General features: G+C 42.2%; 3 protein-coding genes across 3 annotated transcripts in view; 2 read left to right on the forward strand and 1 right to left on the reverse strand.

Annotated features, from left to right (window-relative positions):
* Window positions 1–5,854, forward strand: part of LOC112223362 (growth arrest-specific protein 7) — a 94,324-nt gene extending 88,470 nt beyond the window's left edge. The window contains exons 12-14 of the mRNA XM_024386355.2: window positions 4,574–4,653; window positions 4,867–4,965; window positions 5,136–5,854. Coding sequence (XP_024242123.1) covers window positions 4,574–4,653; window positions 4,867–4,965; window positions 5,136–5,249 — 293 coding nt within the window. The 3' untranslated portion in view covers window positions 5,250–5,854. The remainder of the gene's footprint in view (window positions 1–4,573; window positions 4,654–4,866; window positions 4,966–5,135) is intronic.
* Window positions 5,855–21,430: 15,576 nt separating this feature from the next.
* On the forward strand, window positions 21,431–23,606 carry LOC112223365 (recoverin-like). The gene is made up of 5 exons (XM_042305732.1): window positions 21,431–21,737; window positions 21,840–21,977; window positions 22,092–22,242; window positions 22,371–22,482; window positions 22,902–23,606. Exons 1-5 carry the CDS (start codon window positions 21,646–21,648, stop codon window positions 23,018–23,020), a joined length of 612 nt encoding a protein of 203 aa, XP_042161666.1. The 5' UTR covers window positions 21,431–21,645; the 3' UTR covers window positions 23,021–23,606.
* Window positions 23,607–31,131: 7,525 nt separating this feature from the next.
* On the reverse strand, window positions 31,132–54,836 carry LOC112223220 (glucagon-like peptide 2 receptor). Its single transcript, XM_042305247.1, has 13 exons — window positions 53,686–54,836; window positions 43,992–44,106; window positions 43,663–43,767; window positions 43,362–43,483; window positions 43,117–43,223; window positions 42,604–42,760; window positions 41,475–41,634; window positions 41,310–41,370; window positions 41,084–41,150; window positions 32,119–32,207; window positions 31,891–32,029; window positions 31,615–31,656; window positions 31,132–31,500 (listed from the first exon to the last, which is right to left on the reverse strand). Exons 1-13 carry the CDS (start codon window positions 53,779–53,781, stop codon window positions 31,132–31,134), a joined length of 1,629 nt encoding a protein of 542 aa, XP_042161181.1. The 5' UTR covers window positions 53,782–54,836.
* Window positions 54,837–72,089: the final 17,253 nt, after the last annotated feature.

A 72,089-nucleotide genomic window follows, 5' to 3' on the forward strand; every position in this document is an offset into this window, starting at 1 on the left:
AGTGGCCTGAAGCACCTAAAGCACTGTAGCGTGTTTGTAACATAGTGTAACGGTTTTCTTTAGGTGAAGAAGAGGCAGACCAAAATGCAGCAGGATTGTTATTCATGTTTTTTAATGAAGAAAACTATACATGAATAAACTAACAAAAACAATAAATGTGAGAAAACCTAAACAGCCTATCTGGTTACAACAAACACAAAGACAGGAACAATCACCCACAAAACACTCAAAGAATATGGCTGCCTAAATATGGTTCCCAATCAGAGACAACGATAAGCACCTGCCTCTGATTGAGAACCACTCCAGACAGCCATAGACTTTGCTAGACAACCCACTAAGCCACAAACCCAATACCTAACAAAACCCCAAGACAAAAGACACCACAATAAACCCATGTCACACTCTGGCCTGACCAAAATAATAAAGAAAACACAAAATACTAAGACCAGGGCGTGACACATAGGCCCTCACAGAGTAGCAAACATAACCTAACCTGACCTTAACAGCTAGAAACTCTGTGTCAAAGCTCAACAAGACAGACAGGGTATTCTCAGTCTCGCCATTGCCACCGGGTCTACGTCTCACCAAAACGGCAGGCGTCACAAACACCAGGAATATTATTTTTCATTTGATCCATCTCTATTACTCAACGCTACGTCACGGATCACAGGATTTAAGCGGTGCCCTGTTTCAGAGAGGAAAGCATGCCACGTGTTGAGCTCCAAGCTGTGTGATGCGAAGCGCCCACTTCCTCTGGGTGGAGGATGCACAAAAAATCGAAATGAGTCCACTTCTCAATACTTTCCCAGATGTAATCATTCAATGTTTGTCCTTTACCCAGCCTGACACAACATATTGGTCTGCAAAAAAGCAGGAATCCACTCTTTCCAAAAAATCTCACTCCCACCGGTCTAAGACTCGCTATGACTCTGATCTGTTTCCTATACACATTTAATTGTTAGGGAACTACTACCATATATCCCTTAAATTGGTACCGGAATATTACTAACAGGTGCACCGTATAGCCATTTACAAGGCCTGCAATAAAATATGTTATTGAGCCACTGATTCTTTCTCCTCACACAATTTCCATCCACAATGCACCATAATTTACAGTATGCTGCAGTGAATATATAGCAAGCAGCAATTTAGTACATTATTGTTGAACTGTATTGAAAATAACATCAACATTATAATTATAACATTATAATGTATATTAACTATACCAACTGATATTAGGTGCTTCATATCACTTGCACTTTAGGCCTTAATAAAGCTTCTAAACTGACAGTGACTACTGGGCAAAACAGATCAAAAGGACATGGCTAAACATGGCTAAACTTGCATCCACTCTGATCTGTTTCCTAAATAAATGTATTTGTTAACCACTTACAAGGCACGCCTCAAATATGTCAATGAGTGAGAAACAACAATACCAACTCACCCACAACTAATTTTTTTGGCGCTCCAAAAATGATTATTAAAAAGTTATCTACATAATTATCCATTAGTTATCCACTTAGTTATCCACATAGTTATCTACATAGTTATCCACTTAGTTATCCACATAGTTATCCACATAGTTATCCACTTAGTTATCCACTTAGTTATCCACATAGTTATCCATTAGTTATCCATTAGTTATCCACTTAGTTATCCACTTAGTTATCCACATAGTTATCCACATAGTTATCCACATAGTTATCCACATAGTTATCCACATAGTTATCCACTTATTTATCCATTAGTTATCCACATAGTTACCCACATAGTTATCCACATAGTTATCCACATAGTTATCCACATAGTTATCCACTTAGTTATCCACATAGTTATCCACATAGTTATCCACTTAGTTATCCACATAGTTATCCACATAGTTATCCACATAGTTATCCATTAGTTATCCACTTAGTTATCCACTTAGTTATCTACATAGTTATCCACTTAGTTATCCACATAGTTATCCACATAGTTATCCACTTAGTTATCCACTTAGTTATCCACATAGTTATCCATTAGTTATCCACTTAGTTATCCACATAGTTGTCCACTTAGTTATCCACATAGTTATCCACTTAGTTATCCACATAGTTATCCACATAGTTATCCATATAGTTATCCACTTAGTTATCCACATAGTTGTCCACTTAGTTATCCACATAGTTATCCACATAGTTATCCATATAGTTATCCACTTAGTTATCCACATAGTTGTCCACTTAGTTATCCACATAGTTATCCACTTAGTTATCCACATAGTTGTCCACTTAGTTATCCACATAGTTATCCATTAGTTATCCACATAGTTATCCACTTAGTTATCCATTAGTTATCCACTTAGTTATCCACTTAGTTATCCACTTAGTTATCCATTAGTTATCCACTTAGTTATCCACTTAGTTATCCACATAGTTATCCATTAGTTATCCACTTAGTTATCCACTTAGTTATCCACATAGTTATCCATTAGTTATCCACATAGTTATCCACTTAGTTATCCACATAGTTATCCACTTAGTTATCCACTTAGTTATCCACATAGTTATCCACTTAGTTATCCACTTAGTTATCCACATAGTTATCCATTAGTTATCCATTAGTTATCCACTTAGTTATCCACTTAGTTATCCACTTAGTTATCCATTAGTTATCCACTTAGTTATCCACTTAGTTATCCACTTAGTTATCCATTAGTCATCCACTTAGTTATCCACTTAGTTATCCACATAGTTATCCATTAGTTATCCACTTAGTTATCCACTTAGTTATCCACATAGTTATCCACATAGTTATCAATTATTTATCCACATAGTTATCCACATAGTTATCCACATAGTTATCAATTATTTATCCACATAGTTATCCACTTAGTTATCCACATAGTTATCAATTATTTATCCACATAGTTATCCACATAGTTATCCACTTAGTTATCCACTTAGTTATCCACTTAGTTATCCACATAGTTATCCACATAGTTATCCACTTAGTTATCCACATAGTTATCCACTTAGTTATCCACATAGTTATCCATTAGTTATCCACTTAGTTATCCACATAGTTATCCATTGGTTATCCACATAGTTATCCATTAGTTATCCACTTAGTTATCCACATAGTTATCCACTTAGTTATCCACTTAGTTATCCATATAGTTATCCACATAGTTATCCACATAGTTATCCATTAGTTATCCACTTAGTTATCCACTTAGTTTCCATTAGTTATCCATTAGTTATCCACATAGTTATCCACATAGTTATCCACTTAGTTAACCATTTAGTTATTTATAAAATGTCTGCCCTGCTAGAGCTGTCCCGGTCAACTGTAAGTGCTGTTATTGTGAAGTGGAAACGTTTATGAGCAACAACGGCTTAGCCTCAAAGTGGTAAGCCACACAAGCTCACAGAATGGGAGCGCCGACTGCTGAAGCGCGTAGCGCATAACAATCTGCTGTCCTCGGTTGCAACACTCACTACCCAGTTCCAAACTGCCTCTGGAAGCAACGTTAGCACAATATGCCGAACAGCCACACACAATGGCCATTACCGAGCCATGGCCGAGCAGCCACACCCAAGCCTAAGATCACCATACGCAATGCCAAGCGTTAGCTGGAGTGGTGTAAAGATCACCACCATTGGTCTCTGGAGCATTGGAAACACGTTCTCCGGAGTGATGAATCACACTTCACCATCTGGCAGGCTGACAGACTAATCTGGGTTTGGCGGATGCCAGGAGAACAATACCTGCCCCAATGCATAGTGCCAACTGTAAAATTTGGTGGAGGAGGAGTAATGGTCTGGGGCTGTTTTTCATGGTTCGGTTCCCTTAGTTCCAGTGAAGGGAAATCTTAGTGCTACATCATACAATGATACTTTGTGGCAACAGTTGTGTGGAATGCCCTTTCCTGTTTCAGCATGACAATGCCCCCGTGCACAAAGCAAGGCCCGTATAGAAATAGTTTGTCGAGATCGGTGTGGAAGAACTTGACTGGCCTACACTGAGCCCTGGCCTCAACCCCATCGAACACCTTTGGGATGAATTGGAACACCGACTGTGAGCCAGACCTAATCGCCCAACATCAGTGCCCAACCTCACTAATGCTATTGTGGCTGAATGGAAACAAGTCCCTGCAGCAATGTTCCAACATCTAGTGGAAAGCCTTCCCAGAAGAGTGGAGGCTGTTATAGCAGCAAAGGGGGGACCAACTCCATATTAATGCCCATGATTTGGAATGAGATGTTTGCAGATGTCCACATACTTTTGATCATGTAGTGTACTTTGTTTTTGGTAAATGTACTTGATACGATTGCGATGTGTCTCACCTAGATATCTTAAGATGACCGCAATAATTGTAAGTTGTTCTGAATATGAGCGTCTGCTAATTGACTTCTAACTGTACATGTAAAAGGTTGTTGCTTTTGTAAATTAATATTTGGATATTTGACTCCCCCTGCTGGAGAAGTTATTGAACAACCATTTCAAGCTTCATAAACCTGGAGGAAAGAAAGGTGCAGCCAGTGTCCAAAGAATAGATACGTTTGTCTAAACAGTATTTTCTGTCTACCAGGAGACGACCTGATGCGCTGTGTCGACCTTTACAACCAGTCGCAGTCCAAATGGTTTGAGGAGATGGTGACCACAAGCCTGGTAAGACTCTCCTTTGCATTTCCTCCTTATCACTGATGGTGATGTATGTAGCGTATTGCTTTGGTAGCCTGGGTGCTGGTCTGTTTCTACTTCAGCCATCTTCAGGAACAGTGAGGTTGGCTTTATCGGTGAGTCTGGCAAACCACAGAAAGGATTCATCTGAATCACGTAATCCAAAAACCCATGTTCCCTTCAATCCTTTCTGTCCTTCAGGAGCTGGAGAGGCTGGAGGTAGAGAGGGTGGAGATGATACGACAGCATCTGTGTCAGTACACCACCTTACGGCATGAGACTGACATGTTTAACCAGAGTGTAAGTCAAGCACCACCTTGTATTACCAGTAGAGAGCACTCAATGCCTTGTTTTTCTGTGTATTTTTCAGAGCTGCACACGCACACACACACACACACACACACACACACACACACACACACACACACACACACAGAGGGTATTGACTGTTTATCCACGTGTCCTTGCAGACGATGGAGCCAGTGGACCAGCTGCTACAGAGTGTGGACCCAGCTAGAGACAGGGAGCTCTGGGTCCAGGAGCAGAAGACAGGAGACATCAGGCCTGTGGACATTGAGATATAACACACCTTGTTCCCAGGGGTCACACACATGTGGATCCACAAGCCTGGATCTTTACAGGGGCTTCAATGTCAACTTTGAGATATTATAGACATCCTGAGAAATCTGGATTACTCGATCCACAGCTCCACAGACAAAAGTCTGGTCTTTAGAGAGCGAGCACCACCACCAGACAGTGTTCATTATGACCTAGAGGATTCTATATGGTAGACAGACAGTGTTCATTATGACCTAGAGGATTCTATATGGTAGACAGACAGTGTTCATTATGACCTAGAGGATTCTATATGGTAGACAGACAGTGTTTATTATGACCTAGAGGATTCTATATGGTAGACAGACAGTGTTCATTATGACCTAGAGGATTCTATATGGTAGACAGACAGTGTTCATTATGACCTAGAGGATTCTATATGGTAGACAGACAGTGTTCATTATGACCTAGAGGATTCTATATGGTAGACAGACAGTGTTCATTATGACCTAGAGGATTCTATATGGTAGACAGACAGCGTTCATTATGACCTAGAGGATTCTATATGGTAGACAGACAGTGTTTATTATGACCTAGAGGATTCTATATGGTAGACAGACAGTGTTCATTATGACCTAGGGATTCTATATGGTACAGACAGTGTTTATTATGACCTAGTTCTATATGGTAGACAGACAGTGTTTATTATGACCTAGAGGATTCTATATGGTAGACAGACAGTGTTCATTATGACCTAGAGGATTCTATATGGTAGACAGACAGTGTTTATTATGACCTAGAGGATTCTATATGGTAGACAGACAGTGTTTATTATGACCTAGAGGATTCTATATGGTAGACAGACAGTGTTCATTATGACCTAGAGGGTTCTATATGGTAGATAGACAGTGTTCATTATGACCTAGAGGATTCTATATGGTAGACAGACAGTGTTCATTATGACCTAGAGGATTCTATATGGTAGACAGACAGTGTTCATTATGACCTAGAGGATTCTATATGGTACAGACAGTGTTCATTATGACCTAGAGGATTCTATATGGTAGACAGACAGTGTTCATTATGACCTAGAGGATTCTATATGGTAGACAGACAGTGTTCATTATGACCTAGAGGATTCTTATGACCTGGTAGACAGACAGTGTTCATTATGACCTAGAGGATTCTATATGGTAGACAGACAGTGTTCATTATGACCTAGAGGATTCTATATGGTAGACAGACAGTGTTTATTATGACCTAGAGGATTCTATATGGTAGACAGACAGTGTTCATTATGACCTAGAGGGTTCTATATGGTAGATAGACAGTGTTCATTATGACCTAGAGGATTCTATATGGTAGACAGACAGTGTTCATTATGACCTAGAGGATTCTATATGGTAGACAGACAGTGTTCATTATGACCTAGAGGATTCTATATGGTAGACAGACAGTGTTCATTATGACCTAGAGGATCTATATGGTAGACAGACAGTGTTCATTATGACCTAGAGGATTCTATATGGTAGACAGACAGTGTTTATTATGACCTAGAGGATTCTATATGGTAGACAGACAGTGTTCATTATGACCTAGAGGAGTCTATATGGTAGACAGACAGTGTTCATTATGACCTAGAGGATTCTATATGGTAGACAGACAGTGTTCATTATGACCTAGAGGGTTCTATATGGTAGATAGACAGTGTTCATTATGACCTAGAGGATTCTATATGGTAGACAGACAGTGTTCATTATGACCTAGAGGATTCTATATGGTAGACAGACAGTGTTCATTATGACCTAGAGGATTCTATATGGTAGACAGACAGTGTTCATTATGACCTAGAGGAGTCTATATGGTAGACAGACAGTGTTCATTATGACCTAGAGGATTCTATATGGTAGACAGACAGTGTTCATTATGACCTAGAGGATTCTATATGGATGAGGGAGTGTGATGATATGTATGCCGACCGGCTTGCATTTCTTTTATATATTGATTCATCATTAACTGTTCTATATGCTAAGTGTTAATGGAATGTCTAATTCAACCGTTCTTAAGTACAAAGTGTTAATGGAATGTCTTATTCAAACTCAGCTTGCAAGCTAATCATGATTTTTTTCCCTTACTCATAGTTACTTGTTTTAAAAAAGTGGTTTACTCCAATATCTACTTGTTTTTTTAAATGACATGTAGACAAACAAAGTGGCACATCTTGAGTTCAGATGTAGTTTTTTCAAAGTCCACAAGTAAAACACAACTTCACTGAAATGTTCACAGATATAAAAAAAAATATTTTTAAAAATTGGGCAGATAATTTGGCTGATTTAAGATAAAAACTGTTAGTTTATTTTGGCACCTAGGCACTTACTATAGTCATTCATTTATTTAACTTAACATAGCCTTGGAGTCCACCTTTTTGGTATTTTGTACCAGTTTCCGTCTCTTTACGAAGGTACGGTCTTCAAGCTTTGGAAGATGGCAAAGCATTTAATAATAAGAAGAATTGATTGAACTTACATGGCACTTTTCTAGACATCAGTGCATTCAAGACAATTGAGACCTCTGAGAAAAAAACTAGCATCGATAGGGGGAAAAACATTTTGAACAGTCATCCAACTCTGAATTACAAGTCGTAAACCTTCTCTGGTCTTCAAACTTGAACACAAAATATGCCATTTCAAATATGAGGCATTTCCCGCAAACCGGAATACCGTCATCACTCTCCCTCTTCTGATTGGTCGGATAGATGGGCCTTCTGAGCCGCAATACGCTTCATCACACTCCCTCATCTGATTGGTCGGGTAGATGGGCCTTCTGAGCCGGAATACACGTCATCACACTCCCTCATCTGATTGGTCGGGTAGATGGGCCTTCTGAGCCGGAATACGCGTCATCACACTCCCTCATCTGATTGGTCGGGTAGATGGGCCTTCTGAGCCGGAATACGCGTCATCACACTCCCTCATCTGATTGGTTGAGTGTCTGTGGTAACTAGTGATGACCTTATAATCACAGATAGAACAATGAGACAGATATTTGACAGGATGTATAAATGTGAAGCATACGGTTGGCGTTTCCACTCACTGGTAGTGAGAGGAAGTACACTGGGGGGCAGTGGGAGAAGATGGAACAAGATGGATTTGGCCGACATTCCTGCACATTTTCTAATTGTTTAAACATTTGATCACAGTACAGTTTTCTGTTCCCCAAAACTGGAATATATTATGAACAGAGTGGACAAAGTTTTGTAGACTTAAATCTTTTCAAATGTTTGAAAAAAAATGGCACTGTTTAGAAGGAGTGCAAAGGCGAATTGAGTTATTGCACAAGCGCACTTCACAGAGTAGGCGTTCCGTAACGGATATATGCAGATATATTCTAGAATGTGCTAATAGGATATTGCTAGGGCGTGCTTGGCTCTGCTCACCTCCTTCCTTGTTCTTCCCATTGTGATTAATTTGTTCCCATTGGAAATGACAAGCTCTGGTATATCTTGGTTTAGTCATGAAAATCTTTGTTAGAATTGTCTGTATAAACACACTCAGTAAATTGTTGACCAACTGAAATACTAACACAGAGGTTAATTAGGAAATTTAACAGCTACTGCTGCTATGTAATACATCGTACATCAAATGCAATCAAATGTATAGATTATATTTGATCTACATGTGAACTATGAAGTGAGGTTTTTAAGGTGATTGTTGATGTAAGAACTATCAGCTGATGTAAGAAGGGCTTTATAAATAAATCTGATTTGATTCTGGGTTGTTTTCGACAGATGTGAAGTTTTGAAGAAAGATTGACACAAATGTAACACATCTGTTCTGAGGGCAAAATGGGGTGCAACTCAATGTCAGCAAGGTGTTCCTAATGTTTTGTACACTCAGTGTGTTTGTCTATACTGTATATACACACACAGTGCACAGGAGTGCGGGTACAGTTGAAATGAATAATGGACTTCTAGTATAGCGTTGTCTTGTATCTATCCGGTAAGTATTACACATATAGACCTACAGTTCTACTGTCCAATCAGATGCATACATGTTGTATAGAGTGTTCCATTACTTTCTGGTTCTAAAACCTTGAAAGTTCCAAGGATTCTACATGGACATAACTTCTGAATGTTTGTCGTTAATGTTTTTGCCATTAATATTATAAATAAATAGATATACATTTTATTTTACAACTATCTCTGGTAGTTTCTTTCGGCTGTTTTGATACGACAAAATACTGATTTATGATTGATATATTATTATTTTTGGAAGTGTTTGTGGTTCAGGTAAAATATATTGAGGGCACATTGAGATATTTAAGGAATGAATAAGGTTTTATTTCTTAAACATATTTTCACATTCCAGTCATTTACATTTTTTTGGCAGTGATATACTGTATATTTTGAATAAATATATAAAACCCAACATGCAACAATTTCAAAGATTTTACTGAGTTACATTTCATATAAGGAAATCAGTCAATTGAAATAAATAAATTTAGCTCTAATCTAGGAATTTCACATGACTGGAAATACAGATATGCGTCTGTTGGTTAAAAGTAGATCAGGGGTTGGATTAGAAAACCAGTCAGTATCAGGTGGGACAACCATCTGCCTCATGCAGCGCGACACATCTACTTCGCATAGAGTTGATCAGGCTGTTGATTGTGGCCTGTGGAATGTTGTCGCATTGGAAGCTGAAAATGGCCTGCATACTAACCAGACATGTCACTCATTGAGCATGTTTGGGATGCTCTGGATCCACATGTACGACAAAGTGTTCAATTTCCCGCCAATATCCAACAACTTCACACAGCCATTGAAGAGGAGTGGGACAATATTCAACAGCCTGATCAACTCTATTTGAAGGAGATGTTCTGATCCCCGCCCCTACTTTTTAAAAAAAGGTATCTGTGACCAACAGATGCATCTCTGTATTCCCAGTCATGTGAAATCCGTAGATTAGGGTCTAATGACTGATTTCTCTCTATAAACTGTAACTCAGTAAAATCTTTGAAATTGTTGCATGTTGCATTTATATTTTTGTTCAGTGTATCTAGGAGATCTAATAAAGCTCAGGAAATATTTTGTTTTTTTGAACACACAAAAAAATACCTTTCATACAAAAAAAAGTTTTTGAACTGGTACCAGTTACCTTCAGATAAGTCCTGTGACACTTGTGGGGGTTGTAGAGAAAAACGGAGAACACCATTGTGAGAGTCTCCCCTTTCCGTAGAGTGGTCATATTAGTTAGGAGGTCAAACTGTTCAGACGCCACAGACATTTTCCCCTCAGCCCTCTTCACCTCAGCCCTCTTCACCTCAGCACTATTCACCTCAGCCCCCTCAGCCCTCTTCCCTCAGCCCTCTTCACCCCATCCCCCTCTCAGCCCTCTTCACCTTATCCCCCTCAGCCCCCTCAGCCCCCTTCTCCTCAGCCCCCTCAGCCCACTTCACCTCAGCCCTCTTCACCTCAGCCCTCTTCACCTCAGTCCCCTCAGCTCTAACCTCTGTGAGAGAGCCAGTTCGATGGCAGTGGAATGATTGATGTTCATTCCTCCTTCAAGGCCCTTGGGTGGCTTATTATTGGCAAGGTTGTGTTCTGGCTCAGGGCCACATCTCAGTAAAAGGGGCTATTGTTTGGGAATGGGCTGTGTGTGTCTCAATCCCCCCCTGGGCTGTGTGTGTCTCAATCCCCCTGGGCTGTGTGGGTCTCAATCCCCCAGGCTGTGGTTCGTAAACCCCCCTCCTGGTCTGTGTGTGTCTCAATCCCCCTGGGCTGTGTGTGTCTCTGTCATGCTCCAGCATGATCATAGCAGCAGGTCTGGAGGTGCATGACGCACCTTTATGGAATCTTTGATTCGTTGTGGGTTGTTATCATGGTTACATTATGCCTTGTACTGTACAACCACCCAGTACATTCTTCAAATTAATTATAACTCTGGCAGAGAAGGGCCATTGTGACACTGGGGGTACTATTTGGCATGACAGGCCCTTTCATTTCAGTGTCATCATCGCATCTACACGTATCATCCCGAGCCACATCAGTTAGCCTCATTGGAATGAACATTCCACATTACCTTACACATTACATTGCATCACAATACCAGGCAGCCATTGCGAGTGTACCCATGAGTTTAACAGTCCAATTGCCAGGGTTAGAGGTTCCAAGTCTGTTCTATTCCTATTCTACAGTATGCATACATATACTTTCTCATCCCAAAGGTGTTCGATGGGGTTGAGATCAGGGTCTGTGCAGGCCAGTCAAGTTCTTCCACACTGATCTTGACAAACCATTTCTGTATGGACCTCGCTTTGTGCACGGGGACATTGTCATGCTGAAGCACAGAATGGTCTAGAATGTCATTGTGTGCTGTAACGTTATTTCCCTTCACTGGATCTAAGGGGCCCGAACCATGAAAAACATCCCCAGACCATTATTCCTCCTCCACCGAATTCTACAGTTGGCAATATGCATCGCGGTAAGTAGTGTTCTCCTGGCATCTGCCAAACCCAGATTCGTCCATCAGACAGATGGTGCCAGATGGTGAAGCGTGATTCATCACTCCAGAGAACGCATTTCCACTGCTCCAGAGTCCAATGGTGGTGAGCTTTACACTACTCTGGCCAACGCTTGGCATTGCGCATGGTGATCTTAGGCTTGTGTGTTGCTGCTCTGCCATGGACACCCATTTCATGAAGCTCCCGATGAACAGTTTGGAACTGGGTAGTGAGTATTGCAACCGAGAACTGACAATTTTTTGCAGCTGAGCCATTGTTGCTCCTAGACGTTTCCACTTCACAATAACAGCACTTACAGTTGACCGGAGCAGCTCTAGCAGGGAAGACATTTTACCAACTGACTTGGAAAGGTGGCATCCTATGACGGTGCCACGTTGAAAGTCACTGAGCTCTTCAGTAAAAGCCATTCTACTGCCAATGTTTGTCTATGGAGATTGCATGGCTGTGTGCTCGATTTTATACACCTTGTGGCTGAATAGCCAAATCCACTAATTTGAAGAGTCGTCCACATACTTTTGTATATATAGTCTAACACTGATTTTAAAAAATCACACTTTTACAGTGTTAGTTTCATCAGCTGTTCTACAATAAGATGCAACAAATATTTTGACTTCACTGGGCCTTTAAAGGATCCTGCACAGTAAGTGGCTGCTGACTATCATGGGCTTTAAGTTTCCTTTGAAGAGGCATTTTCTCAGCTATCAGCAATACAAGTTTGTTTATAGAATGAAGCAGGTATTAATCATGGGCTTTGCTACACAGAAAGCAGCAGACCATGACTCCATTGTCAACTCTTTGGTTAAATCAGTAGACCTATAAAAATATATTTGAAAATACCATGTGCATTGAAAAAGTGTTCATCCCACTTGGTGTTTTTCCTATTTTGTTGCATTACAACCTGTAATTTAAATGGATTTTCATTAGAATTTCATGTAATGGTTATACAAAAAATAGTTCAAATTGGTGAAGTGGAAAAATAACTTTAAAAAAATAAATTACAAATGGAAAAGTGGTGTGTGCATATGTATACACCCTCTTTGCTATGAAGCCCCTAAATCAAATCTGGTGCAACCAATTACCTTCAGAAGTCACATAATTAGTTAAATAAAGTCCACCTGTGTGCAATCTAAGTGTCACGTGATATGTCACATGATCTCAGTATATATACACCTGTTCTGAAAGGCCCCAGAGTCTGCAACACCACTAAGCAAAGGGCACCACCAAGCAAGCGGCACCATGAAGACCAAGGAACTCTCCAAACAGGTCAGGGACAGAGTTGTGGAGAAGTACAGATCAGGGTTGGGTTATAAAAAAATATAAAAAACTTTGAACATCCCACGGAGCATCATTAAATTCATTATTAAAAAATAGAAAGAATATGGCACCAGAACAAACCTGCCAAGAGAGGGCCGCCCACCAAAATTCACGGACCAGGCAAGGAGGGCATTAATCAGAGAGGCAACAACGAGACCAAAGATAACCCTGAAGGAGCTGCAAAGCTCCACAGCAGAGATGGGAGTCTATGTCCATAGGAACACTTTAAGATGTGCACTCCACAGAGCTGGCCTTTACGGAAGAGTGGCAGAAAAAAGTCATTGCTTAAATAAAAAAATAAGCAAACACATTTGGTGTTCGTCAAAAGGCATGTGGGAGACTCCCCACTCTGGTCAGGTGCTCTGGTCAGATGAGACTAAAATGTAGCTTTTTGGCCATCAAGGAAAAAACTATGTCTGGCGCAAACCCAACACCTCTTATCACCCCGAGAACATCATCCCCACAATGAAGCATGGTGGTGGCAGCATCATGCTGTTGGGATGTTTTTCATTTGCAGGGGCTGGGAAACTGGTCAGAATTGAAGGAATGATGGATGGCGCTAAATACAGGAAAATTCTTGAGGGAAATCTGTTTCAATCTCTTTCAGCGATTTGAGACTGTGATGGGGCTTCACCTTCCAGCACTACAATGACCCTGAGCATACAGTTAAAGTAACACTTGAGTGGTTTAAAGGGAAACATTTAAATGTCTTGGAATGGCCTAGTCAAAGCCCAGACATCAATCCAACCGAGAATCTGTGGTATTACAAAGATTGCTGTGCACCTGCGGAACCTATCCAACTTGAAGGAGCCGGAGCAGTTTTGCCTTAAAGAATGGGCAAATATCCCAGTGGCTAGATGTGCCAAGCTTATAGAGACATACCCCAGAGACTTGCAGCTGTATTTGCTGCAAAAGGTGGCTCTACAACATATTGATTTTGGGGGGCTGAATAGTTATACACGCTTACAAGTTTTCTGTTTTTTTTGTATAATTTCTTGTTTGTTTCACAATAAAAAAATATTTTGCATCTTCAAAGTGTTGTGTAAATCAAATGATACAAACCCCCAATAAATATATTTTAATTCCAAATTGTAAGGCAACAAAATAGGAAAAATGCCAAGGGGGTGAATACTTTCACAAGCCACCGTCAGTGTCTTTAGCTTTTTAAAACAATGCAATCTGTTTGCTTTTCTCATATTTTGGACCAGTGAGACTACCGCTCCACTAGGATACGTATTGTTCCTGCTGTGAGGAGAATTTACCCAATGTTTTCATTATTTATCTATAGATATTTACCAAAAAGCCTACCAGCAGGGAGCCAAATGAACAGCTCTCTTACCGATGTAATTCAGGAGGCTACTGACAAGTCATTCACTTTAACGTCACTGTCTGGCAAGTCCTGAGTTGACTTGTCTGGATGTGGCACCATGAACATGTAACTACATTGTCTGGTTTATAAATGGCAAAGATACATGAGATCAACTATATTTAGTCAGTTCTAAACCTTTTATAAACCTGTTCTTCTTGATCGAGACAGTTGTGAGAAGGCATCAACTCATGTGCTCCTCCAGACAGTTGTGAGAAGGCATCAACTCATGTGCTGCTCCAGACAGCTGTGTGAAGGCATCAACTCATGTGCTGCTCCAGACAGCTGTGTGAAGGCATCAACTGATGCTTAAACAAACTGCCAATCATATTGCTCAAATTCAAACGGCATGACATTTACGCCTGTAGTCTTCAATCGTTTTCAATGGGAGACTTCGACAGAGCAGGTAAATGTTGAACTGGAATGCAAAAATGAGTTGAAAAGTTTCTGGCCCGATTGGTGCCTTCAGAAAGTATTCAGACACTTTGACATGTTTCACATTTATTCATAAATGTATATTTTTTTCCCCCTCAGCAATCTACACACAATACCCCATAATGACATTTTTGCAAATGTATTCAAAATATAAAACAGAAATCCCTTACTTACGTAAGTATTCAGACCCTTTGCTATGAGACTCGAAATAGAGCTCAGGTGCATCCTGTTTACATTGATCATCCTTGATATGTTTCTACAACTTGATTGGAGTCCACCTGTGGTAAATTAAATTGATTGGACATGATTTGGAAAGGCACACACCTGTCTATATAAGGTCCCATAGTTTACATTGCATGTCAGAGCAAAAACCAAGCCTTGAGGTCAAAGGAATTGTCTGTAGAGTTCCGAGACAGGACTGTGTCGATGAACAGATCTGGGGAAGGGTACCAAAACATTTCCCCAAGAACACAGTGGCCTCCATCATTCTTAAATGGAAGAATCCTAGATCAGCAATCGGGGGAGAAGGGCCTTGGTCAGGGAGGTGACCAAAAACCTGATGGTCACTCTGACAGAGCTCAAGAGTTCCTCTGTTGAGATGGAAGAACCTTCCAGAAGGACATCTCTATCTCTGCAGCACTTCACCAATCAGGCCTTTATGGTAGAGTAGCCAGACGGAAGCCACTCCTTAGTAAAAGGCACATGACAGCCCGCTTGGAGTTTGCCAAAAGGCATCTAGATTCTCTGGTCTGATGAAACCAAGATTGAACTCTTTGGCCTAAAAGCCAAGCGTCACATCTGGAGGAAACCTGGCACCATCCCTACGGTGAAGCAAGGCAGTGTCAGCATCACGTTGTGGGGATGTTTTTCAGTGGCAGGGACTGGGAGACTAGTCAGGATCAAGGAGTGGAGCAAAGTACAGAGAGATCCAGGGGAAGAACAAGATTCTCTGGTCTGATGAAACCAAGATTGAACTCTTTGGCCTGACTGCCAAGTGCCACATCTGGAGGAAACCTGGCACCATCCCTATTGTGAAGCATGGTGGTGGCAGCATTATGCTGTGGGGATGTTTTTCAGTGGCAGGGACTGAGAGAATAAATCAGGGTCGAGAGAAAGATGCACAGAGAAAGTACAGAAATCCTTGATGAAAACCTGCTCCAGAGCGCACAGGACCTCAGACTGAGGCGAAGGTTTATCTTCCAACAGGGAAACGACCCTAAGCACACAGCCAAGACAACGCAGGAGTGGCTTCAGGATTCGTCTCTGAATGTCCTTGAGTGGCCCAGCCAGAGCCCTGACTTGAACCCGATCGAACATCTCTGGAAAGACCTGAAAATAGCTCTGCAGCAATGCTTCCCATCTAACCTGACAGAGTTTGTACATCAGGATCAGTGGAGGCTGCTGATAGGAGGACGGTTAAAATAATGGCCGGAATGGAATGGTATCGAACACATGAATGGGTTTGATACCATTCCGTTACACTCCATTCTAGCCATCATTATAAGCCATCCTCCCCTCAGCAGCCTCCACTGATTAGGATAGAGCTGGGTAAGGGCCTGTTTTTCATCAATAATTAGGTTACTGGTAGGGCTCGGGTATCACTAAATTGATCACTAACATTTTGTAGCTGAGCCATTTGCTCGTGCTCTGTTGCGCAATACAGTCATGTCTGACTAAGATCATAACATAATGTTCCTTGAGTTGTCGGAGTTTACAATGACGAAAAGTAATTATACAACTAACTGCTCTCTAATGTCTCCTCATTGAGCAGAGCAGCCCAAGCAGAGCCGTTGCTATGGATACTCACCGACCAAGAGCCACCATGAGCAAAGCGCATGCAGAGTGAGGCAAGCGGGAGCGAGAGAAAGCAAGCAACCTCTGCATCCGTCTCTAGAAAGCAAGCAACCTCTGCATCCGTCTCTAGAAAGCAAGCAACCTCTGCATCCGTCTCTAGAAAGCAAGCAACCTCTGCATCCGTCTCTAGAAAGCAAGCAACCTCTGCATCCGTCTCTAGAAAGCAAGCAACCTCTGCATCCGTCTCTAGAAAGCAAGCAACCTCTGCATCCGTCTCTAGAAAGCAAGCAACCCTGCATCCGTCTCTAGAAAGCAAGCAACCTCTGCATCCGTCTCTAGAAAGCAAGCAACCTCTGCATCCGTCTCTAGAAAGCAAGCAACCTCTGCATCCGTCTCTAGAAAGCAAGCAACCCTGCATCCCAAACGGTCTATTGTCTTGTAGTTTTCTACAAAACAAGATGCATAAGGAACGTACCTGTGCAATCGGTGGCACTGAGACTCTGGACCCGTGTGTCGTATCCAATGCTCTCCTCTACTTGGTTTCTTGTATCAGCCTGTTTCAGTAAGACATGAACCGGAGGAAACCATGTAACTAATAATTGTCTCACAGTTGATGTTACGTCACTGAGGTATATAGCATTACGTAGGTTATGAAATGCTGCGCTTGCTGTGGATAATTTAAGACTCCCTCTTATTTTCTTATGTTACTCAGCACACAGCGACAAAACCATTGGTGCTCCCCTGGGCGATAACAAAGCCTAAATATTTAGAGGAAAATCTTTTTATTCCACAATCTTCAATTTGCCTTATAAAGCATAATCAATGAACAAGCCAAAGCTGTGTTTTAAAGTCAACTATACAATTTGTACAACACCAATGAATGTACAGAAAAATATTTTTAAATGTACGGGTTTAATCAGAGATGTTCTTGTTCTTATCGTCTCCCTGGCGTCTCAATGATTTTACTGAGTTAATTCCCTTGAGATTAGTCAGAGATGGTCAGACACAGCAGTGGGTCTGATCAGCAGATTACCTCTTACGGCTGCTAAGTGTTGTGTTGCAGTAAGTACCTACTTTCATTTTGATCCAAAGGAGACAGTATCCACTGTGGTATCCATTCAATACAAAATATTACTCAGCAATCTAAACACAATACCCCATAATGACAAAGCAAAAACAAGATTTTAGAAATTTGTGCAAATCCATTTAAAATGAAAAACAGAAATAACTTATTTACAAAAGTATTCAGACCCATTACTCAGTACTTTGGCTGCTATTACAGCCTGGAGACTTCTTGGATATGACGCTAGAAGCTTGGCACAGCTGTATTTGGGGAGTTTCTCCCATTCTTCTCTGCAGATCCTCTCAAGCTCTGTCAGATTGGATGGGGAGAGTCGTTACACAGCTATTTTCAAGTCTTTCCAGTGATGTTCGATCGGATTCAAGTCCGGACTCTGGCTGGGCCATTCAAGAACACTCAGAGACTTGTCCTGAAGCCACTCCTGTGGTGTCTTGGCTGTGTGCTTAGGGTCGTTGTTGTGGTGGAAGGTCCCAGTCTGAGGTCCTGAGTGCTCTGGAGCAGGTTTTCATCAAGGATCTCTCTGTACTTTGCTCTGTTCATCTTACCCTCGATCCTGATTAGACTCCCAGTCTCTGCAGCTGAAAAACATCCCCACAGCATAATGCTTCCACCACCATGCTTTACCGTAGGGATGGTGCCAAGTTTCCTCTAGATGTGACAATTGGCATTCAGGCCAAAGAGTTCAATCTTGATTTCATCAGACCAGAGAATCTTTGGCAAACACCAAGCGGGCTGTCATGTGCCTTCTACTGAGGAGTGGCTTCCGTCTGGCCACTCTACCATAAAGGCCTGATTGGTGGAGTGATGCAGAGATAGTTGTCCTTCTGGAAGGTTCTCCCATCTCCACAGAGGAACTCTGGAGCTCTGTCAGAGTCACCATCGAGTTCTTGGTCACCTCCCCCAATTTCTCAGTTTGGCCGGCCAGCTCTAGGAAGAGTCTTGGTGGTTCCAAACTTCTTCCACTTAAGAATGATGGAGGCCACTGTGTTCTTGGGGACCTCCAATTCTGCAGAAATGTTTTGGTACCCTTCCCCAGATATGAGCCTCGACACAATCCTGTCTCGGAGCTCTACGGACAATTCCTTCAACCCCAAGGCTTGGTTTAAGCTCTGACATGCACTATCAACTGTGGGACCTTATATAGACAGGTGTGTGCCTTTCCAAATCATGTCCAATCAATTGATTTTACCACAGGTGGACTCCAAGTTGTAGAAACATCTCAAGGATGATTAATGGAAACAGGAAGCACCTGAGCTAAATTTCTAGTCTCATAGCAAAGGGCCTTAATACTTTTGTAAATAAGGTATTTCTGTTTTTTAATTTGTAATAAATTAGCAAACGTTTCTAAAAACCTGTTTTGTCATTATGGGGTATTGTGTGTAGATTGATGAATAAGGCTGTAATGTAACAAAATGTGGAAAAGGGAAGGGGTCTGAATACTTTGAATGCACTGAACAAAAACATAAACACAACATGTAAAGTGTTGGTCCTATATTTCATGACCTGTTAGTGAGCGTTTCTCCTTTGCCAAGATAATCCATCCAACTGACATGTGTGTCATATCAAGAAGCTGATTAAACATTAAAGTGGTGCACCTTGTGGCGTCGTGTGGACGAGCTGTTTTCTGATGTCAACGTTGTGAACAGAGTGCCCCATGGTGGTGGTGGGGTTATGGTATGGGCAGGCATAAGGTAAGGTAAACGAACACAATTGCATTTTATCGATGGCAATTTGAATGCACAGAGATACCATGACGAGATCCTTGGACCCATTGTTGTGCCATTCATCCGCCGCCATTCCCTCATATTTCAGCATGATAATCCACGTCCCCATGTCGCAAGGATCTGTACACTATTCCTGAAAGCTGAAAATATCCCATTTCTTCCATGGCCTTGCATACTCACCAGACACGTCACCCATCGAGCATTTTTGGAATGCTCTGGATCGACATGTACAACAGCGTGTTCCAGTTCCCGCCAATATCCAGCAACTTCACACAGCCATTGAAAGGAGGGGGAAAACATTTCACAAGGCACAAACAACAGCCTGATCAACTCTATGTGAATGAGATCTGTCACGCTGCATGAGGCAAATGGTTGTCATACCAGATGCTGACTGGTTTTCTGATCCACACCTCTAATGTTTTTTTAAGGTATCTGTGACCAACAGATGTATACCTGTATTCCCAGTCATGTGAAATCCATAGATTAGGGCCTAATGAATTTATTTAAATTGACCGATTTCCTTATATGACCTATAAGATTGCAGACGACACTACAGTGGTAGGCTTGATTACCAACAACGAGGGCCCTCGGAGTGTGGTGTCAGGAAAATAACCTCTCACTCAATGTCAACAAAACAAAGGAGATGATCGTGGACTTCAGGAAACAGCAGAGGGAACACCCCCCTATCCACATCGACGGGACAGTAGTGGAGAAGGTGGAAAGTTTTAAGTTCCTCGGCGTACACATCACAGACAAACTGAAATGGTCCACCCACACAGACAGTGTGGTAAAGAAGGTGCAGCAGCGCCTCTTCAACCTCAGGAGGCTGAAGAAATTTGGCTTGTCATTAAAAACCCTCACAAACTTTTACAGATGCACAATCGAGAGCATCCTGTCGGGCTGTATCACCGCCTGGTACGGCAACTGCTCCGCCCACAACCGTAAGGCTCTCCAGAGGTTAGTGAGGTCTGCACAACGCATCACCGGGGGCAAACTACCTGCCCTCCAGGACACCTACACCACCCGATGTCACAGGAAGGCCAAAAAGATCATCAAGGACAACAACCACCCGAGCCACTGCCTGTTCACCCCACTATCATCCAGAAGGCGAGGTCAGTACAGGTGCATCAAAGCTGGGACCGAGAGACTGAAAAACAGCTTCTATCTCAAGGCCATCAGACTGTTAAACAGCCACCACTAACATTGAGTGGCTGCTGCCAACACACTGACTCAACTCCAGCCACTTTAATAATGAGAAATTTATGTAATACATGTATCACTAGCCACTTTAAACAATGCCACGTTATATAATGTTTACATACCCTACATTACTCATCTCATATGTATTTACTGTACTCTATACCATCTACTGCATCTTGCCTATGCCGTTCGGCCATCGCGCATTCATATATTTATATGTACATATTCTTATTCATTCCTTTACACTTGTGTGTATAAGGTAGTTGTTGTGAAATTGTTAGCTTAGATTACTTGTTAGATATTACTGCATGGTCGGAACTAGAAGCACAAACATTTCGCTACACTCGCATTAACATCTGCTAACCATGTGTATGTGACAAATAACATTTGATTTGATTTGAACTCATTAAAATCTTCGAAATTGTTGCATGTTGCATTTATATTTTTGTTCAATATGTACATATATTTATATATATATATAAAAACATTTTTTTTTTTACGTCAGTAAATGACAAATGACAATGTCATAATCACAGCATGTGATAGTGATGACTCATGTTCATATGTGTTTTTGCCACTGAGTATCAGTGTAAACCAGGTAATACACTGATACCAATCTAATCCAACAGTATTAGACCATGAGGTTCCCTGCTGTTTAATCCCTATCCATTTCAATGTAGGTGTCAGTTGAGTGCACTGAAAATCACCAGCTGTGTATACTATAATCTCCCCTACACCCAGTCTGAACCAATACCAATCTATCTTCATTTAAATAGCAGAGAACAAGAGGCCCCGTGTTTGTTTCTGGTCAGAGCAGAGGTGCACCAGACTAGGATTGAGTGGGTCCCCTCACATGAGAGCGCAGAAGAAAAAGAGTCTGTGGAAGAGAAAGAAAATAACAAGGAGGGATCGAGCAAAATAGAGCAACGGACAGAGACGGAAGAAATAGAGAGAAAATTAGAGGACAGCGATCCCGAAACACAGGAGAGATGGGCAACAGCAAAAGTGTCTCCCTGTCCAAGGATCTCCTGGAGGAGCTGAAACTGAACACCAAGTACAGTGAGGAGCAACTATGTACCGGGTACTTACAATTTCTGGTCAAAATAAATACACTTTATGGAGAGAAAGGTGTAATTTGAGACGTAGCTACTGTTTGATCCCATCTTTATTTCGTCCTCTATAGGTACCAGACCTTCCTGAGAGAGTGTCCCAGTGGGCGAATCAGCAAGCAGCAGTTTGAGGCCATCTATGTCAAATTCTTCCCCGACGCAGACCCCAAGGCTTATGCACGCCACGTCTTCAGGAGCTTCGATTCCAACAGGTGATGGATGGATGATATGATCATTACAACGTGCCTGCTGATTTGCACTGCTCTGCATAATTAGCACTTGTGGGATATAGAAACAGCGTAATTGAATGATATTGACCCCTGCAGTGATGGGATGCTGGACTTTAAGGAGTACATCATGGCCCTGCACTTGACCTCCTCTGGGAGGTCCATACAGAAACTGGAGTGGGCGTTCAACCTGTACGATGTCGACCGCAACGGAAGCATAACCAAGAAGGAGATCCAGGAGATCGTCGAGGTCAGTTGTAGAGTCATTGTGAAATAGATGTAATGAAATAGGGGTAAGAGATGAGATGTGGTAACATCATGTTTTTTTTGCGTGCTGCTCAAATCTCTATAATTATGAAAGAAACTTTGTGTTTATAGTCGATATTCAACATGATCTCCAAAGAGGACCAGAAGAATCTTCCTGATGATGAGAACACACCAGAGAAGAGAGCTGATAAAATCTGGGACTCCTTCGGCAAGAAAGACAATGGTAAGCCTTGTTTTCATGTTTAAGAACCACTCAAAGAATAGTTCAAGAAAGACAATGGTAAGCCTTGTTTTCATGTTTAAGAACCACTCAAAGAATAGTTCAAGAAAGACAATGGTAAGCCTTGTTTTCATGTTTAAGAACCACTCAAAGAATAGTTCAAGAAAGACAATGGTAAGCCTTGTTTTCATGTTTAAGAACCACTCAAAGAATAGTTCAAGAAAGACAATGGTAAGCCTTGTTTTCATGTTTAAGAACCACTCAAAGAATAGTTCAAGAAAGACAATGGTAAGCCTTGTTTTCATGTTTGAGAACCACTCAAAGAATAGTTCAAGAAAATCATACATATATTGTATTTTGATGAATACATTTTGACCTTATGAGCATTGTAAATGTATCTATTATTAATTCTGTCCTTTCAGATAAGCTAACAGAGGAGGAGTTTATCCAGGGAGTGATGGACAACAGAAACATCCTCAGACTGGTGCAGTTTGGCCAGCCACAGAAGGTACAGGAGAGACTAAAGGAGATGAAACATTAGCAGCTGACATCGCCATCTTTTTTTTTTCTTCTTTTTTTTCTCACTTCAACTTTATACATCCAGGTTAGTTTCACTGGGACTAAATATTCACATCCAGAAAGACCTGAAGCTTGCAATGTTTGTTGTTAAGTTTGTAACATAGTACTTGTTGAAGAGTGCCGTTGGAACAGCACGTTTATATGGTATCTTTTATGTCATTGCCGGTATATACATTTTTATGATTTAGTAATCCATAGCAGAGATTTGTTTCAAACACAAAATTCCCTTTAATGTATATATTCCTTTAAGGATACATTTTAGATATGACAAAATACATGATAATACCCACATCATGCACATTACTGTAAGACTTATCCTTCACACTGTACTTTGTCAAAGACCAATATTAGTATGTTCAATACCAACACTTACCTGTCAATGCTCTACTGTTTTGAGTGTATTAAATTATGTTTATATATCTGTCGTTAGTACCTTTATGTGATAAAGTTTCATTTGAGTCATTTTATAGTTTTTCTGATAAAATGTACATAAATACAGTACCAGTCAAACATTTGGACACACCTACTCATTAAAGGGTTTTTCTTCATTTTATTTGACTATTTTCAACATTGTAGAATAATAGTGAAGACATCAAAACTATAAAATAAGACATATGTAATCATGTAGTAAGCAAAAAAGGTTTTAAACAAATCAAAATATACAGTGCCTTGCGAAAGTATTCGGCCCCCTTGAACTTTGCGACCGTTTGCCACATTTCAGGCTTCAAACATAAAGATATAAAACTGTATTTTTTGTGAAGAATCAACAACAAGTGGGACACAATCATGAAGTGGAACGACATTTATTGGATATTTCAAACTTTTTTAACAAATCAAAAACTGAAAAATTGGGCGTGCAAAATTATTCAGCCCCTTTACTTTCAGTGCAGCAAACTCTAATTCAGTGAGGATCTCTTGATGTTGACCTAAATGACTAATGATGATAATTAATCAGGTGTAATCAAGTCTCCGTATAAATGCACCTGCACTGTGATAGTCTCAGAGGTCCGTTTCATGAAGAACAAGGAACACACCAGGCAGGTCCGAGACTGTTGAAATTTTTTCCCATTTGGATACAAAAGATTTCCCAAGCTTTAAACATCCCAAGGAGCACTGTGAGGTTGGAAATGGAAGGAGTATTTGACCACTGCAACAGCAGTTTTTTCAGCTCTTTCCACAGATTCATGATCATCTGGATGAACTCAGGTCTGGCTTTGGGAGACTCTGTCCATAGGACAACAATTCTATACACTGGCCTTTATGGAAGAGTGGCATTTCTTAAAGATATCCATAAAAAGTGTTGTTTAAAGTTTGCCAAAGCCACCTGGGAGACACACCAAACATGTGGATTGTCTGGTCAGATGAAACCAAAATTGAACTTTTTGGCAACAATGCAAAAGTTATTTTGGCGTAAAAGCAACACAGCTCATCACCCTGATCCCCCTGTTTGGTGGATCATTTTTTGTCTTGTTCAGGGAAGGGAAGATGGTTAAAATTGATGGGAAGATGGATGGAGCCAAATACAGGACCATTCTGGAAGAATCTTTCTGCAAAAGACCTGAGACTGGGACAGGTTTGTCTTCCAGACAATGATCCAAAACATAAAGCAAAATCTACAATGGAATGGTTCAAAAATAAACATATCCAGGTGTTAGAATGGCTCAAAGTCCAGACCTGAATCCAATCGAGAATCTGTGGAAAGAACTGAAAACTGCTGTTCACAAATGCTCTCCATCCAACCTCACTGAGCTCGAGCTGTTTTGCAAGGAGGAATGGGTTTCAGTCTCTCATGTTGATGAGACATACCCCAAGGACTTACAGCTGTAATGGCAAAAGGTGTACAAAGTATTAACTTAAGGGGGCTGAATAATTTTGAGCTTTTTCAGTTTTGATTTGTTAAAAAAGTTTGAAATATCAATAAATGTCGTTTTCATGATTGTGTCATTGTTGCTTCAAAAAAATACAGTTTTATATCTTTATGTTTGAAGCCTGAAATGTGGCAAAAGGTCTCAAAGTTTAAGGGGGCCGAATACTTTCGCAAGGCACTGTATTTTATGTTACAGATTCTTCAAAGTAGCCACCCTTTGCCTTGATGACAGCTTTGCACTATCTTGGCATTCTCTCAACCAGCTTCATGAGGTAGTCACCTGGAATGCATGTATATTAACAGGTGTGCCTTGTAAAACTTAATTTCTGGAATTTCTTTCCTTTTTAATGCGTTTGAGCCAATCAGTTGTGTTGTAACATGGTAGGGGTGATATACAGAAGATAGCCCTATTTGGTACAAGACCAAGTCCATATTATGGCAAGAACAGATCAAATAAGCAAAGAGAAATGACAGTCCATCATTACTTTAAGACATGAAGGTCAGTCAATCCGGAACATTTCAAGAACTTTGAAAGTTTCTTCAAGTGTAGTCGCAAAAACCATCAAACGCTATGATGAAACTGGCTCTCATGAGGACCGCCACAGGAAAGGAAGACCCAGAGTTAACTCTGCTGCAGATGATAAGTTCATTAGAGTTACCTGTCTCTCATGAGGACCGCCACAGGAAAGGAAGACCCAGAGTTAACTCTGCTGCAGAGGATAAGTTCATTTGAGTTACCAGCCTCAGACATTGCAGCCCAAATGAATGCTTCACAAAGTTCAAGTAACAGACACATCTCAACATCAACTGTTCAGAGGAGACTGTGTGAATCAGGCCTTCGTGGTCAAATTGCTGCAAAGAAACCACTATTTAAAGAATGGTGGAAATCTGTCCTTTGGTTTGATGAGTCCGAATTAGAGATTTTTGGTTCCAACCGCCATGTCTTTGTGAGACGCAGAGTAGGTGAATGGATGATTTCCGAAAATGTGGTTCCCCCGGTGAAGCATGGAGGAGGAGGTGGTGTGATGGTGAGGGGGTACTTTGCTGGTGACATGGTCACTGATTTATTTGGAATTCAAGGCACACTTAACCAGCATGGCTACCACAGCATTCTGCAGCGATATGCCATCCCATCTGGTTTGCGCTTAGTGGGACTATCATTTGTTTTTCAACAATGACCCATCACACCTCCAGGCTGTGTAAGGTCTATTTGACTAAGAAGGAGAGTGATGGAGTGCTGCATCAGATGACCTGGCCTCCAGAATCCCCTGACCTCAAACCAATGGAGATGGTTTGGGATGAGTTGGACCGCAGAGTGAAGTAAAAGCAGCCAACAAGTGCTCAGCATATGTGACTCGTTTCAGGAAAATAAGGTCACTACTTCACAGGAGAGCCGTTTGAACATAAACTTTTCTTTTTTTATCAGGTAGAAATGCCTTCTCGTACAGTGAACTTTCATGTGCCTTAATAACAATGCCATCTGTGAATATGTATAAAATTGTTAAATTACTAGCCTAGTTGGTTTAGCCACAGAAAAAAGCAGCAACCTTCCCGCTAGCAATGACTGGCTGAGATAATGAGTGGGCTGGACATGCCGAGAGATGATTTTGGATTGGTTTGACATATAGCTTCTGTCTATTTTAGCTAGCTAACATTGAACCTGGTTGGTTAGCTACCTGCAGATTCATGCAGGGTGGTAACGTCATGAGTTGGGATTAGCTAGCTAGCTAAACAATGTGTGGGGTCTTGGATGTAGCTAGCTAGCTACATGTCTTAACGAAAGACCCCACTATACAAGTAACCATTTTGGGTGCGTTCGTAAATTCAGTCTGGCCATCTACTCCGATTCCAGAGCACTCTCGTCTAAGTGTGCCAGAGCGCAGAATAACTGATGAATTAAAGAACGCTCAACACGCGTTCAAGATGGCCAGTGTCAGGAAACGTCGGCAAATAAACATAATTAAATTGTTACCAGCAGCATAGTTACAGTCACCAATGCTCTGGGTAACATGAAAACATCCTAACCAGCTCTGCTAGGATGAGTTAAATGGTCAGAGTTTGGTTGGGGGCTAAAGCTTAAGAGGGTGTGAATGATGCTGAATGAGGGTAGACAAAGAAGAGCTCTCCAGTAGTTACAAAAACATTTAAAGGCCATTTTCTCAAAAGTGAGGTTATAAGTTTGTCAACTTTCAAAGCAGAATTACTTTCCCATTGTTCCTCAAATGCAGTGTATGATATACCATTTTGTAGCTCTGTGTCTCTGCTTTTATCATATGTACAATTTTGCTACATAAGACCGAATCAAGGTGGTCGGTCACATATGTGGGAACTCCTTCAAGACGGTTGGAAAAGCATCCAGGTGAAGCTGGTTGAGAGAAAGCCAAGAGTGTGCAAAGCTGTCATCAAGGCAAAGGGTGGCGACTTTGAAGAATCTAAAATCTATTTTGATTTGTTTAAAACTTTTTGGGGTTACTGCATGATTTCATATGTGTTATTTCATAGGTTTGATGTCTTCATTTTTTATTATACAGTGTAGAAAATAGTACAAATGAAGAAACACTTTTGACTGGGACTTTTGACTGGTACTGTGTGTGTTTTATGATTTAGCATTAACATCCTTGAACATTGCTCACATACACAATGATACACAAGGTACCATACAAAGAATCTGTACAAAGATACAACATCATTGTTATACGCAAGTTGTGACCGTTGTCTGTCAAATGACTTGTATCATATAGGAATGACTCCATCTACCGACGTTAAGGCTAATCTGAAGATGGTGCTGGCTAAAGCTAAAACTGGCGAGTGTAGAGAGTATAGAGATATTGTTATCCACGTCGGCACCAACGATGTTAGGATGAAACAGTCAGAGGTCACCAAGTGCAACATAGCTTCAGCGTGTAAGTCAGCTAGAAAGATGTGTCGGCATGGAGTAATTGTCTCTGGCCCCCTCCCAGTTAGGGGGAGTGATGAGCTCTACAGCAGAGTCTCACAACTCAATCGCTGGTTGAAAACTGTTTTCTGCCCCTTCCAAAAGATAGACTTTGTAGATAACTGGGACTCACCCACAAACAGGACCAAGCCTGGCCTGCTGAGGAGTGACGGACTCCATCCTAGCTGGAGGGGTACTCTCATCTTATCTACCAACATAGACAGGGCTCTAACTCCTCTAGCTCCACAACGAAATAGGGTGCAGGCCAGGCAGCAGGCTGTTAGCCAGCCTGCCAGCTTAGTGGAGTCTGCCACTAGCACAGTCAGTGTAGTCAGCTCAGCTATCCCCATTGAGACCCTGTCTGTGCCTCGACCTGGGTTGGTCAAAACTAAACATGGCGGTGTTCACCTTAGCAATCTCACTAGGATAAAGACCTCCTCCATTCCTGTCATTATTGAAAGAGATCGTGATACCTCACATCTCAAAATAGGGCTACTTAATGTTAGATTCCTTACGTCAAAGGCAATTATAGTCAATGAACTAATCACCGATCATAATCTTGATGTGATTGGCCTGACTCTAACATGGCTTAAGCCTGATGAATTTACTGTGTTAAATGAGGCCTCACCTCTTGGTTACACTAGTGACCATATCCCCCGTGCATCCCGCAAAGGCGGAGGTGTTGCTAACATTTACGATAGCAAATTTCAATTTACCCCCAAAAAATGATGTTTTCGTCTTTTGAGCTTCTAGTCATGGAATCTATGCAGACTACTCAATCATTTTTATATCTACTGTTTACAGGCCTCCTGGGCCATATATAGCGTTCCTCATTGAGTTCCCTGAATTCCTATCGGACCTTGTAGTCATAGCAGATAATATTCTAATTTTTGGTGACTTTAATATTCACATGGAAAAGTCCACAGACCCACTCCAAAAGGCTTTCGGAGCCATCATCGACTTAGTGGGTTTTGTCCAACATGTCTCTGGACCTACTCACTGTCACAGTCATACTCTGGACCTAGTTTTGTCCCATGGAATAAATGTTGTGGATCTTAATGTTTTTCCCCATAATCCTGGACAATCGGACCACCATTTTATTACGTTTGCAATTACAACAAATAATCTGCTCAGACCCCAAACAAGGAGCATCAAAAGTCGTGCTATAAATTAACAGACAACACAAAGATTCCTTGATGCCCTTCCAGACTCCCTCTGCCTACCCAAGGACGTCAGAGGACAAAAATCAGTTAACCACCTGACTGAGGAGCTCAATTTAAACTTGCGCAATACCCTAAATGCAGTTGCACCCCTAAAAACTAAAAACATTTCTCATAAGAAACTAGCTCCCTGGTATACAGAAAATACCCGAGCTCTGAAGCAAGCTTCCAGAAAATTGGAACGGAAATGGCGCCACACCAAACTGGAAGTCTCCCGACTAGCTTGGAAAGACAGTATCGTGCAGTATCGAAGAGCCCTTACTGCTGCTCGATCATCCTATTTTTCCAACTTAATTGAGGAAAATAAGAACAATCCGAAATTTATTTTTGGTACTGTCACAAAGCTAACTAAAAAGCAGCATTCCGCAAGTGAGGATGGCTTTCACTTCAGCAGTAATAAATTCATGAACTTCTTTGAGGAAAATATCATGATTATTAGAAAGCAAATTACGGACTCCTCATTAAATCTGTGTATTCCTTCAAAGCTCAGTTGTCCTGAGTCTGCTCAACTCTGCCAGGACCTAGGATCAAGAAATACACTCAAGTGTTTTAGTACTATATCTCTTGACACAATGATGAAAATAATCATGGCCTCTAAACCTTCAAGCTGCATACTGGACCCTATTCCAACTAAACTACTGAAAGAGCTGCTTCCTGTGCTTGGCCCTCCTATGTTGAACATAATAAATGGCTCTCTATCCACCGGATGTATACCAAACTCACTAAAAGTGGCAGAAATAAAGCCTCTCTTGAAAAAGACAAACCTTGACCCAGAAAATATAAAAAACTATCGGCCTAAATCGAATCTTCCATTCCTCTCAACATTTTTTGAAAAGGCTGTTGCGCAGCAACTCACTGCCTTCCTGAAGACAAACAATGTATACGAAATGCTTCAGTCTGGTTTTAGACCCCATCATAGCACATATGCAGAAAAATTAATCCATGCTTTTGTTACTTCTAGGTTAGACTACTGGAGTGCTCTACTTTCCGGCTACCCAGATAAAGCACTAAATAAACTTCAGTTAGTGCTAAATACGGCTGCTAGAATCCTGACTAGAACCAAAAAAATTGATCATATTACTCCCTACGCCTCCCTACACCTTACGCCTCCCTACACTGGCTTCCTGTCAAGGCAAGGGCTGATTTCAAGGTTTTACTGCTAACCTACAAAGCATTACATGGGCTTGCTCCTACCTATCTCTCTGATTTGGTCCTGCCGTACATATCTAAACATATGCTACGGTCACATGACGCAGGCCTCCTAATTGTCCCTAGAATTTCTAAGCAAACAGCTGGAGGCAGGGCTTTCTCCTATAGAGCTCAATTATTATGGAATGGTCTGCCTACCCATGTGAGAGACGCAAACTCGGTCTCAACCTTGAAGTCTTTACTGAAGCCTCATCTCTTCAGTGGGTCATATGATTGAGTGTAGTCTGGCCCAGGAGTGTGAAGGTGAACGGAAAGGCTCTGGAGCAACGAACTGCCATTGCTGTCTCTGCCTGGCCGGTTCCCCTCTTTCCACAGGGATTCTCTGCCTCTAACCATATTACAGGGGCTGAGTCACTGGCTCATGCTGTCCCTAGGACCATGCCTCAGGACTACCTGGCATGATGACTCCTTGCTGTCCCCAGTCCACCTGGCCGTGCTGCTGCTCCAGTTTCAACTGTTCTGCCTGCGGCTATGGAATCCTGACCTGTTCACCGGACGTGCTACCTGTCCCAGACCTATTATTTGACCATGCTGGTCATTTACGAACATTTGAACATCTCCACCCGGCACAGCCAGAAGAGGACTGGCCACCCCTCATAGCCTGGTTCCTCTCTAGGTTTCTTCCTAGGTTTTGGCCTTTCTAGGGAGTTTTTCCTAGCCAAGGTGCTTCAACACCTGCATTGCTTGCTGTTTGGGGTTTTAGGCTGGGTTTCTGTACAGCACTTTGAGTTCAGCTGATGTACGAAGGGCTATATAAATACATTTGATTTGATTAGATTTTTTGATTTGATAAGGAAACGAGGCCCCGTAACAGTTCATAGCATTCTGGAGAGAAAAGGAGGTCAGAACTCGCTCTCCTCCAGTATCTCCTCCATGGTCTCTCCCAGCGTCATCTCTCCGTCACTACCTGACAAACTCTTCCTGGTGTGGAACTCCAATCCTCCCATTTCTCTCCCCCTTCCTCTCCACCCTGCCACCGCCCGTCCTTCTCCCCCTCCTCCGTCCCCCTGCCAGGCCACCTGCAGCAGGTGTGAGTGTGTGGCAGGCCCACCCTCCTCCTCCTCATATGATTTGTTTTGATGGGAGCGTCGGCCTCTGGAGCACTTCCACAGGTGTTTGAGGGGCGCATCCCGGTAGTCAATACAGGGCGTGACCTGGAAGTGGTTCGTAAACCGGAAGAGCTGCCAGTGCTTCTTCAGCTCCGCCTGGAACTGGAGAAAATAGATTTATGTTGGTGTTTAATTTATTTATTATTTCCCATTATGATTTGTTAGCCTAACACGTAAGACTACAGTACATTTAACTGATAGTTTGTGGATAGCTACCTCTCCATTGGCGAAGCAGTACAGCACAGAAACCAAGAATCCCTGAGAGAGAGGTATGACAGTGATTGGCATTACTCTACTGGCTCATTTTCCAATGCATTTTTTTATCAGGACTAATTTCTCCCACTAAATGTTGTTCTCAATGCGATCTGGGTGCTTTCTTTCCTATCCTCAACAGGAACATAAATCAATGGAAACATAACAAAACATTGTTCTTGTTGTGACATGCGGCCATTGTTCTTGTTGTGACATGCGGCCATTGTTCTCAGCTCTCACCTGGAAGGAGCTGAGGGTGAGGTTGATGACATTCCTGGCATAGCGGATGTTTCCCTCCACACACTCGTCAATCAGGAGAGTGAAAACCACCTCGTGGATTCCCAGTAAAGGGATCAGGACTAGTGTAGCCCTGGCCAAGCTTAGAGGAAAGGAAAGGCGTTATGGCATTCAGACAGTACTGGGGTTTTACTCCTGTAACAGATCAGTCACCCTTTTGAGAAACAGTACCTGTATCTGTAGTCTGTGAATCTCACTTGGTCTGCTTTTAACTTTGAGAGCAGCAGCATTAGTATTTTGATGAAAATGTAGAAAATGACCTGCAACACAAATCAATTAAAAAACGTTTCTGTAAAACAGTAAGACATGTCCAGGTTTTTAGTCTGGTGTGTCAAAACGGTGTCTTTAAAGAACAGAAACCCCATGTTATTGTCATCAGCGCACCCTAACCATTCTGCCCTATAGATATGCTGATGACCACATATGACAACCACTACTCTGGCCGAAGTCTATGTCACTTGGTCTCTACTGACTACTGATCTACACTTTGTCTCTACCAATTACTGATCTTACAGACATCCCAAAATCAGTGTGAAATCAGTGAGAAATCACTGGAACGCTGAGGAGAACTGATGGCCCCAGTGTGTCAGTCTATATGGTTTGATGGATGATTTATCATTGTGTTACGTTGTTAGGTATCAGTCCCCCTCCCCTGCCCATAGAAGAGCACACGCACTGCACTCGTCCTGGAGAAGATACCGGCGCCAAACCGTAGTGTTGAAGCAGATCCCGTTTGAGTTGCATTGGTCATCTCACGGTCAGGAACATGGAAGGCTTCAATTTGTTAGTAGGCCTAAGACGCAGATGTCAGCAGCAGGATAAGCTCCAATCACAGGTAAAGACTAGTTAGTTAGCTATCCTGTTGAAACAATCTGATTCACATAATCTACATTCGTTATCAGCTGATAGCCCACCCCAATTTGCTCTCTCTTTGAGCAGAAGGCTATAAGCTTGCTTACAATGGGGTTTTGCAGAAAATAAAGGCCTATGCTAAAAAATATATATATTAATAATAATAACGAAAAATAATCAATACACTGAGTATACCAAACATTAGGAACACCTTCCTGATATGGAGTTGCTCATAGAACAGTGGCAATTTGTTGGGACATGGACTATACAAGGTGTTGAATGCGTTCCACGTGGATGCTGGCTCATGTTGACTCCAATGCTTCCCACAGTTGTGTCAAGATGGCTGGATTTCCTTTGGGTGGTGGACCATTCTTGAAAAACCCAGCAGTGTTGCAGTTCTTGACACCTGTACACCTGGCACCTACTACTATACCCCATTCAAAGGCACTTCAGTATTTTGTCTTGCCCATTGACAATCTGAATGACACATACAAAATCCATATGTCAATTGTCTCAAGGCTTAAAAGTCCTTCTTTAACCTGTCCCCTCCCCTTCATCTACACTGATTTGAAGTGGATTTAACAAGTGACATTAATAAGGGATCATTGCTTTCACCTGGATTCACCTGGTCAGTCTGTCTATTAAAACCTTCCCTAACCAGAAACCGTGGATTGATGACAGAATTTGTGCAAAACTGAAAGCATGTACCACCGCATTTAATCATGGCAAGGTGACTGGAAACATGGCCGAATACAAACAGTGTAGTTATTCCCTCCGTAAGGCAATCAAACAAGCAAAGCGTCAGTATAGAGACAAAGTGGAGTCGCAATTCAACGGCTCAAACAAGAGACGCATGTTGCAGGGTCTACAGACAATCACGGATTACAAAAAGAAAACCAGCCCCGTTGCGGAGATCAACATCTTGCTCCCAGACAAATTAAACAGCTTCTTTGCGCGCTTTGAGGACAATACAGTGCCACTGACACGGCCGCTACCAAAGGCCCGTGGGCTCTCCTTCTCCGTGGCCAACATGAATAAAACATTTAAACTTGTTAACCCTCGCAATGATCCCGGCCAAGATGGCATCCCAGTCCTCAGAGCACACACAGACCAGCTGGTTGGTGTGTTTATGGACATATCCAATCAACCCCTATCCCAGTATGCTGTCCCCAAATGCATGGTCATCATTGTTCCTGTTCCCAAGAAAGCTAAGGTAACTGAACTAAATGATTATCGCCATGTAGCACTCACTTCCGTCATCATGAAGTGCTTTGATAGACTAGTCAAGGATCATATCACCTCCACCCTACCTGTCACCCTAGACCCACTCCAATTTGCTTACCGCCCCAATAGGTCCACAGACGATGCAATGGCCATCACACTGCCCTATCCCATCTGGACAAGAGGAATACTATGTAAGAATGCTGTTCATTGACGACAGCTCAGCATTCAACACCATAGTACCCTCCAAACTCATCATTAAGTTGTAGACCCTGGGTCTCAACCCCGCCTTGTGCATCTGGGTCCTGGACTTCCTGACGGGCCCCCCCAGGTGGTGAAGGTAGGAAACAATATCTCCACTCCGCTGATCCTCAACACTGGGGCCCCACAAGGGTGCGTTCTCAGCCCTCAGCCCTCTCCTGTACTCCCTGTTCACCCAAGACTGCGTGGCCATGCACGCCTCCAATCGTCAAGTTTGCAGACAACACTACTACAGTGGTAGGCTTGATTACCAACAACGACGAAACAGCCTACAAGGAGGAGGTGAGGGCCTGTGAAGTGTGGTGTCAGGAAAATAAACTCTCACTCAAATGTCAGCAAAACAAAAGAGATGATCGTGGACTTCAGGAAAAAGCAAAGGGAGCACCCCACTATCCACATTGACGAGACAGTAGTGGAGAAGGTGGAAAGTTTGAAGTTCCTCTGTGTACATATCACTGACAAACTGAAATGGTTCACCTACACAGACAGTGTGGTGAAGAAGGCGCAACAGCACCTCTTCAACCGCAGTAGGCTGAAAAAATTTGGCTTGTCACCGAAAACCCTCACTAACTTGTACAGGTGCACAATTGAGAGCATCCTGTCAGGCTGTAACACCGTCTGGTACGGCAATTGCACCGCCCACAAGCGCAGGGCTCTCCAGAGGATGGTGCGGTCTGCACAACGCATCACCGGGGGCAAATGACCTGCCCTCCAGGACACCTACAACACCCAATGTCACAGGAAGGCCGAAAAGATCATCAAGGACAATAACCACATCAAGGACAATAGCCAAATACATTTCAACTCAGTTTTTCACAATTCATGAAATTTAATCCGAGTGAAAAATCACTGTTTTAGGTGAGTTAGGATCACTTTTTTTATATAAAATGTCAGAATAATAGTAGAGAGAATTATTTATTTCAGCTTTTATTTCTTTCATCACATTCCCAGTGGGTCAGAAGTTTACATACACTCAATTAGTATTTGGTAGCATTGCCTTTAAATTGTTTAACTTGGGTCAAGCATTTTGGGAAGCCTTCCACAAGCTTCCCACAATAAGTTGGTTGAATTTTGGCCCATTCCTCCTGACAGAGCTGGTGTAACTGAGTCAGGTTTGTAGGCCTTCTTGCTCGCACACGCTTTTTCAGTTCTGCCCTCAAATTTTCTATAGGAATGAGGTCAAGGCTTGTGATGGCCACTCCAATACCTTGACTTTGTTGTCCTTGCAAGCCTCCCCCTTTTCCCCCTAACATAACAATGGTCATTATGGTCAAACAGTTCTATTTTTGTTTCATCAGACCAGAGGACATTTCACCAAAAAGTATGATCTTTGTCCCCATGTGCAGTTGCAAACCGTAGTTTGGCTTTTTTATGCCAGTTTTGGAGCAGCGGCTTCTTCCTTGCTGAGCGGCCTTTCAGGTTATAGGACTCGTTTTACTGTGGATGTAGATACTTTTGTACCTGTTTCCTCCAGCATCTTCACAAGGTCCTTTGTTGTTTGCACCTGATTTGATTTGCTTTGCACGTTTCGCACCAAAATACATGAATTTCTAGGAGACAGAACGCTTCTCCTTCCTGAGCGGTATGATGGCTGAGTGGTCCTGTGGTGTTTATGTTTGCGTACTATTGTTTGTACAGATGAACGTGGTACCTTCAGGCATTTGGAAATTGCTCCCAAGGATGAACCAGACTAGTGGAGGTCGACAATTATTTTTTTGAGGTCTTGGCTGTTTTCTTTTTTATTTTCCCATGATGTCAAGCAAAGAGGCACTGAGTTTGAAGGTAGGCCTTGAAATACATCCAGAGGTACACCCCCAATTGACTAAAATTATGTAAATTAGCCTATCAGAAGCTTCTAAAGCCATGACATAACTTTCTGGAATTTTCCAAGCTGTTTAAAGGTACAGTCAACTTAGTGTATGTAAACTTCTGACCCACTGGAATTGTGATACATTGAATTATAAGTGAAATTATCTGTCTGTAAACAATTGTTCGAAAAATGACTTTTTTTTTTCCTAACCGACTTGCTAAAACTATAGTTTGTTAACAAGAAATTTGTGAAGTGGTTGAAGAACGAGTTTTAATGACTCCAATGTAAGTGTATGTAAACCTCCGACTTCAACTGTACCTGGTTGACCGGGGTGTTGGTGGTTGGGCCATAACGCTCCCAGTCAACCAGGTACTGGAATCCCCTGCCCTGAGGTCAAACACTCAGGAGGTGCCTCACTGTGTATGCCAGATAGCCGTCGATAAGACGGGAGACAGGAGTGGGCTTGGAAACAGGAGAGAAAAGGCTGTGAGACAGAGGTTTAATTCTAGACACATGGAAAGTGGAATGTATACGGAGGGTGGAGGGCAACAGAAGATGAACAGCAGTGTGGCTAAGGACTTTAGAGATGGGAAAGGGACAATTAAGCGGGGTGAAAGTGAGAGACCAGTGGCCGGGTAGGGAAGGGGATTCAGGGCATACTCCACCCACACAAGTTTCTGGCTTCAGGTGGTGGGGTTGGCCAAGAAGAGGCACCAAGAGTTGTCTTCAGGTCCTGAATGGCATGCTCCGACTGGCCGTTAGATTGAGGACGAAACCCCGTGGACAGGCTGGCCGACGACCCAATGATGTTGCAGAAAGCGTTCCAGAATCGGCACGAGATATGAGGACCACAATCGGAGACTATGTTAACTGGAAGTCCATGGATTCAGAAGACTTACCATGAGTTGAGCCGTCTCCTTGGCTGAGGGTGACTTTGGAAGGGGGATGAAGTGGGCAGCTTTGGAAAAACCTATCTACCATTATAAGAATGGTGGTGTTGCCATCAGATGGAGGGAGACCAGTGACAAAGCTCAAGGATATATGGTACCAGGGGCGATGAGGAACAGGGAGTGGTTGAAGGAGGCCAGGCCGGAGCTTGCCGCAGAGTGTTATTCTGAGCACACACCATGCATGCGGCGATGAATGTCAGAAAACATAGTGGGCCACCAAAGACTTTGTCGGAGGAAGGCCAGGGTATGGGCGGGAGCCGGGGTGGTAGGTTAGATTAGAGTAATGAGCCCATTCCAGGACCAGGGACCAGACAGAATCCGGGACGAACAACCGTTTAGCCGGGCCCCTCGAGCCTAAACAGGAGGTAGGGAGGATGGTCTCTGGGTCAGACGGAGTATCAGCGGAGCTATGCAAGCGAGAGAGGGCATCAGGCTTCACATTCTTGGACCCAGGGCGGTAGGAGATGGTGAAATTGAAACGAGTGAACACAGCCCAACGAGCTTGCCTTGAATTGAGGCACTTGGCAGTGCAGAGATATTCCAGATTCTTATGGTCAGTCCACACTAGGAATGGTTGTTCCGCCTTTTTTAGCCAGTGAGGAAAACTGGCAGAGATACAGCTTTTCGTCCTGGGCAGAATGCTGGGACAGGACTGTCCACACTCCAACGTCCGAGGCGTTGACCTCCACCATGAACAGACGGGATGGGTCCGGATGGATTAAGATGGGGGCTGTAGTGAACTGATGCTTGAGATCTGAAAATGCCCGATCAGCAGCTGGGGATCATGTGAACGGAACATTGGGTGAGGTGAGTGCAGAGAGGGGGGAAGCCAGGGTGCTGTAGATCCTTATGAAGCAGCGGTAGAAATTAGCATATCCTAGGAAACATTGCAGCTGCACTCTGGATGTGGTTTGGGGCCACTACACCACCGCTCTCACCTTGTCTGGATCCATCTGAATGTTTCCGGCAGCAATGACGTATCCCAGAAAGGAGATAGCAGAACGATGAAATTCTTTCTTCTCCGCCTTGACAAACAATTGGTTCTCAAGGAGGCACTGCAGGACTTGTGTGATGTGGAGAACATGCTCCTGAACTGAACGGGAAAAGACAAGGATGTTGTCAAGGTAGAAAAACACGAACCAGTTCAACATGTCACGGAGCACTCATTAATCAGAGCCTGGAACACTGCGGGAGTGTTGGTCAGTCCGAATGGCATAACCAGATACTTGTAGTGCCCGCTAGCTGTGTTAAAGGCTGCCTTTCATTCGTCTCCTTCCCTTATCCAAATCAGATGGTAGGCATTCCGAAGGTCCAACTTCGAGAATTCAGTCACCCCGGGAGAGGCTCGAAAGCTGAGGAGAGGAGTGGTAGCGGGTTGCGGTTCTTTCCCGGCCCCAGTAGTCAATACACGGGCGCAGGGTTTTGTCCTTCCCAACAAAGAAGAACCCTGCACCAGCAGGGGAGGAAGAAGGACGAATGAACCCTGTCCCCAGAGAGTCCTCAATGTACCATTCCATAGTCTTGATCTCCGGACCCGACAGGGATTAAAGCCACCCCCGAGGCGGTGTAGTGCCAGGGAGGAGGTCAATGGCACAGTCATAGGGTTGATGCGGAGGAAGAGATGTGGTGCGGGTCTTGTTGAAAACCTCTTGGAGGTCTTGATATTCCGCAGGAATGGCAGAGAGAGCCGAGGCTTTATCCAAGTCCGCAGGAAGACAGCCAGGGGCGGGCCATGCCACCTTGAGGCAATGCACATGGCAGAACGGGCTCCAACCCATGATAGAACCCATAGCCCAGTCAATCAGGAGGTTGTGCCTCTGGAGCCACGACAATCCTCTCGCTACTGCGTTCCCGTAGTTGCCCATAGATCCTCATGGTCAAGGCTATGAGAGAGTCGAGGTCCAAGGGCAGTTCCCAGGCTGCGAGCTCGTCCTTTATTCCTTCCGATAATCCATGATGGAGCATGTCGAACAGGGATCCCGGGTTCCAGGCACTCTCTGCGGCTAAAGTGTGAAAGTCTACTGTGTAGTCTGCCACACTATGGGAGTCTTGACGCAATTGAAGTAGCTTCCGCCTCTCTCCCAGACAACGGAGAGTCGAAAACCTTCCTTACTTCTGCCACAAAATCCTCCAGCCTACGGTGATTGCTCACACATCAGCATTATAAGATATGCTATTTTAGAATCGTCCAACGGAAACGAAGAGGGCTGTAGCTCAAAAATGAAGGAGCACTGGGAGAGAAACACCCAGCAGATTCCAGCATCCCCAGCGTAGCGCTTCAGAAGGGGAAGCGGGGTTCTCGGGAAGCTGTGGTAGGATGGGAAGAAGCACCGCTAGTAGCGGGGTTACTGAGAGTCTGGGAGGCTTCCATTGTTGCTTCCTGCCTAATAGATAGTCTGCGGAATTGATCCAACAATGCACTAATGGCATGGTCATGGTGTTCCACCAAGGTGTGGAATCCTTCCACAAGGTTATGTAGTAACTCTTCATGTCTTCCAATGGTGGCTCCTTGTGAAGAGACAGTGTTGAAGAGATGGTCCAAATCTGCTGGATCAATGATGACCACTTTATACTATCACGACTCAGGATATGACCCAGGGAAGACTACTAAACAAAACTTGAGAACAGGAGAAACGGGCAAAATGCTGGTAAGACTTGACATAACAAGACAAACTGGCCACAGACAAACCGAAAACGCAGGTATAAATACCCAGGGGATACTGGATAAAAATAGGAGTCACCTGGTGGGTGGTGGAGACAAGCACAAGACAGGTGAAACAGATCAGGGTGTGATACAAATAAGCAAAGATAATCGACAGTCCATCATTACTTTAAGACATGAAGGTCTGTCAATGCGGAAAATTTCAAGAACTTTGAAAGTTTCTTCAAGTGCAGTCTCAAAAACCATCAAGCGCTATGATGAAATTGTCTCTCATCAGGACCGCCACAGGAAAGGAAGACCCAGAGTTAACTTTGCTGCAGAGGATAAGTTCATTAGAGTTACCAGCCTCAGAAATCATCAATTAACTGCATTTCAGATTGGAGCAGACAAATCTCAACATCAACTGTCCAGAGGAGACTGCATGAATCATCATGGTCAAATTGCTGCAAAGAAACCACTACTAAAGGACACCAATAATAAGAAGAAATTTGCTTAGGCCAAGAAACATGTGCAATAGACATTAGACCGGTGGAAATCTGTCCTTTGGTCTGATGAGTCCAAATTTGAGATTTTTGGTTCCAACCGGGGTGGCTTTGTGAGATGCAGAGTGGGTAAATGGATGATCTCCGCATGTGTGGTTCCCACCGTGAAGCATGGAGGAGGAGGTGTGATGGTGTGGGGATGCTTTGCTGGTGACACTGTCAGTGATTTATTTAGAATTCAAAGCACACTTAACCATCATGGCTACAACAGCATTCTCCAGCGATATGCCATCCCATCTGGTTTGCGGTTAGTGGGACTATCATTTGTTTTTCAACAGGACCATGACCCAACACACCTCCAGGCTGTCAGATGAGCTGGTCCCCACAATCACCAGACCTCAACCCAATTGAGATGGTTTGGGATGAGTTGGACTGCAGAGTGATGGAAAAGCAGCCAACAAGTGCTCAGCATATGTGGGAACTCCTTCAAGACTGTTGGAAAAGCATTCCAGGTGAAGCTGGATAAGAGAATGCCAAGAGTTTGCAAAGCTGTCATCAAGGCAAAGGGTGGCTACTTTGAAGAATCAATTTGTTTAATACTGTTTTTGTTACTACCTGATTCCATATGTGTTATTTCATAGTTTTGATATCTTCACTATTATTCAACAATATAGAAATTAGTTTTAAAAAATAAAGAAAAACCCTTGCATGAGTAGCTGTGTCCAAACTTTTGACTGGTACTGTATATATACATACTCATTTGGCTTAATTAGCTTTGAATGTAAGAAAATTAAGTAAACAGTTGTTGTTGTTTTTTTTTTTTTTTTGGGGGGCTTTTTTCACTTTGAGCACCTTTCTCTCCAAGGTCCGTGCACGGCCCTGGATGGCAGCTACTCACCAACACAGATACAGTGATCGGACCTCTTATTATCCACCAGATCCATCTATCCTGATTGGCCCAGCACCTTAGGACAGAAGATATTCAAACCAGATTTAGGCCTAGAGTATCAGCCTAGACGTATTGGGTAATTACACAGATCACTACTGATTGATTCCTTTATGCGAAAAGCCAGAAATATGATCAGAAGTGTTGAAATGAGAAGAAATGCTCCCAAAATACTTACCCTTCATTTTCAAATAAAACTTTGGTAACTGTCCATGGCACCACAAACACGAATGGAGTACCTTTAGGAAGAACAAAGAGTATTTTGTTGCCGTAGTTGTTAATCCATCTTCATTAGAGCCTTAACCTAGCCAATGAACAGGTCTTTGAAACATTAGAACCTGACCCCAGCCAATGAGCATGTATCTCTTGAGCAGCCGTCTCTTGGTGAGGACAGCGGTGAAGAGGAGAGTGTGGAGGAAGATGGCTTCCACCAGGAGCCAGAAGTAGTTACAGGCTACAAAATACTCCATGGACATCCGGGAGGCCTTACATACCACCGCTATCTACAGGAAGAGGAGAGACTATTCAATATTAGAAATGACACTGCCTTGTTAAATATATACATTACACTGCCTTGTTAAATATATACATTACACTGCCTTGTTAAATATATACATTACACTGCCTTAACTATATACATTGCAATGCCTTAACTATATACATTACACTGCCTTGTTAAATATATACATTACACTGCCTTGTAAAATGTAAATTACACTGCAGAAATACAGTGTAGACATTGTTAATGTTGTAAATGACTATTGTAGCTGGAAAAGGCAGATGTTTTATGGAATATCTACATAGGTGTACAGAGGCCCATTATCAGCAACCATCACTCCTGTGTTCCAATGGCACATTATGTTAGCTAATCCAAGTTTATAATTTTAAAAGGCTAATTGATCATTAGAAAACCCTTTTGCAATTATGTGAGCAAAGCTGAAAACTGTTGTCCTGTTTAAATAAGCAATAAAACTGATCTTCTTTAGACTAGTTGAGAATCTGTAGCATCAGCATTTGTGGGTTTGATTACAGGCTCAAAATTGCCAGAAACAAAGGACTTTCCATGTGAGATATTGCCAAGAAACTGAAGATCTCGTACAATGCTGTGTACTACACCCTTCACTATTTAATGAAACAGCCAGTTGAGGACTTGTGAGGTGTCTGTTTCTCAGACTAGACACTCTAATGTACTTGTCCTCTTGCTCAGTTGTGCACCGGGGCCTCTCACTCCTCTTTCTATTCTGGTTAGAGATAGTTTGCACTGTTCTGTGAAGGGAGTAGTACACATCGTTGTACGAGATCTTCAGTTTCTTGGCAATTTCTCACATGGAATAGCCTTCATTTCTTAGAACAAGAATAGACTGATGAGTTACAGAAGAAAGTTATTTTTTCTGGCCATTTTGAGCTTATATCATAAGAAATAAATATTCTGAAGGTAATTTCTAATTAAATTCTCTCCAGGAGATGAATACCACTGAGTTGGAGTATGAGTTCCACCCTGGGTCGTCAATGGGTAGCTTGGTGTACATGACATGTAAAACGATCTCCTTTACGAAAACGGCTATGGCTCTCATCATGAACGACACAAACAGATTCATGTGGATGTAGTTCCTCGTACAGTGGAGCTTCCTGGAAGAGACAGAGGTTGGCATTGACTCAAAACCACCACTGACTATTTAGTGTGGAAGTTGATTTTGTTATTATGTGATTAAGATAAGTGCCCAGTACATAGGCAATCCGACGTAGTTGTTATAATGTCATTTATAGTGATCGACAACATCTGTGATCTTGTTATTCTACCTCCCCTGATATCCGTTACATATTATACACTGACATTGAACACTGACTAGTGGGTTTGAATCGATGCCGTGACTAAGGAGAATGTCATTCATTTGCAATCATGTCATCGCCCAACCGTAGTAGAATTCATCATAACCATCATCAACATGTGTCTAAGCTGTTGATGCTGACCCCTTGACACTGACCTGAGAATGCCCATGAGGAGAGTGGCCAGAGAGAGGGAGAAGAGGGACAGAGCGTAGCCGACGATGGAGATAACCCGCAGTGCTCCTTGGCGAAACACCTCATTCTCCTGGAAAACAACAGACAAACAAAAGTAAAAGAGGTGACCTTTGACCTCGACGGAACATTCTGCTTTTTATCTGGATTTATGTTTGACAATTCGGTTACAAGGCATTTTCCAAAGGTTTCCTCACAGACTTTCCCTCACCTCGGCTTCAAAGAAACGTTTCTCATCGCATTCTCTCTGGTCCCGCCAGGCTTCCGAAGAATTCTCCTGGAGTCGCCAGCTCCCATTGGACAGACACTGCCTGTACACACTCCTGGAGTCATCTGGGTCAGGAAAAGAAGAGGAACCAATAGATTGGTTATGGAGAGATGTTCTCACGAGCTAACCGTGTTGGAAGATAGGTTTAACTTTCTACTTTGGTAGAAATGGTATTATGTCATGTTGTGCCATGACGTGACATAATGGATATGGAACGTGTGTGATACGAAGCCTGGAGACTCACCCTCTGTGACCCAGGGGAGGTAAGAAGGACAGGGCACTGACACGTTACCAGGAGCTGAGTGGGGCCAACACACAAATAGGTCAACCGTCCCGTTACAGTAGGTTCCTGAAAGGACAAACAAGGACAGAGTAAAGAGGCAAACTGAAAAGTACATGATTAAAAAAGTGCTACTGCTTATCTCAAAATTAATTAAAACTTAAAATGAATTTCCATACAGATTAATTGCAGCACTGACAGTCTGGCTGCAGTACAATTACAATACACATTGGAGCAGAAACATGCTACAATGATACATGCAAGTGGCCAGGGCCAAAAACAAAACTGCTCACCAGTTCCTGAGAAGTAGCTTTCTGCTAAAATCCTGGTGCAGTTCTCCCTATATTCATTCCTTTTAGAGATCAACTCTTTAAGCGTCAGCTTCATGGCATCAGCTAATGGGGGATCCTAATGAAAATACAACACAATCAATCACAGAACCACCACCTTTCATGTCAAATAAGAAAATCCCAAAAGAATAGTCCATGATAAACTATTAACGTGTACCACCCCCGGCCCCCATAATGTGTCAGGAAGACAGAGGGGTATGTGTTTGGAGTGAGAGTCCACAAGATGGCAGTGTTTGAGTAGAATTCACACTGAGGTATCTAACTGCTCAACCTCAATCGTCTTAGGAGTCTGTTTAGGCAATTTCCCAAGCCTAGGGCTCAATTCAATCCGTGTCGCCGAATTTCAGCGCTATCTCGCAATTGAAATGTACAGGTAATTTCCGATTGAGCAGCAACAACAACATATCCAGGGTGAAAAGGTCCATTGCAGCCATTTTTATCTCAATATCAAATTATTTCTGGGTAAAAATTAAGTACCTTACTGTGATTGTAAAAACAAAAAAAGCTTCTTGGCAAAGACAAATCATTTTGCCAGGACTGTCTGTCTGGGAGTGGTCTGAATGGGGAAGGGTAGCTGTTATTGGCAGAGAGGTTTGAAACTTTCCTTATTGGTCTATCACCTAATTTATCACCTGGTGACCTAAACTCCACCCCTCGAAAACAGGATACAATGAATTCAGGCGGTCTTTTCAAACAGCTCTTACAATAAAAAGTCATGATTATAATTTTCACAATTTCACAGTATAATTCCAACCTCAGTGTGGAAATGTATATAAAACACAGGAAATCATGTTTTTCACTGAACTGGGTCTTTAACTGTGAATGCAGTTTCCACGAACACACTGAACTTCGGTGATATACAGATTGAATCGAGCCCATAATATCATGTGGTCTATACTACTAGAAGTAAATATACCGGTATCATTTACTCTGAGGGGAGAAATAAAGTTGGGAGATTTAACCAGCAGTGCCTCAGTTAGGCTGCATTTACACAGGCAGCCCAATTCAGATCTTTCATCAATTATGTGCATATCTGTTACCCATCTGATTTTTTTCAGGAACAACAACATAAAAACACATAAAATCTGATCTTATAATTTCCAATTTATACCGCTTCCATATGGCAATTCAATTCAGATATTTAACCCGATTAATTGGTCTTGTTCGACCAATTAGATCAAATCTTTTGCCAATAATTGGGGAAATAAGTAGTTTCATTGCACATGAGCTGTCTTTGCCATGACAACCACCCCAAAATGTAAAGCAACAGAGATGGGAAATTAGCGTTGCATTTGTGTGCTCCTTCAGATGCTACATCAATCTGATTCAGGTCACATGTAAAACTATGTGTGGACAAAAAAAAAAAAGATTGGAAATAAAAAAGGAAATGAGATTTGGGTTCTTACCTGCATTTTCATGATCTTGGTCCAAAACTTAAGATATCTTAACACATGCTTGGGCAGTGTTCTTTTTACCCCCTTTTTCTCCCAGATTTCGTTATTATGATTTTGTCTCATCGCTGCAACTCCCCAACTGGCTTGGGAGAGGCGAACGTGGAGTCATGCGTCCTCCGAAACATGACCCACCAAGCCCCATTTCTTAACATCCGCTAGTTTCACCCAGAAGCCAACTGCACCAATGTGTCGAAAGAAAAACACAGTTCAACTGATGACCAAAGTCAGCCTGCTGGCACCAGGCACACCACAAGGAGTCGTTAGAGTGCGATGAGCCAAGTAAAGCACACCCCGACCAGACCCTCCACTAACTAGGACAAAGCTGGGCTGTAGTGATGCCGCAACACTGCGATGCAGTGCCTTGGACTACTGTGCCACTCGGGAGGCCCGACCTTCTCTTCTAATTCTAGTGAAAGACCAGCCCGTCTCTTCTCATTATAGTGACAGACCAACCCATTTCTTCTGATTCTAGTGAAAGACCAAACCTTCTCTTCTGATTCTAGTTACGGACCAACCCTTCTGATTCTAGTGACATACCAATCTTTCTAATTCAAGTGACAGCCCAAACCTTCTCTTCTAATTCTAGTTACAGACCAACCCTTCTGATTCTAGTGACATACCAATCTTTCTAATTCAAGTGACAAACCAAACCTTCTTTTACGATTCCAGTGACATACCAACCCTTCTCTTCTAATTCTAATGACAGACCAACCCTTCTAATTCTAATGGCATACCAACCCCTCTCTTCTGATTCTAGAGACATATCCACTCTTATCCTCTGATTCTAGTGACAGATCAACCCACCTCTTCTGATTTTGGAGACAGACCAACCCTTCTGATTCTAGCGACAGACCAACTCTTCTCCTCTGATTCTAGTCACTTACCAATCCTTCTGATTCTAGGAATTGACCAACCCTTCTGATTCTATTGACAGACCAACCCTTCTCCTCTGATTCTAATGACAGACCAACCCTTCTGATTCTATTGACATACAGTGCCTTGCGAAAGTATTCGGCCCCCTTGAACTTTGCGACCTTTTGCCACATTTCAGGCTTCAAACATAAAGATATAAAACTGTATTTTTTTGTGAAGAATCAACAACAAGTGGGACACAATCATGAAGTGGAACGACATTTATTGGATATTTCAAACTTTTTTAACAAATCAAAAACTGAAAAATTGGGCGTGCAAAATTATTCAGCCCCCTTAAGTTAATACGTTGTAGCGCACCTTTTGCTGCGATTACAGCTGTAAGTCGCTTGGGGTATGTCTCTATCAGTTTTGCACATCGAGAGACTGAAATTTTTTCCCATTCCTCCTTGCAAAACAGCTCGAGCTCAGTGAGGTTGGATGGAGAGCATTTGTGAACAGCAGTTTTCAGTTCTTTCCACAGATTCTCAATTGGATTCAGGTCTGGACTTTGACTTGGCCATTCTAACACCTGGATATGTTTATTTTTGAACCATTCCATTGTAGATTTTGCTTTATGTTTTGGATCATTGTCTTGTTGGAAGACAAATCTCCGTCCCAGTCTCAGGTCTTTTGCAGACTACATCAGGTTTTCTTCCAGAATGGTCCTGTATTTGGCTCCATCCATCTTCCCATCAATTTTAACCATCTTCCCTGTCCCTGCTGAAGAAAAGCAGGCCCAAACCATGATGCTGCCACCACCATGTTTGACAGTGGGGATGGTGTGGTCAGGGTGATGAGCTGTGTTGCTTTTACGCCAAACATAACGTTTTGCATTGTTGCCAAAAAGTTCCATTTTGGTTTCATCTGACCAGAGCACCTTCTTCCACATGTTTGGTGTGTCTCCCAGGTGGCTTGTGGCAAACTTTAAACAACACTTTTTATGGATATCTTTAAGAAATGGCTTTCTTCTTGCCACTCTTCCATAAAGGCCAGATTTGTGCAATATACGACTGATTGTTGTCCTATGGACAGAGTCTCCCACCTCAGCTGTAGATCTCTGCAGTTCATCCAGAGTGATCATGGGCCTCTTGGCTGCATCTCTGATCAGTCTTCTCCTTGTATGAGCTGAAAGTTTAGAGGGACGGCCAGGTCTTGGTAGATTTGCAGTGGTCTGATACTCCTTCCATTTCAATATTATCGCTTGCACAGTGCTCCTTGGGATGTTTAAAGCTTGGGAAATCTTTTTGTATCCAAATCCGGCTTTAAACTTCTTCACAACAGTATCTCGGACCTGCCTGGTGTGTTCCTTGTTCTTCATGATGCTCTCTGCGCTTTTAACGGACCTCTGAGACTATCACAGTGCAGGTGCATTTATACGGAGACTTGATTACACACAGGTGGATTGTATTTATCATCATTAGTCATTTAGGTCAACATTGGATCATTCAGAGATCCTCACTGAACTTCTGGAGAGAGTTTGCTGCACTGAAAGTAAAGGGGCTGAATAATTTTGCACGCCCAATTTTTCAGTTTTTGATTTGTTAAAAAAGTTTGAAATATCCAATAAATGTCGTTCCACTTCATGATTGTGTCCCACTTGTTGTTGATTCTTCACAAAAAAATACAGTTTTATATCTTTATGTTTGAAGCCTGAAATGTGGCAAAAGGTCGCAAAGTTCAAGGGGGCCGAATACTTTCGCAAGGCACTGTACCAATCCTTCTCTTCTGATTCTAGTGACAGACCAACTCTTCTCATCTGATTCTAGTGACAGACCAACCCTCCTCTTCTGATTCTAGAGACAAACCAAACCTTCCGATTCTAATGATATACCAACTCTTCTCATCTGATTCTAGTGACTTACCAACCCTTCTGATCCTAGTGACAGACCTACCCTTCTGATTCTAGTGACATACCAACCCTTCTCCTCTGATTCTAGTGACAGACCAACTCTTCTCATCTGATTCTAGTGACAGACCAACCCTCCTCTTCTGATTCTAAAGACAAACCAAACCTTCCGATTCTAATGATATACCAACTCTTCTCATCTGATTCTAGTGACTTACCAACCCTTCTGATCCTAGTGACAGACCTACCCTTCTGATTCTAGTGACATACCAACCCTTCTCCTCTGATTCTAGTGACAGACCAACTCTTCTCATCTGATTCTAGTTACTTATCAACCCTTCTGATCCTAGTGACATACCAACCCTTCTCCTCTGATTCTAGTGACAGACCAACCCTTCTCTTCCAATTCTAGTGACTTACCAACCCTTCTGATCCTAGTGACATACCAACCCTTCTGATCCCAGTGACAGACCAACCCTTCTGATTCTAGTGACATACTAATCCTCCTCTTCTGATTCTAGTGACAGACCAACTTTTCTCTTCTGATTCTAGTGACAGACCAACCCTCCTTTTCTGATTCTAGAGACAAACCAAACCTTCCGATTCTAATGACATACCAACTCTTCTCATCTGACTCTAGTGACTTACCAACCCTTCTGATCCTAGTGACAGACCAACCCTTCTGATTCTAGTGACATACCAACCCTTCTCCTCTGATTCTAGTGACAGACCAACCCTTCTCCTCCAATTCTAGTGACTTACCAACCCTTCTGATTCTAGTGGCATACTAATCCTTCTCTTCTGATTCTAGTGACAGACCAACCATTCTGATCCCAGTGACAGACCAACACTTCTAATTCTAGTGACAGACCAACACTTCTCTTCTGATGCTAGTGACAGACCAACCCTTCTCTTCTGATTCTAGTGACAGGCCAACCCTTCTGATTCTAGTGACAGACCAACCCTTCGGATTCTAGTAACAGACTAACCCTACTGATTCTAGTGCCATACCAACTCTTCTCTTATGATTCTAGTGACAGACCAACCCTTCTCTTATGATTCTAGTGACAGACCAACCCTTCTGATCTGACTCTAGTGACAGACCAACTCTTCTCTTATAATTCTAGTGACAGACCAACCCTTCTGATCTGACTCTAGTGACAGACCAACCCTTCTGATCTGACTCTAGTGACTTACCAACCCTTCTGATCTGACTCTAGTGACAGACCAACCCTTCTGATCTGACTCTAGTGACAGACCAACCCTTCTGATCTGACTCTAGTGACAGACCAACCCTTCTGATCTGACTCTAGTGACAGACCAACCCTTCTGATCTGACTCTAGTGACAGACCAACCCTTCTGATCTGACTCTAGTGACAGACCAACCCTTCTGATCTGACTCTAGTGACAGACCAACCCTTCTCTTCCCTTTTAAAGGTAAACAGAGAATCAAAGTTTCCTATTTAGAATCTGTCGTTCCACGGGTGGTGTGTAGTACCATCCAATGGATTCTATTTCTATGTGTGGTACTCTATCTCTGACTAACATTCCCTGCCTTGCCTTCAATCTCCAGTAGGGATACAGATCTCAATCTTGAGCTGTGTATCCTCCCTGTGCCTGTCCACCTGTTCCTCTATCCTATAAGAGCTCCCTGACGGTCTAACACTTCAATTACCCATTCTATCTCTTACCATCATGTTGTCTGTCTCCTCCCACCAGGTTGTCTGTTTCCTACCACCAGGTTGTCTGTTTCCTACCACCAGGTTGTCTGTCTCCTACCACCGGTTGTCTGTTTCCTACCACCATGTTGTCTGTTTCCTACCACCATGTTGTCTGTCTCCTACCATCAGGTTGTCTGTCTCCTACCATCAGGTTGTCTGTCTCCTACCATCAGGTTGTCTGTCTCCTACCATCAGGTTGTCTGTCTCCTACCATCAGGTTGTCTGTCTCCTACCACCAGGTTGTCTGTCTCCTACCATCAGGTTGTCTGTTTCCTACCACCAGGTTGTCTGTCTCCTACCATCAGGTTGTTTGTCTCCTATCATCAGGTTGTTTTTTTCCTACCAACAGGTTGTCTGTCTCCTACCACCAGGTTGTCTGTTTCCTACCACCAGGTTGTCTGTCTCCTACCATCAGGTTGTCTGTGTCCTACCACCAGGTTGTCTGTCTCCTATTATCAGGTTGTTTGTCTCTTATCATCATGTTGTCTGTCTCCTATCATCAGGTTGTCTGTTTCCTACCACCAGGTTGTCTGTTTCCTACCATCAGGTTGTCTGTCTCCTACCATCAGGTTGTCTGTCTCCTACCACCATGTTGTCTGTCTCCTACCATCAGGTTGTCTCTCTCCTACCATCAGGTTGCCTGTCTCCTACCATCAGGTTGTCTGTTTCCTACCACCAGGTTGTCTGTCTCCTACCATCAGGTTGTCTGTTTCCTACCACCAGGTTGTCTGTCTCCTATCATCAGGTTGTCTGTCTCCTATCATCATGTTGTCTGTCTCCTATCATCAGGTTGTCTGTTTCCTACCACCAGGTTGTCTGTTTCCTACCATCAGGTTGTCTGTTTCCTACCACCAGGTTGTCTGTCTCCTACCATCAGGTTGTCTCTCTCCTACCATCAGGTTGCCTGTCTCCTACCATCAGGTTGTCTGTTTCCTACCACCAGGTTGTCTGTCTCCTATTATCAGGTTGTCTGTTTCCTACCACCAGGTTGTCTGTCTCCTATCATCAGGTTGTCTGTCTCCTACCATCAGGTCGTCTGTTTCCTACCACCAGGTTGTCTGTCTCCTATTATCAGGTTGTTTGTCTCTTATCATCAGGTTGTCTGTCTCCTATCATCAGGTTGTCTGTTTCCTACCACCAGGTTGTCTGTTTCCTACCACCAGGTTGTCTATCTCCTACCATCAGGTTGCCTGTCTCCTACCATCAGGTTGTCTGTTTCCTACCACCAGGTTGTCTGTCTCCTACCATCAGGTTGTCTGTTTCCTACCACCAGGTTGTCTGTCTCCTATCATCAGGTTGTTTGTTTCCTACCACCAGGTTGTCTGTTTCCTACCACCAGGTTGTCTGTCTCCTATCATCAGGTTGTTTGTTTCCTATCATCAGGTTGTCTGTTTCCTACCACCAGGTTGTCTGTCTCCTATCATCAGGTTGTTTGTCTCTTATCATCAGGTTGTCTGGACAGCAGATATCACAGACGAGAGAGAGAGTTTGTGTCGGTCTCTACTTTTATCTGGGGTGAAAAGAAAATACATGGGCTCTCCTCTACCTTATTAGAGAATAGGATTTAAAATCCACAAGACACTTAAGGATTCTGAGCTTAACTCAGTTATAGATTTGGAGAGAGTGCTGATGTAATTTAGGAACCTGGGAGTCAAATGTGAGATATCTCTATTTTTGTAAACAAATGTTTCATTTTGGAGTTAAAAGGTTGGTCGCAACATGGCAAATCTTTTTGGAAATCTGTTACAGCTAAAGTCGACTACAAAATCCACAATGCAATGCTCTCTCTATGGGCTGGCTTGTTAGTTAGCTAGCCAGCTAGCAAACGTAGCTACACACAATAATACCAAAGACAATATCAGCATGTAGTAGCTAGTTAGCTGTAAATTGGCCCAAACAAACTGCACTATCAATTTAGGAGTCTACAGTCTCACCATGTTCAACCTGCAGATTGATGTGCCTCACAGAGTGGAGCCTAACATTTGCAACTGCAGATATACATTTTGAGGCGATGGGAAACATGGCCCATTCTACGTCAATGGGCTGCCCGGTGCATTTTAGGCAATTCTGGGACAAGGAGCGCTCCCCTTCAAGGAGGGAATGGGAGTTTATTGGGCGTCAGCTCAAAAACCCAACATTAGCACAAATTTCATCAACAAGAAATACAACATTACAAATATTTTCTGCAATATGAGATTATTAACTTGCTATCTGTAGTATCGTATAGCTTTGGAATCGTAACATTACGTACTTATGAGGAAAATAGGCACGTTTCTCGACATATAACCTGACTTTGAGAAGGGATTGCGTGATGATTAGCTTAGCAACCGTGTGACGCAGCATGACAACGTGAATGTGATTGGCCGACAGCCTGCTGGATCTCCTTTCTGTAATATCTCTGACAATGGCACCATGCAATGCAGCCTGGACTAAAGAGAGACAAATGGGAAAAATGTACTAGACCCTCTGTTAAAGAAAACATTTCTTGAGGTAGGAATATCACAAAAATATGATCAATGGCTCATTCAAGAGAAGACAACCTATTGCGTTATGACATCGGCCAGTATTGTATTCTGACATGTATGATAGATGCTTTAACTATCTAAAACTCGTATTCCTATACACTTATAGTGTAGTGAGAGAGACTTTATCACAGTGCTACGTCATACCGGCCGGATCTCTGCCTGCTTGAACGCCAGTAACTCAGATACACATGAAAACATGAAATGACCCAGGGAATCGATATAACATAACTCAGATACACATGAAAACATGAAATGACCCAGGGAATCGATATAACATAACTCAGATACACATGAAAACATGAAATGACCCAGGGAATCGATATAACATAACTCAGATACACATGAAAACATGAAATGACCCAGGGAATCGATATAACATAACTCAGATACACATGAAAACATGAAATGACCCATGGAATCGATATAACATGACTCAGATACACATGAAAACAAGAAATGACCCAGGGAATTGATAGAACATCACTCAGAGATGCACAGAAACAACATAACATTCAAAATGGGTGAACATTTCCTTTAAGGGATGTATTTACAGTAAGCGGAGTTTTAGGAGTTACTCTGATAGAATCATGCTTTGCCTGCTGCATTCTACAGCAGGTGCTGTATACTGTAAGTCTGTTTCTGGCTGCTCCGGTATATTTTGTGTGCGATAGCAGATTTTGTGATAATATTCATGTCTGGAGCGATATCTATGGCCATATGTTTACCATGCCATTCAATCCTCTACATTATCATATAGCCACGTTGCTAAGCAACTCCCGTGTTCTTGCCTATCCCAGTTGCATATCTGTACAAAATGTATTAAATACCACAAATTCAGGGCTTATCATCTCACCGAGTCAGTAAGATAGTTTATGGGTTTTTTGTCCAACAGTAGCAACTCATCGTCTCACCTAAATCCGATAGTGGATAAACTGAAATCTATGTTTCTCTGTTGTCAGATTGGATTATTTGTGAGATTACTTCAACACATTTCTTTTTAGTTTTTTTACAGAATATTATTTTTGCCATATTTTACAGAATATTATTTTTGCCATATTTTACAGAACATCTATATGGATATTTTTTACTGGCCCTTCTTTGAGAGCTGACAGAGGAAACAAGTAGGACGAGTTGTTAGGAAGAGGTCACATAGGTTCCAAAACTGGTGACCATTTTACCTGCAGACTGGAGAGGAGCAGTATGAGTAAGGGAGAGACTGTGGTACTCCCTTGTGCCCACCCTCCTCTGTGCCAGGCTGGTCGTAGCATGGGCATGGCACTTTGTTTACATACACGCTGGGTGGCACTTCCTGGATCCGCCTGCCATCGATGCCTTCTTCACAGTTGTCCTTGTCTTAGGTCTACGCATACACTCCATACACTCCACATGGACACAAGTCTTTTCCAAAAGCAGTGTCCTCTCTTCTATGTAGGCTCCTCTTGCAACGGTGGGTTTTTCAGCTAAAGATCATTTGTGATTTGTTCAGGTTAATCTCTTTAACTTCCTGGTAGAAATGGAGCCTGCTTCTCTCCTGTTTAGGATCTGAGTTTCACTTCTTTTAGTTGTGGTTGATATTCTGAAGGTAAATCTTTCCTTAAAACTTCAATGTTTTGGGCATTAAAGGTGGTATTCTCTTGATTGACAGGTGTTTTGTTAAGATATCCAGTCACTTCTTCGTTTCTTTGAGGCTTTCAACGACACTGCTTTTCCAGATGTGATCAGTCTAGTAAAGCTCTCTACATCTCTCCTAGTTTTAGTATTTCATAAAGTTGTCCTTTGTCCAAAATCAAGTGAGTTAGTAAAGTTGTCCTCTGATCTAGATCACGTGAGTTAGTAAAGTTGTCCTCTGTCCCTCAGGTGTATAGTTAAGTTATCATCGGCTTCTTTGTATTTGATGAAGACTGTCTCCTGCGGGGGTTCCGTTGTCTGTACTCCCTGGTGACCTGAAAGCGACAGAGCGTCTGTGGCTCCTCACCCATCAGCCTGCCCCCCCCTTCTCCGCCCAGCATTCTCCCAGCCAATCAAGATAAGACAAGGGAGAGCTATTTTAACTTTGTAGTCCAGGAGGGGAACGCACACACTGACGTGAATGAATACATGTAAACTCAAACACCTACGCCCACACAAACATCCATACACACACGAACACATTCGTGGTAAAGCGTGCAATGCTGATCCATGTATGGGGCTACAGGTTCAGTGACAGTTTTATGTGGGTGGTTAACTCACAGTAAGAGGGCCTCATCAACAGTATTTGACACTAATGGGATCCCTGTGTGGTCCAATGGATCTACAAACACACTGCAGGAGCTGCAGTGGCCATGTCCAAACACACAGGATAGATTACGACAGGGTAGCCTAGTGGTTAGAGTGTTGGCCTAGTAACCGGAAGGTTGCAAGTTCAAACCCCCGAGCTGACAAGGTACAAATCTGTCGTTCTGCCCCTGAACAGGCAGTTAACCCACTGTTCCTAGGCCGTCATTGAAAATAAGAATTTGTTCTTAACTGACTTGCCTAGTGAACTGACTTGCCTAGGTACCCCCTCACCATCACACCACCTCCTCCATGCTTCACGGTGGGAACCACACATTCGGAGATCATCTGTTCACCTACTCTGCGTCTCACAAAGACATTATGGTTGGAACCAAAAATCTCAAATTCATCATCAGACCAAAGGACAGATTTCCACTGTTCTAATGTCCATTGCTTGTGTTTCTTGGCCCAAGCAAGTCTCTTCTTCTTATTGGTGTCCTTTAGTAGTGGTTTATTTGCAGCAATTCGATCACGAAGGCTTGATTCACACAGTCTCCTCTAAACAGTTGCTGCTTAGATGTGCCTGTTACCTGAACTCTGTGAAGCATTTATTTGGGCTGCAATTTCTGATGCTTGTAACTCTAATAAATGTATCCTCTGCAGCAGAGGTCTTCCTTTCCTGTGGCGGTCCTCATGAGAGCCAGTTTCATCATAGCGCTTGAAGGTTTTTGCTGCTCTTGCCATAATATGGACTTGGTCTATTACCAATAGGGCTACCCCTCACCCCACCCCACCTTGTCACAACACAACTTATTGTCTCAAAAGCATTAAGAAGGAAAGAAATTCCTAAAAGTAAGTTTTAGCAAGGCACACCTGTTAATTGAAATACATTCCAGGTGATTACCTCATGAAGCTTGTTGAGAGAATGCCAAAATTGTCATCAAGGCAAAGGGTGGCTATTTGAATCTCAAATATAAAATATTTGTTTAACACTTTATTGATTACGACATGATTCCATATGTGTTATTTCGTAGTGTTGATGTCTTCACTATTATTCTACAATGTAGAAAATAGTAAAAACAAATACAATCCCTTGAATGACAGGTGTTTCCAAACCTTTGACCGGTACTGTATATCATGAACAAAAATATAAACCCAACATGAAACAATTTCAAAGATTTTAGTGAGTTACAGTTAATATAAGAAAATCAGTCAATTGATATGAATTCATTAGGCCCTAATCTATGGATTTCACATGACTGGGAATACAGATATCCATTTGTTGGTAACAGATACCTAAAAAAAAGTAGGGGCATGGATCAGAAAAGCAGTCAGAATCTGCTGTGACCACCATTTTCCTCATGCAGCCATATCTCCTTCGCATAGAGTTGATCAGGCTGTTGATTGTGGCCTGTTGTCCCACTCCTCTTCAATGGCTGTGCGATGTTGCTGGATATTGGTGGGAACTGGAACACGCTGTCATACACATCTATCCAGAGCATTCCAAACTCAATGGGTGACATGTCTGGTGAGTATGCAGGTCATGGAAGAACTGGGACATTTTCAGCTTCCAGGAATTGTGTACAGATCCTTGCAACATGGGGCTGTGCATTATCATGTTGAAACATGAGGTGATGGCGGCGGATGAATGGCATGACAATTGGCCTCAGGATCTTGTCACAGTATCTCTGTGTATTCAAATTACCATCGATATAATGCAATTGTGTTTGTTTACCTTAGCTTATGCCTGCCCGTACCATAACCCCACCACCACCATGGGGCACTCTGTTCACAACGTTTACCTTAGCTTATGCCTGCCCATACCATAACCCCACCACCACCATGGGGCACTCTGTTGACAACGTTTACCTTAGCTTATGCCTGCCCGTACCATAACCCCACCGCCACCATGGAGCACTCTGTTGACAACGTTTACCTTACCTTATGCCTGCCCGTACCATAACCCCACCACCACCATGGGGCACTCTGTTGACAACGTTGACATCAGAAAACAGCAAAAAGCTTGCCCACACAACGCCATAAGGTGCACAAGGTCTCTGTAATGATCATGCTGTTTAATCAGCTTCTTGATATGCCAAACCTGTCAGAGGGATGGATTATCTTGGCAAAGGAGAAATGCTTACAGCCTTGAGTCTTTTTGGGTATGGCGCTATAAACTTGGCACACCTATATTTGGTGAGTATCTTCCATTCTTCTCTGCAGATCCTTTCAAGCTCTGTCAGGTTGTATGAGGAGCATTGCTGCACAGCTATTTTCAGGTCTCTCCAGAGATATTTGATCAGGTTCACGTCCAGGCTCTGGCTGGGCCACAAAATGAAATGCAGAGACTCCTGCATTGTCTTGGCTGTGTGCTTAGAGTTGTCCTGTTGGAAGGGGAACCTTCGCCCCAGTCTGAGGTCCTGTGCGCTCTGGAGCAGGTTTTCATCTCGGATCTCTCTGTACTTTGCTCAGTTCATGTTTGTTTCGATGCTGACTAGTCTCCCAGTCCGTGCCGCTGAAAAAAATCCCCATCACTATGCTTCACCGTAGGGATGGTGCCAGGTTTCCTCCAGACGTGACGCTTGGCATTCAGAACAGAGAATCTTGTTTCTCATGGTCTGAGAGTCTTTAAGTGCCTTTTGGAAAATTCCAAGCGGGCTGTCATGTGCCTTTTACTGAGGAGTGGCTTCTGTCTGGCTACTCTACCATAAAGGCCTGATTGGTAGAGTGCTGCAGAGATGGTTGTCCTTCTGGATGGTTCTTCCATCTCCACAAAGGACCTCTAAAGCTCTGTCAGAGTGACCATCGGGTTCTTGGTCACCTCCCTGACCAAAGCCCTTCTCCCCGATTGCTCAGTTTGGCCGGGGCGGCCAGATCTAGGAAGAGTCTTGGCGGTTCCAAACTTCTTCCATGTAAGAATGATGGAGGCCACTGTTTTCTTGAGGACCTTCAATGCTGCAGAATGTTTTTGGCACCCTTCCCCAGATCTGTGGCTCGACACAATCCTGTCTTGGAGCTCTATGGACAATTAATTTGACCTCATAGCTTGGTTTTTGCAATGACATGCGCTGTCAACCTTATATAGACAGGTGTGTTTCTTTCCAAATCATATCCAATCAATTGAATTTACCACAGGTGGCCTCCAATCAAGTTGTAGAAAACTCAAGGATGAACAATGGAAACAAGATGCTGCATACTTATGTAAATAAGTTATTTCTATTTTTCATTTTTAATAGATTTACAAAAATGTCTAAAAACCTTTTTTTGCTTTGTCGTTATGGGGTATTGTGTGTAGATTGCTGAGTCATATTTTTTTACTTAACTCATTTTAGAATAAGGCTGTAACGTAACAAAATGTGGAAAAAGTCAAGGGGTCTGAATACTTTCCGAAGGCACTGTAGAGATGAAGATAGTGAATCGGATTTAATCAAAGAGTTGACAATGGAGTCATCGTCTGCTGCTTTCTGTCTATCATAGCCCATGATTAATACCACCTTCATTCTATAATCAAACCTGTATTGCTGATAGCTGAGAAAATGCCTCTTCAAAGGAAGCTTAAAGCCTGTGGACGTCAGCAGAAACTTACTGTACAGGATTCTTTAAAGGCCCAGTGCAGTCAAAATGACTTTTTTCAGTTTTTTGTATCATATTGTAGAGCAGCTGATGAAACTAACACTGTAAAAGTGTGAACAAATGTATCAGTGTTACACAATATATACAAAAGTATGTAGACACCCATTCAAATGAGTAGATTCGGCTATTTCAGCCACACCCGTTGCTGACAGGTGTAGAAAATTGAGCAGACAGCCATGAAATCTCCATAGACAAGCATATGCAGTAGAATGGCTCATACTGAAAATCTCGTTGACTTTCAACGTTGCACAATTGTAGGATGCCACTGTTACGGCTCTCGTTTGATGAATGACCGGACCAAAGTGCAGCGTGGTAGGCGTACATCGTTCTTTTTATTGATGACACCAAAAGCAAAATAACAACAACAACAAAAACGAAAGCGCACAGTTCTGTAAGGCAAAATAAACTACACAGAAAACAAGATCCCACAAAACCCAAAAGGAAAACCACAACTTATATATGATCCCCCAATCAGAGACAACGATAGACAGCTGCCTCTGATTCGGAACCATACTCAGCCAAAAACACAAAGAAATAGAAAACATAGATTTTCCCACCCGAGTCCCTCCCTGACCTAACCAAACATAGAGAATAATAAGGATCTCTAAGATCAGTGCGTGACAGCCACCTTTCCAACAAGTCAATTCGTAAAATGTCTGCCCTGCTAGAGCTGCCCTGGTCAACTGTAAGTGCTGCTATTGTTAAGTGGAAACGTCTAGGAGCAACAACGGCTCAGCCGTGAAAAATCGTCTGTCCTCGGGTTGCAACACCCACTACCCAAGTTCCAAACTGCCTCTGGAAGCAACTGTTTGTTAGGAGCTTAAATGAAATGGGTTTCCTTTGCTCAGCAGCTGCACAAAAGCCTAAGATCACCATGCGCAATACCAAGCATCGGCTGGAGTGGTGTAAAGCTCGCTACCATTGGACTCTGGAGCAGTGGAAATGCGTTCTCTGGAATGATGAATCGCGCTTCACCATCTGCCAGTCTGACGGACTAATCTGGGTTTTGAGGATACCAGGAGAATGCGACATGCCCCAATGCATGGTGCCAACTGTAAAGTTTGGTGGAGGACGAATAATGGTCTGGGGCTGTTTTTCATGGTTCGAGCTAGGCCCCTTAGTTCCAGTGAAGTGAAATCTTAACGCTTCAGCGTACAATTACATTCTAGACCATTCTGTGCTTCCAACTTTGTGGCAACAGTTTGGGGAAGGCCCTTTCCTGTTTCAGCATGACAATGCCCCCATGCACATAGCGAGGTCCATACAGAAATGGTTTGTCGAGATCAGCCCTGACCTCAACCCCATTGAACACCTTTGGGATAAATTGGAACACCGACTGCGAGCCAGGCCTAATCACCCAACATCAGTGCCCAACCTCACTAATGCTCTTGTGGCTGAATGGAAGAAATTCCCTGCAGCAATTTTCCATCATTTTGTGAAAATCCTTCACAGTGGAGGAGTGAAGAGTGGAGGCTGTTATAGACAATATATATACAACTCCATATTAATGCCCATGTTTTTTGAATAAGAGCAGGTCATGTAGTGTATACGACTATATCCAGTGACGGTGTGCTGTGAAAGACTCACATATTGCCTTGTGTCCATTGAAAATGGTTAACTAAATCAGTCAGTGGATTTTCTCAGGGACCACCAGCTGTTCCAGAGGTAGCTCACTAGATTCAACTTGTCAATTAACACAATAATAGCACTTGTGGAATTTTAGCAATGTAATATTGCTGACCAGAATTTAAAAAAAAACTTTATAGTTCTTCAAAAGCATCTACAACGAACGTTTTAGTTTGAGAAATTCTCCATAAGAGTTCTATAAAGAATCATGAAACAGGGTTCCATAGTGGAGCACTTTTATTTGCTGCTACTGTATATAGAACCTGTTTTAATGGTTCTTTCTAGAATCTTAGGAAAGGGTTCTCTATATTGCCATACTTTTTCTGGTATTTATTTGTATTTATTAAGGATCCCCTTTAGTTGTTGCCAAGCAACAGCTACTCTTCCTGGGGTCCACACACATGAAGACACTTACATTACATATAAAACAAAATAATAAAACAGTACATCCTACTGTTACATTATTACACCACTACATATCTACAATACAAAATATATAATACCACGATACAACAATATTACTATGTACGTGTTGTAGAGTGTGTGTGCATATGCGTGTGTTTGTGTGTATCGCTTCATAATTCCTGTTATTCCATAAGGTATATTTTGATCTGTTTTTTAAAATCTGATTCTACTGCTTGCATCAGTTACCTGATGTGAAATAGTAGTACTGTGCTCCTCCCATAGTCTGTTCTGGACTTGGGGACTGTGAAGAGACCTCTGGTGGCATGTCTTGTGGGGAATGTATGGGTGTCTGAGCTGTGTGTTAGTAGTTTAAACAGACCTCTGGTGGCACGTCTTGTGGGGAATGTATGGGTGTCTGAGCTGTGTGTTAGTAGTTTAAACAGACCTCTGGTGGCACGTCTTGTGGGGAATGTATGGGTGTCTGAGCTGTGTGCTAGTAGTTTAAACAGACACCTCGGTGCATTCAGCATGTCAACACTTCTTACAAAAACAAGTAGAGATGATGTCCATCTCTCCTCCACTTTGAGCCATGAGAGCTCAAAGTTAGCTCTCCGTGCACATTTAAGGGGCAGCCGCGCTGCCCTGTTCTGAGCCAATTGTAATTTTCCGAGGTCCCTCTTTGTGGCACCTGACCACACAACTGAACAGTTGTCCAGGTGCGACAAACCTAGAGCCTGTAGGACCTCCTGTAGGACCTGTTGATAGTGTTGTTTATGGGTGCATGCTTATTAGTAACTGGAATTAGACATTTCCAAATGTGTCAAGTGCAGCATCTGATTGCTCCTCATTACACACCACAGACCAGCAAATATTCTTTATATCGTCAACACAGGAATCACTACCCAACATATTGTATGATCTCTTATACAGAATATTAGGCCCTTGGAACTTTGGTTTTCCAAGATATGCCTACTATACTGGGATCATTACATCCAATGGATTTGGATGGACATTTCTGCAACATTAGTAAAGATGTGACCAATACATGTTGATGATTTCATTCCTGTGATGTTTATAACTAGCCTGGTAGGTTGATTGATAACCTGAACCAGGTTGCAGGCAATGATTACAGTTTGAAGCTTTTTCTTGAGTGGGCAGCTTGATGAAAGCCAGACAATATTTCAATCACCCATTAAATATAGCTCTCTGTTGATATCACATACATTCCAGGTTCTAATTTAGAACCTTATGAGTATGGTTCTTTAAAAAATCTTCAAAAAAAGGGTTCTATATAGCACCAATAAGGGTTCCACTAATGTTACAAGCTAAAGCTAAACCCCTATATGGTACAATTTAGAACCATTGTTTTAGTGTGTTCTGATGAGCCTTTTATTAACCAGATCACAGTTCACACACAGCAGCTTATAATGGCAGTCAGTGGGGAGTGTCTGCGTAGTTTCACTCATTTAATGAGAGCTATTACAGTTATGATCTATCTGGGTTTGTTTCCTGTTAGCTTGGCTTTGGTTCTACCAGCATTTCATCTTAACCAACTATTAGCAATTAACGGTGAACTTGGCCTGAACTGTGAAGATGGCAGTATTTCATTTGTTGTTGTTTTTATTACATTTGTGCATGATTGAATCACTGTACCATTCTCTCCCTGTCATGTGAAAAACAAATACAAACAAAACATTCCACTTTGTTGTTTCGTGTCGTACGGCGGGTCTGGAGTAGATTTCAAATGCATTCCCATGACCTCTTGAGGTCAAGATATACTTTTGACGAAATCAGTAGACACAGAGCAGACGTAACAAGGGTGAAATAGATGAAAGTACTCTTCCTAAGTTCTTCCCCCAAGTCTCTTTCAAAGTATGTCCCTTTTTTTGTCTCTCACTTTTCAGCTCGAAGTATTTTTCCGCTGATTTATAGTCAAAACTCCAAAGTGGCGTGGTAGAAATGTATTACAGCAGGGCCCTTTCAACAGCAAAGACCCATCTATGCCAAACAACGGTCTGCTGCTAGCATTCAGCACAATTGAGTTACTAAAAGAATTGAGGGAGTGCGCTAAATGATAAATGCATTTTCAGAGAAAGCTGTGCTCTTGTTTGACATGGCAACAACACTGTGTAAACTGATTTCCAAAACCCTTCTGCTTCAGGGAGGATCCAATATGGGTTAGCGGTATTGGATTTTTGCTTCTTCAAACAAGGGGAATGATGAAACGAGACAGGCAGGCATTTGCTTTGTGACATTTTCTTTGTGCATCACAAGCAAATCTATAGTTTAAAAATGTGCTGGTCGCAGATTGGTCATTGAGGCATTCTGTACTTTGGAAGACACATACAACACAGGTAAAGACAATCACATAGATACCATTTGTTTGTGATAAATGAAAGACAATGATTCACAACAGTGGAGGCTGCTGAGTGGATAACGGCTCATAATAATGGCTGTAACAGAGCGAATGCACTCCAGTCATTATCACAAGCGCGTCCTCCCCAATTAAGGTGCCACCAACCTCCTGTGACTGACAGAGACAGTGCAGATTTTAGTTGCTGTCGCAACATTTTACAACAACGATACAATACAAAGGATGAAAACAAATGATAAAGAGTCATTCAAAAAAGTGTTTAAAAATGTACTCATTATGCACAAATCTAAATGTTTCTACATGTATGAATGGTGTTATAATTTATACTGTAGACCTACATTTGACATCAAACCTCAAAGTTAAAGCTCTCTGGGTGCCAACACAAACAGGCATAAAACCATAAAAATAAGATAAATTAATACAAATCTGAAATATTGTTGTAAATGGGTAGGAAAGTGTTTAGCTCTCAGGACAGGTGCTATGTGGGATGTTAAACAGTTTGCTGGGCGGATACATAAACTGTTTGGTTCATTCTTTCATTCTGTCTTGTTTGGGCTTGATGCTTTGATCAATTTTTAGGTGAAAATGTATAAACACTTCCTGGTAAAAAGTCAGCAGGAAGTGTGGCGTGAGAAAGACAGAGCAGGGGATTATATGTTGTGTGTGTGTGTTGTTTACATTCTTCCCCAGGCAGAGAGTAATGGCAGGGCCCCCAGGGGATGGCTGATGAGCGCAGCGACTCATAGCAGGGAAAACAAACACACATACACACAGAGAGAGGGAGAGGGAGAGGGAGTTCACAGTCAGTCCACTGAAACATCACACTCTACTTGAACAGAGCTTTGCTCTGAGGCATCAAAGCCAGAGGAACTTTATAATATTAAGAAATGCTATAGATGGAAGGAAAGTAGTGTGGAAATCTACCAAAAAACAAATTAGGCAACCACAAATTCAATCCCTAATAGATACTTTCCTGGACAAAATGTCTTCACTGTAATAGTAAAAGTGTAAACTTGGCAATAGAAAACCTAAATAGTATATTTAACCTCTCAGCTTCCCTATCAAATCTAAAAATTTCAAGCAGACAGCCTGAGGGAATGAACAACAATGGCAAATGGTTTGATGAAGAATGCAAAAACCTAAGAATGAAATTGAGAATGCTATCCAATCAAAAACAAAGAGACCCAGAAAACCTGAGCCTACACCTTCATTATGCTGAATCACTAAACAATACAGAAATATACTACGGAAAAGAAGGAAATGCACATCCAAAAACAGCTCAATGTAACTGAAAAATCCATGGAATCTAACCACTTCTGGGAAAAATGTAAAAACTCTAAACAAACAACAACACTAACAGTTATCTATCCCAAATGGAGATGCATGGATAAACCACTTCTCCAATCTAGTTGGCTCTATAACAAAGAAAAAAAAGTGTACATGATCAAATACAAATCTTAGAATCTATCAGAACCCACTGGATTCTCCAACTACATTAAATGAACTACAGGACAAAATACTAACCCTCCAACCCAAAAACACATGTAGGTTTGATGGTATCCCAAATTAAATTATAAAATATACAGACGACAAATTCCAATTGGCTATACTTAAACTCTTTAACATCATCCTCAGCTCTGGCATATTTCCCAATATTTGGAACCAAGGACTGACCACCCCAATCCACAAAAGTCAAGACAAATTTGACCCCAATAACTTCTGTGGGATATGCGTCAACAGCCACCTTGGGGAAATCCTATACATTATCCTTAACAGCAGAGTCATCCATTTCCTCAGCGATAACAATGTACTGAGCAAATGTCAAATTGGCTTTTTACCAAATTACTGTACGACAGACCACGTATTCACCCTACAAACCCAAATTGGCAAAAAAACAAACCAAAACAAAGGCAAAGTATTCCTATGCTTTGTTGATTTCATGAAAGCTTTCGACTCCAAGCTTTTGACACAAGGGCAAATTGATGGAAAGTGGAGTTGGGGTTAAAACATACAACGTTATAAAATCCATGTACACAAACAACAAGTGTGCAGTTAGAATTGGCAAGAAACACACATTTCATTCCACAGGACTGGGGGTGAGACAGGGATACAGCATAAGCCCTACCCTTTTCAACATATATATCAATGAATTGGTAAGGGCACTAGAACAGTCTGCAGCACCCGGCCTCACCCTAACAGAATCTGAAGTTAAATGTCAACTGTTTGCTGAGCACTAGAGCACACAAAAACCTAAACATACATCTGCCTAAACATCAGCACCACATGTAACTTCCACAAAGCTGTGAACGATCTGAAAGACAAGGCAAGAAGTGCCTTCTATGCCAACTAGAAGAACATCAAATTTGACATACGAATTAGGATCTGGCTAAACATACTTGAATCAGTTATAGAACCCATTGCCCTTTATGGTTGTAGGGTCTGGGCTCCGCTCACCAATCAAGAATTCACTAAATGGGACAAACACAAAATTGAGATTCGGCATGAAGAATTCCCGCAAAACACCAGTCTCAACATTGAAGACACGATTCAGGGGTGCTTTTATTTTTATTGGCTAGTCTGAGATATGGATTTTTCTTAGCAACTCTGCCTAGAAGGCCAGAATCCCAGAGTCGCCTCTTCACTGTTGACGATAAGACTGGTGTTTTGCGGATGCACCGGGGCCTCACACTCCTCTTTATATTCTGGTTAGAGCCAGTTTGTGCTGTTTTGTGAAGGGAGTAGTACACAGCGTTGTACGAGATCTTCTGTTTCTTGGCAATTTCTCGCATGGAATAGCCTTAATTTCTCAGAACAAGAATAGACTGACGAGTTTCGGAAGAAACTCCTTTGTTTCTGACCATTTTGAGCCTGTAATCGAACCCACAAATGCTGATGCTCCAGATACTCAACTAGTCTAAAGAAGGCCAGTTTTATTGCTTCTTTCATCAGGACAAAAGTTGTCAGCTGTGCTAACATAATTGCAAAAGGGTTTTCTAATGATCAATTAACCTTCTAAAATGATAAACTTGGATTAGCTAACACAACGTGTCATTGGAACACAGGAGTGATGTTTGCTGATAATGGGCCTCCGTACGCCTATGTAGATATTCCATATAAAATCTGCCGTTCCCAGCTACAATAGTCATTTACAACATTAACAATGTCTACACTGCATGTCTGATCAATATGTTATTTTAATGGACAAAAAATGTGCTTTTCTTTAAAAAAAACAGGTCATTTCTAATCGACCCCAAACAAATGCTTCACAAAAGTTCTGAACCTTTCTATTTTCATAGTTTCTACAGATTGTAAATTAAAGATAAACATTTTTGCGAAAAGTATTTTTATATTATTGATAGATAAACTATGACTTTTCAAATCACCCAGTATTGCTATCTGCAGCGTTAGCTCTAGGTAAATGTTGCAATTCTTCAGCCATTCCTGGACCTGTGACCAAAAACAAGCTACATATGGACAATACCAAAATAAATGATCTAATGACTCTGCCACCTCGCAGCAATATCTGCAGAGCTGGGAAGATTGTATCCCCTATATATATATAACACAATTTTGTTTAATAATTTAAATGGAAAAATTCAACGTTTTGAATCCAGCGTCATTTTGTGTGTCAATTCATAAACCATGTGCTATGGAATCGGTACATGGAATATCTCTTCCCAACTATTTTTCAATCTGTATGGCTAAGCTGTAAATGTTTTGGTCCTTAAATGAAACTGGTGTGTATTTCTATATATTACAATTTTCTTTAACCAATTTTGGTCTTTAATGCAGGGCCGACAGACAAGTTCCTTACTTTTTCCCCCTTCCACTTGCCTCTTCCATTTTTGCCGCAATGCTGCAATTAGTTGGTTGTAATTTTGGGTAGAGCAGACATTTCCATATATTTGTATAATAATACAGTTTATTCGATACAGACCTTGGAGATGACAGACTACATAATCAGAGTCATCAGAGTTATTTCTAGACAGTCCTAGTTTTCCAGTGTCCATACTGAGACATTAGCTAGGGAATAGGGCCACACTGACATAACACAAACTCGAAAACCTCCAAACAAGATGCTTTTCTTTCTTTCTGTGTGTGGTGCTTTCACTTCCTCCCCCCTCTACTAACATCGTATGATGAAGGAGAAATCCAACCCAATGGGCCAATACGGCTATTTATTAGTGTTTTTTTGTCCCACCGGGTTATTGTGATGTCATAACGAGACAGTGACACTGGACTCACCTCTCTAACTCCCCTTAAACTGATACTGTCTCCCTGGCCTGGAGCTGAGCTGGATACACCTTCCCCTTCGTCACCTCCTCCTCCACTTCCTCTTCCTCATATTCATTCTCTCCTTCTTCTTCTGTTTCTGCTTCTTCTTCTGTTTCTGTTTCTTCTTCTGTTTCTGCTTCTTCTTCTGTTTCTGTTTCTTCTTCTGTTTCTGCTTCTTCTGTTTCTTCTTCTTCTTCTGTTTCTTCTTCTTCTTCTGTTTCTGTTTCTGTTTCTTCTTCTGTTTCTTCTTCTTCTTCTTCTTCTTCTGTTTCTTCTTCTTCTTCTGTTTCTGTTTCTTCTTCTGTTTCTTCTTCTTCTTCTGTTTCTTCTTCTTCTTCTGTTTCTTTTCTTCTTCTTCTTCTTCTTCTTCTGTTTCTTCTTCTTCTTCTTCTTCTTCTTCTGTTTCTTCTTCTTCTTCTTCTTCTTCTTCTACTTCAATGAGGAAATTCCAGTAACACTTTACTTGACACCCAGTGTCATAATACGATACGACACGGTCATAACCATGTCATAACAGCTGACATAACCTGTCATAATATGGTCATAACACTGTCATGACCCATAGATTTAGTCCTGTTGTGACATATGTTGCGATGTTTTATGGCTGGTTATGACACCTACATAAGAGTGTTAAAACCCACAACATTTTGACACTCGTATGTAGGTGTCATAACCAGCCATTAAATAACGCAATATGTTGTATGTCACAACAGGTAGGAATATATGGGTCATGACAGTGTTATGACCATATTATGACAGGTTATGACAAGTTATGTAAGCTGTTATGACATATTATGACATGGTTGTGACCATGTCATAATGTATTATGACACTGCGTGTCAAGTAAAGTGTTATCGAAATTCCTTTTACAATCTGAAGATTGGGAGTATTCTATTCATGGGTTGCACTTCCGTCACTCTGTCATGTCGTTGGCATTGTTATGAACGTTCCACAGACTAGCTATGACATTGCTAAAGTAGGCAAATATTTACAAGGAAGCAACTTCGCCATAATTTTTATGTTGTCAAGTTTACTTTACACAGATAGCAATGCCATTAGTTGTCTGCTTTTCGTAATGTATTGTTGTCTCTACCTTCTTGCCCAATGTTTGTACCCTGTTTTGTGCTGCTACCATGTTGTGCTTCTACCATGTTGTGTTGCTATCATGTTGCTGTCATGTTGAGTTGCTACCATGCTGTGTTGTCATGTGTTGCTGCCATGCTATGTTGTTGGCCTAGGTCTCTCTTTATGTAGTGCTGTGTCGTCTCTCTTGTTGTGATGTGTGTTTTGTCCTATATTTTAATTGATTTTAATTTTTAATCCAGCCCCCGTCCCCGCAGGAGGCCTTTTGCCTTTTGGTAGGCCGCCATTGTAAATAAGAATTTGTTCTTAACTGACTTGCCTAGTTAAATAAAGGTTTAAAAAAAAAAATACAAATAAAAGTTAGCAAAGTTAATCAAAAATAGTTAGCAATGCTAACGGTATCAATGCTAATGGTATCAATGCTAACGGTATCTAGCTAAAATCCGGTGATCTCCCCTCAATAGGTACCTAGCTAACGTTATAATGTATCTAAAGTCAATCTGGTGACATCCCAGGCCTAAAACGAATCTTCAAAACTGTAATGTGACGAAACGTGCAACCCATGAATAGTAACCTTCAGTAGGTATAGGACTTTTCTACTGCATTGATACAAGAAATAACTATGAGAGGTTAGGAACAAAACATTAATGCCAAAACATCTGTTATTTTATTTCTCCATTTCATGTCCAGTTTGTCCAGTTTGTCATGTTTATTCCAACATAAGTCATAATATTTCCTTGGTTTCATGTTAGAGATGCAGAGAGAGATTAACCCTGGTTCATTGTGCTAAAATGATACATTTGTATTTAAAGCATTCAGTGATTTATTAACAAATTTACACACTCCTGCACACACACAGAGCAGGTCCGCACACACACACACACACACACACAAACACACACACACACACACACACACACGCACGCACGCACGCACGCACGCACGCACGCACGCACGCACGCACACACACACACACACACACACACACACACACACACACACACACACACACACACACACACACACACACACACACACACAGACACAGAGACACAGACACACACACACACACACACACACACACACAGAGACAGCAGGGCTACACACCTACACACAGTCTTATACAGCTAACCTTGTAGGGACACACTTCAGTCCCATTCAAAATCATATTTTTCCTAACCCTTAAACCTAAACCTTACCCGTGCTCTAACCCTTACTATTACACTAACCTTAAACCTAACACTAGATCCTAATCCTAAAACTAACCCTAGTTCCCATCTCTAAACTAACCCTAGCTCCTAACCCTAAAACTAACCCTAGCTCCTAACCTTAAACCTAACCCTAGATCTTAACCCTAAAACTAACCCTAGCTCCTAACCTTAAACCTAACCCTAGTTCCTAACCCAAAAACTAACACTAGATCCCATCTCTAAACTAACCCTAGCTCCTAACCCTAAAACTAACCCTAGCTCCTAACCTTAAACCTAACCCTAGATCCTAACCCTAAAACTAACCCTAGCTCCTAACCTTAAACCTAACCCTAGATCCTAACCCTAAAACTAACCCTAGATCCCATCTCTAAACTAACCCTAGCTCCTAACCCTAAAACTAACCCTAGCTCCTAACCTTAAACCTAACCCTAGATCCTAACCCTACAACTAACCCTAGCTCCTAACCTTAAACCTAACCCTAGATCCTAACCCTAAAACTAACCCTAGATCCTAACCTTAAACCTAACCCTAGATCCTAACCCTAAAACCAACCCTAGCTCCTAACCTTAAACCTAACCCTAGCTCCTAACCTTAAACCTAACCCTAGTTCCTAACCCTAAAACTAACCCTAGATCCCATCTCTAAACTAACCCTAGCTCCTAACCCTAAAACTAACCCTAGCTCCTAACCTTAAACCTAACCCTAGATCCTAACCCTAAAACTAACCCTAGATCCCATCTCTAAACTAACCCTAGCTCCTAACCCTAAAACTAACCCTAGCTCCTAACCTTAAACCTAACCCTAGATCCTAACCCTACAACTAACCCTAGCTCCTAACCTTAAACCTAACCCTAGATCCTAACCCTAAAACTAACCCTAGCTCCTAACCCTAAACCTAACCCTAGCTCCTAACCTTAAACCTAACCCTAAAACCCCCTAGATCCCAACCTTAAACCTAACCTAGATCCTAACCCTAAACCTAACCCTAGTTCCTAACCCTAAAACTAACCCTAGATCCTAACCCTAAAACTAACCCTAGCTCCTAACCTTTAACCTAACCCCTAGACCCTAACCTAAACCTAACCCTAGCTCCTAACCTTAAAACTAACCCTAGCTCCTAATCATAAACCTAACCCTAGTTCCTAACCCTAAAACATACCCTAGATCCCATCTCTAAACCTAACCCTAGCTCCTAACCCTAAACCTAACCCTAGCTCCTAACCTTAAACCTAACCCTAGATCCTAACCCTAAAACTAACCCTAGCTCCTAACCTTAAACCTAACCCTAGATCCTAACCCTAAAACTAACCCTAGATCCCATCTCTAAACTAACCCTAGCTCCTAACCTTAAACCTAACCCTAGACCCTAACCCTAAAACCTAACCCTAGCTCCTAACCTTAAACCTAACCCTAGCTCTAACCTTAAACCTAACCCTAGACCCTAACCCTAAACCTTACCCTAGCTCCTAACCTTAAACCTAACCCTAAAACTAACCCTAGATCCTAACCTTAAACCTAACCCTAGATCCTAACCCTAAAACTAACCCTAGCTCCTAACCTTAAACCTAACCCTAGCTCCTAACCTTAAACCTAACCCTAGACCCTAACCCTAAACCTAACCCTAGCTCCTAACCTTAAACCTAACCCTAAAACTAACCCTAGATCCCAACCTTAAACCTAAGCCTAGATCCTAACCTAAAACCTAACCCTAGTTCCTAACCCTAAAACTAACCCTAGATCCTAACCCTAAAACTAACCCTAGCTCCTAACCTTAAACCTAACCCTAGATCCTAACCCTAAAACTAACCCTAGATCCCATCTCTAAACTAACCCTAGCTCCTAACCCTAAAACTAACCCTAGCTCCTAACCTTAAACCTAACCCTAGATCCTAACCCTACAACTAACCCTAGCTCCTAACCTTAAACCTAACCCTAGATCCTAACCCTAAAACTAACCCTAGATCCTAACCTTAAACCTAACCCTAGATCCTAACCCTAAAACTAACCATAGCTCCTAACCTTAAAACTAACCCTAGCTCCTAATCATAGTTCCTAACCCTAAAGCGAACGCTAGTTCCTAACCCTAAAACGAACCCTAGTTCCTAACCCTAAAACTAACTCTAGCTCCTAACCCTAAACCTAACCCTAGATCCTAACCCTAAAACTAACCCTAGATCCTAACCTTAAACCTAACCCTAGATCCTAACCTAAAACTAACCCTAGCTCCTAACCTTAAACCTAACCCTAGCTCCTAACCTTAAACCTAACCCTAGATCCTAACCTAAAACTAACCTAGATCCCATCTCTAAACTAACCCTAGCTCCTAACCCTAAAACTAACCCTAGCTCCTAACCTTAAACCTAACCCTAGATCCTAACCCTACAACTAACCCTAGCTCCCAACCTTAAACCTAACCTAGATCCTAACCCTAAAACTAACCCTAGATCCTAACCTTAAACCTAACCCTAGATCCTAACCCTAAAACTAACCCTAGCTCCTAACCTTAAACCTAACCCTAGACCCTAACCCTAAACCTAACCCTAGCTCCTAACCTGAAACCTAACCCTAAAACTAACCCTAGATCCTAACCTTAAACCTAACCCTAGATCCTAACCCTAAAACTAACCCTAGCTCCTAACCTTAAACCTAACCCTAGCTCCTAACCTTAAACCTAACCCTAGACCCTAACCCTAAACCTAACCCTAGCTCCTAACCTTAAACC

The sequence above is a fragment of the Oncorhynchus tshawytscha genome, linkage group LG24, assembly GCF_018296145.1.
Source record: "Oncorhynchus tshawytscha isolate Ot180627B linkage group LG24, Otsh_v2.0, whole genome shotgun sequence".
NCBI lineage: Eukaryota > Metazoa > Chordata > Actinopteri > Salmoniformes > Salmonidae > Oncorhynchus > Oncorhynchus tshawytscha.

Bases quoted from the DNA above. Each gene is read 5' to 3' on its own strand.
- LOC112223365 (XM_042305732.1), top strand. From the start codon at position 21,646: ATGGGCAACAGCAAAAGTGTCTCCCTGTCCAAGGATCTCCTGGAGGAG. The intron at 21,978-22,091 runs GTGATGGATGGA...TGACCCCTGCAG, and splicing joins AGGAGCTTCGATTCCAACAG to TGATGGGATGCTGGACTTTA. The intron at 22,483-22,901 runs GTAAGCCTTGTT...CTGTCCTTTCAG, and splicing joins CTTCGGCAAGAAAGACAATG to ATAAGCTAACAGAGGAGGAG.
- LOC112223220 (XM_042305247.1), bottom strand. From the start codon at position 53,781: ATGCCCATGCTACGACCAGCCTGGCACAGAGGAGGGTGGGCACAAGGG. The intron at 42,761-43,116 runs GTCAGTGTCAAG...TGTCTCTTCCAG, and splicing joins CTCCTCATGGGCATTCTCAG to GAAGCTCCACTGTACGAGGA. The intron at 31,657-31,890 runs GTGAGAGCTGAG...CCTCTCTCTCAG, and splicing joins TCACCCTCAGCTCCTTCCAG to GGATTCTTGGTTTCTGTGCT.